Source organism: Aphidius gifuensis, linkage group LG5 (genome assembly GCF_014905175.1).
Source record: "Aphidius gifuensis isolate YNYX2018 linkage group LG5, ASM1490517v1, whole genome shotgun sequence".
NCBI lineage: Eukaryota > Metazoa > Arthropoda > Insecta > Hymenoptera > Braconidae > Aphidius > Aphidius gifuensis.
In genome coordinates this window covers 1,009,095-1,067,014 of record NC_057792.1, presented here as the reverse complement: position 1 = coordinate 1,067,014, position 57,920 = coordinate 1,009,095, and the positions used below count along the sequence as shown (strand labels likewise).

At 23.3% G+C, this 57,920-nt stretch overlaps 4 protein-coding genes across 5 annotated transcripts; all 4 read right to left on the bottom strand.

The window, feature by feature from the left end:
• Nucleotides 1-219: 219 nt before the first annotated feature.
• On the bottom strand, nucleotides 220-16,577 carry LOC122856678 (TBC1 domain family member 4). Of its 2 annotated transcripts, XM_044158442.1 has the most exons (7): nucleotides 16,123-16,577; nucleotides 15,487-15,730; nucleotides 14,342-14,551; nucleotides 5,141-5,287; nucleotides 4,569-5,069; nucleotides 3,919-4,123; nucleotides 220-3,723 (listed from the first exon to the last, which is right to left on the bottom strand). In XM_044158442.1, exons 2-7 carry the CDS (start codon nucleotides 15,598-15,600, stop codon nucleotides 788-790), a joined length of 4,113 nt encoding a protein of 1,370 aa, XP_044014377.1. In that variant the 5' UTR covers nucleotides 15,601-15,730; nucleotides 16,123-16,577; the 3' UTR covers nucleotides 220-787. The 2 variants fall into 2 exon arrangements, with proteins under 2 accessions (XP_044014377.1, XP_044014378.1); XM_044158443.1 differs by lacking the exons at nucleotides 14,342-14,551; nucleotides 15,487-15,730; nucleotides 16,123-16,577 and adding an exon at nucleotides 7,308-7,824.
• A 3,444-nt stretch (nucleotides 16,578-20,021) lies between these two features.
• Nucleotides 20,022-31,611, bottom strand: LOC122856677 (BTB/POZ domain-containing protein kctd15). Its single transcript, XM_044158440.1, has 5 exons — nucleotides 31,350-31,611; nucleotides 25,075-25,161; nucleotides 24,727-24,927; nucleotides 21,277-21,482; nucleotides 20,022-20,787 (listed from the first exon to the last, which is right to left on the bottom strand). The coding sequence occupies exons 2-5, from the start codon at nucleotides 25,101-25,103 to the stop codon at nucleotides 20,327-20,329; spliced, it is 897 nt and encodes a 298-aa protein (XP_044014375.1). The 5' UTR covers nucleotides 25,104-25,161; nucleotides 31,350-31,611; the 3' UTR covers nucleotides 20,022-20,326.
• Nucleotides 31,612-38,324: 6,713 nt separating this feature from the next.
• LOC122856676 lies at nucleotides 38,325-39,501 on the bottom strand. Its single transcript, XM_044158439.1, has 3 exons — nucleotides 39,286-39,501; nucleotides 39,014-39,115; nucleotides 38,325-38,731 (listed from the first exon to the last, which is right to left on the bottom strand). Exons 1-3 carry the CDS (start codon nucleotides 39,347-39,349, stop codon nucleotides 38,592-38,594), a joined length of 306 nt encoding a protein of 101 aa, XP_044014374.1. The 5' UTR covers nucleotides 39,350-39,501; the 3' UTR covers nucleotides 38,325-38,591.
• Nucleotides 39,502-45,208: 5,707 nt separating this feature from the next.
• LOC122856675 (bone morphogenetic protein 5) lies at nucleotides 45,209-52,341 on the bottom strand. The gene is made up of 3 exons (XM_044158438.1): nucleotides 51,692-52,341; nucleotides 49,525-49,642; nucleotides 45,209-46,045 (listed from the first exon to the last, which is right to left on the bottom strand). The coding sequence occupies exons 1-3, from the start codon at nucleotides 52,070-52,072 to the stop codon at nucleotides 45,243-45,245; spliced, it is 1,302 nt and encodes a 433-aa protein (XP_044014373.1). The 5' UTR covers nucleotides 52,073-52,341; the 3' UTR covers nucleotides 45,209-45,242.
• Between the last annotated feature and the right edge of the window lie 5,579 nt (nucleotides 52,342-57,920).

The following is a 57,920-nucleotide window of genomic DNA, read 5'->3' as shown; positions in this document are numbered from 1 at the left end:
CTTAATCGATTGATAATTTATTTATTAATTTATTTATTATTATTTAAAACATGCCAAATAAGTCAAGCTACATTATCATATAAATTTTATTTGTACTTTTTTAATTACCAAATTTTAATAATAATAAGTACGAATTAATTTTTTAAAACTTGAATTATCTTGTAGACAAAATTTGGCAGTTTGTTATATATTTTTTTTCAAATTAAAATTGTTGTTAATATTGTTTGTGTATTTTTTAAATATATTATAATGTTTTTTTGATATTTTATGATAAATAAACAATTGATTATTATTTTTAAATTAATTATATTGTTGGCACGCTGATTGAGATTAATATTCTGATATATTTAAATTTTAAATGGCAAGACAATCGTTCCATCAGTTAATCCATCAACTTGTTGATATATATATTGATGAAAATACAAAATAAAAGACAAAAAAAATATATTAATTTTTTTGTGCGGGCTTATTACATGCGTGCTAGAAAAAAAAAAAATTGAAAAAACTTATTTCCTGGATTCCAGTTGAAAATATAATACCAATAATTAAATACTGTTTTTTAAAAAATCAAATTATAACTTTTATATTTAACAAACAACATAAAAAAAAAAAAACAAATATATTTTTAAAAAAATTGACTTGAATATAATAATAATAATAATAATTCAATTAAACAACATGATTTAAAAAAAAAAAAAACATTTAAAAAGCATTAAATTAAATAATAAACAATCTACTCTTTAATAACAAATAAATTATCATTTTGAATAGTAACAAGAACCATTTGTTATCTAGTAATAATTTCTGAATTTTGTTGTTGTATATCTTTGTTATCATTTTGACTACCAGGATTTGATAACAATCTAACTGGTTTAATACATTTTAATTTAGTTGTACCACCATATTTAAAATTAACATCACTGCAAGAATCAAGTGGATGAATTGTTCCAACACTTATAACACCACCATCATTAATATCTTCAAGCTTTGTTGTTGGTATTTTTTTAACAGAACCAAGCTCATATGCTGATTTAGTTGATTTTAATTTAATTTTATTATTCAATGGTAATGATGATGATTTTTCAAAGCCCAAATTATTATCAATTTTTAATTTATTATCAATTTGTGATGCATTATTATTATTATCTTGTGTTTGATTGTTAACTGTATCGGTTATTTTAATATCAATATTAACTGTTTTTGGATCATTTTCATCATTATTAGTTTCGTTAAATGATTCATTACGTATTGCAGCACGTTCAGCACGTTGTCGTTGTATATGATTATGTGAATTAGCAAAAAATGATGACATTTTTTCTAGCTTTGTTCCCAAATTTGGTTGGCTCAATGCTGATTTAAGTGGATATGGTGTTTCCATATTATTTTTTAAATATAATTTTGAATCACGTCCACCAGTTGAATTACTTTTTTGTGGTTCATAATAATGATTATTATTATCTTCAATTATTTTAAATGGATATGATTTTGTTGTATTGTTATATTTACGTTTTTCAGCAATACTTAATTGTGCACATATACGTCTAACATCACCTGGTATTTCAATATCACTTCTAGTATCAGCAAGTTGTTGTATAAAACCACCAAGTGTTGATACTGTTACTTCTAAACTACGTATTTGTGATTCATATTTATGATTTGATGATTGTGGCTGTGATGATCTTGTTGATATTTTTGTTTCTAAATGATGTAAATTATTAACAACAATATCAAGTTGTGAATTTAATTGTTCATTTTGTTTTTTCAACTGTTTATTAATTATTTCTAGTTTTTCAATATTTTCAATTTGATATTTAACTGATATCATTTCTTCTTGTAATACTTGATACTCAACACGATATTCATTGAGTTGTTTAAGTATTTCAATATCTGGATAAAATACACGTTTCATAACACGATCAAGTATTAATTTATCAACAGATGGAACTTTAATTTTTAAATAATCCATTATTTCTTCAAAACTGTCACATAATAATAATTTATCTTGATGTTCTTCAAGTAGAGCTAATGCAACTCTAAATATAACTTCTGAACTTTCCAACAATAACAAATCAAATACACGTGTTACAAAACCAAGTGGAAATTGACTTGCAAATAATGTCAATAACCATGGTGCTGCATATAATGTTGGTGATACTTCATGTTTATCAAAATGATTGTAAATTAAAGGTAATCTATCACGTAATAAACGTGATAATTGATAAAGATGTAATTGTAATGCAGCCATATCAGGAAGATATAATTTTCTCAATCCACGTCTAAACATTAAATGACGAAGTAAAAAAAATGCTTGATCTTCTGACATATGTAATAATAATACACCAGCAACAAAACTTAAACCTTGACAATAACCAACTTCATGATCAAGTAATGAATATGCTTTTAATAAATTAAATAACGCAAGTTGTCCTGGACCAAGTGGTGATGAAAAATATGGATGATTTGGAAATGTTCTACCAAGATCAATTAATATTGCATGTTGTTGTGATGTCAATTGTTTTAATAATAATTCATATGGTGTATTATAATTTGGATAATCATGTGTATTTATTGGTGGCATTTTTAAACAATATTGTTCAGCTAAAAATTGCCATACTTCACCACGTTTACCACGTGGTACACCTTGTTTTATTGCTTGTAATAACATTTGATTATCACATTTTGTTGATATTCTTGATTCTTTACTAACTAATAAATCCCATACTTCACCAAGTTCACGTGCACAATTACTTAATTCATCATATTCAAGTTTTATTCTTTTCATTGTTGCTTCTTCTTGTCGTACACGTAATCTTGTATTTTCTTTTTCCATACGTATTAATATAACTTGTTGATTTATTGCATTTTTCCATAATTCACGTAATTCATCACGTGTTCTTTTTGGCTTAATCATATTAATATTATTATTATTACCATTTAATTTTTCACCATCACGATTATCTTGATCTTTTCCTGGTGTAACAACACGATTTAATATTGCTTGACGCCATGATCCACGTGATTGTAAATGACTGTAATCTTCAGATTCAGTTGGTGACATTTTTGGTGAATTTCCAACTTTTAAAAATATATCCATCATTGGACTTTTTGGTCCAGTTGTTACTGTCAATTGTTGTTCCGGTGATACTCTCAATGATCTTGGTCTATTTGAATCTGGTGTTGTGTCACCAGTTGTAATAATTGGACCACTACTAACTGGACTTTGACGTTCACTTTTAGCTTCTCTAACACTTGTACCAATACCAAAATCATCACGTGAACCTTTTCTTTTCATTAAATGATCAAAACTATTTGTCAATGATCTTTTGGCTTTCATAAATATTGTACTACCAACACCAACACTTAAATATTGATTTAAAAATTCACTACGATTTTCAGCAGTATCATGTACATGTCGTGTTTGTTTTGATTCACAATGTGCACGTAATAACATCATTAAAAATTGATTTTGTTCACGTAAACTAAATTCACGTCCAGAACCACCAGCAGCTTCAGCACCTTTATATTTTGTAACGACAATTTCTTGTTCATCCTCTGGTAGCATTTCCATTCTTGAAAATATTATATTTTGAGTTTTTCTATCGTTTTGACCGTCAATTTCTTGGACTAGCTTTGTGTACCAAATCATTGGACAATGCTCACAAGAAAATACTGAACGTTCTTTCTTCAAACCGTGACAAGTTGCAATGAATGCTTGAGTTATTGCTGAAAATAAAAACCAAGAAATGTAAAAAAAAAAACAAAATAATTATAGCAAAATTAATACTACATGTTAAAAAAAAAAAAATTAAGTGGTTTATTAAATAAATTATTAGGGTAAAAGAATGAAATGAAAGAAAAAAAAATTGTAGTATTTTTTTTGATTAATAGTTTGATGAAAGGAAGAGGCGTATATTTTACCTCCAACCAAGTCATCAGCAACCGAGGCTGATTGACATTTGAATATATATCCAATGAAACAATCAACTGCTGCTTCACGACAAATAAAACCAAAATGTTCAGAATTTTTTATTCCTTGTACACAACTTGCAATGTCTTTGAGTTGTTTATGAAATAATACTTGTTTTCTATCTGGACTTATTAGTCGTAAATCAACTCTTCCAACCTGTTGATAATATACAATTAAATTAAATTAATTTTATATTTTTTTTTTTTCAATTAAAAATGATGCTTTATAATTAAATGATATTTAAATATTTTTTTATTGACTATTGTAGTTTTTTTTATCTATTTTAAAAGTTAAATCGAAAAAAAAATAGATACAATTTTTATTATTTAAAGTAGAAGAAATTTCGATTTAAAAAATCATTATTTTCTTTTTTTTTTCTATCATATTTGGTGAATTAAAAATAAATTAAAAATAGCTGATTTTTTTTTAAATTAAAAAGAAGGTTTTTTTGGCAAAAAGCTGACTCGCCGAATGCGATAGAAAACTTTACCCTTATAAATTAAGAAATCGAAATTTCGAAAAAAAATAGCAATGACATTTACTCGTTAATAAATTTAATATTAAATCAACAAATCAAATGAAAATAAAAAAAATTAAATACCTGAAAAAGCATTGTACGATTATGATCATCATTTCCTTTAGCAGATGATTCTCTTCTTGGTCCTAATACACTACCAGTTGACGATGCTCTATTTCTCATAACATCAGGAACTGGCATTGTATTATTAACAATTTTTTTATTATTAATTTGTTGATTATTATCTTGTATATCAATATCATGTACAGGTACAGGTAATGATTCAACAGAACCACCTAGTGTTTGTACAACACCAAGTGGACTTGTTGGTGATATTAAATTTGTACCATTTACATTATCATTATTATCTTGATCACTTGTTGTTGAATCATTACTATCACGTCTATTTTCATTAGCAGCACCAATATGTGCCTGACGACGTAATTGATTACATTCAGCAATTAAATTACTAGCATTTGATTTTGTTTTTTCTAAACAATGTACTTTAAATTTAACCAATGCATCATCAATAAATGTTTCTGGTACTTTTTGATGTGATAGCTTTATTTTTCCAACATATAATACCTGATTTTTTTTTGATAAAATAAAATATTATTATATTGTTAATAGTGCTTCAATAATAGTTAATAATTTACCTCAAAAAAATGTGATGAACTTGGTGATATATCAACACCAATTGTTGTCAATGAAGCTGCACTGCTATTTGATCTTTGAAGTTCTCTTTCTCTGTCAACTCTTGACAATGACGATTGTTCTTTCATGGCGCTAAATAATTCTTGCACCTGTAATCAAAATTAAATATAATAAATTATTGCATAGATATTTTTTTTTATTATATTTTTATGAGCAACAATATGACATTCTTTTGTTCGATAAATTATGATTATTTATGCCTCGTATTGTGTAATCAGCTATACACTTGTATCAACGTAATATTTCCTCAATTGTACATGCACGTATTTCAATAACAACAAACACACAAACAGATATAAAAAATTGTTAAGTAAAAAAAAAGATTCTTTTTTTTTTTTATGAAATATTCAATTAATTTATTTGATTCTATTCGACTTCCTAGCAGAGATGAACAGTTGGATAAAAATATACGTCAAGAGGCCGGAGATAAATTTTTTTTTTTCCACAAATAATGATAAAAAATAGAAAAGAAATTGAAAAAAAAAAAGCAGCTATTTTTGTAGGGAAGAGAATTAAGCATGACGAATAAAATATTTAAATAAGATTAAATTTTACAAGGTTAAAAAAATAATTTGTGCAATGAAGGTTATAGACAAAAAAAATTATTTAAACAAGTTTGGTTGCTTTTCTAAATTGATGCAAAAATATTTTTGGTCCATTTGGAAATAAATAAATAAATAAAAAATCCATCTTAAAAGATTATTTTGTTTATTTTATCAATTTTTTTAAATGACGGAATTTTTTTGAATATTTAAATGATAAATATTTGAATATTTTTTCCTCAATATATTGCTAGATTAATATTTAAAATAAAAGTTAATTTTTATTTATTTAATGTCTTTGCATGTTAACAAAATAATTATTTCAAAGTCAGAATATATTTAAGGGCTGACATATAAAATTAAAATGTCAATAATCAGGCTTCTGTTATCCAATTATCAATTGAGCTTTATTATTATCTTTAAACACATTTGTCATTCAGCCAACACATGGCCGATTGATACGATTTTTTCTATCAATTTCGTTAGTTTTTTTAACATTTAAAAAATATTTTTTTACAAATGGATATTAATACCAGATGTTGCCAAGTCCAGTTGAACTATTTATATCATTATTTACACAAAAAAAATTAATATTTAAAACGTAAATTAAAAATTCAGTGTTAATTATTTTTAAGAGCTTTATTAATAACAATTTATTTATTTAATGTAAAAATATCTTGACAATAATAGATGAACATTAAATTCATTTTTATTATTTTTTTCAATCAATTATTGTGTGCGTCATGCTGATCTAATTGTCATCAATTATTGACAATATCTTTATGTCATTTTGGTGTATAAATAAATGAAAAAATAAATATTAATAAGAAAAAAAAAAATGGCAATGGCTGGGTTAAAATTATTTGTGTAAATAAATGAATAATTGTCGAGTTTGTTGCGTGCTCAATCGCGACAAGATTTGCAATAAGTAGAACACCCAAGTCTGAATAAGAAGTTTCTTTAGAAATGACATGCATAAGATTTTTTTATTTTTCATTATTATTATTTGTGCCATTTGTGATATCTTGATTTTATTCTAGTTTATTTTTTAAATAAATAAAAAAAATTGATTCAAGTGAAATTAAATGAATGATTTTTAGAATAATATTTATTTCTTTTTCGAGAGATGTATGAGTGTGTTACTAATTTAGAAACGCAGCCCAGTTTGCAACAATCTTGCTGTGAATATTTTTGAAATAAATAATCTTTATTTTGAAGGACAAACTTTGTTAAACCTGACAAAGTCAATGGATCCATCATCATTGTGCATTTTATAAATCATAATTCATGACATTGCAAAATCAAATGAGAAAAATTTTACAAAACATTCTTAGCAATTTTTTTTTTTTTCAATGTTTGTTTGTAAAATTTTTTTATATTTCAAACACACACATGTAGATAGAGTATTGTATTTCATATTGTCAATATTTTTTAAATTTATGTGACACTTGCCGGATGTGATACTCGAAGGTCGATATTTAATAAAAAAAAAACAAATAAAATTTTTTTTTTTTTTGCGTATAATGAATTATTGTTGTTTTTTTATTTTGAAAAAAAATAATCTCACCGTTTTTCTTTTTTTGAGGGTACTAGCATCACTAAAAGATGGTGTTGTCACATAAGGACTTGATCCAGATATCGGTACAGTAATCATAACGAAAAGATAATTTTCAAATTTAAAAAAAAATCACAATTTAAACAGTCAAATTATTTCTATCATTTTTTTGCTTTTTTTAAATAACAGTTAATGAAATTCACAGTGTTCACAGCGATTTGGTATAAAAAAACAATTGGATAATTAATTAAGCTTTTCAAATGATAAATTATTTATTTTTAAATATTTTATTTGAGCACAGCAGCGAGTCCCTGACGCGGGAACGCACGGACATCGACTGGCTCGTGTCGCGAAAAAAAGCGTCGCGACGCTGTTTGTTCCCTAACTCACTACACATTGCTTGCGTGACTTATAAAAAATTTAAAAAAAGAAAACAAATAAAGTATGGGCAAAAAAATGAAATAAATTAAAATAATAAAAAAAAAAAAATATTAAGTCTATAACGTGCTAGCTTCTCACAAGAGACACTGAACGGATGGGAAAAATAGTCTTAAGTATAAAAAAAATCACAAGAGTAAAAAATGAGAAAAAAATATAAAAAAAATACCAAGGTCAACGTAGAAATGATTACATGCAAGCCAAGAATATCTACATTTTTTTTATCCATTTATTTTTTTGTTTTTTTTATCAGAATTATTATTATTTATTCAAATTTTTTTTTGGAATTTAACCAGACGATGAGGTTTGGGTTACACTTGGTGATTTATTTTTCTTAGCTTTTGTTTAATTTTTTTTTTTGCATGATAGGCAATTGGATTAAGTATGTTGGCAGCTATTTTTTTTTTTTTTTTTTTGAGGGTGTTTACCCTTGTATATCGAAAAGAGGGTTAAACTAAAAAACCACAAAAGATAATAGAAAAAAAGCTCTTGGACAATGACAAGATAAACAGACACACCCCAGTAAACACTGTCCGGTTTAATAATAAAAAAATTATTTGTAAATTTACATGTTGATGATTAATTTTTTATAATTATTGTTCAATTTTTTTTTTATTATTGGGTGGTGTTTTGAGGATGAATAGCCGATAGTAGAAATTGAAATGTAAACAAATAAATATACTTTCTCTGATAACATTGTCATATCATTTTTATTTTTAATTTTTTTTTTTTTTCTTTATGAGTCGTTTTAATCAATATATTTGTATGAAATAATAGGAAATATTGTAATTGAAAATTATTGTATTTTTAATTGTTATTTTTGTTGATTAAAAATTTACATTCCTCAAATGAAAATAAAAAATTTTTTGAAAATTACTTGAAACATATTAATGTCAATTGAAAATAAATTATTATTAATTTTTTTTTTAAACAATAATTAAAGTTAATTAGAAAATTCAATTAATAATATTAACATTAATATTATTTTTTTTTATTTAAATAATAAATTTTGAATATTTAAAAAAAAAAAATTAAGGAAATTTTAAAAAATTTATTTGTCGTTTGTTTATGGAAAAACTGAAAATTAATTTTTATAAATGACAATAAATAATAGCAATGAACTTGAAAATTATTTATGTAAATTAAAAAAAATATTAATAATATTATTATTGTTTATTTTTAATTGTTAATGATAAATTTTAAATTTAAAAAAAAAGCAAAAATTGAGTAAATTTGAAAAATCTATTTTTTGCTGAATAAAAAAAAAAAATAAGTCAACAATAAATATCAAGATTTATCAGCAAAATTAGATTGAAAATATAAATGCAAATGAAAATTTAATTAACACTGTTATTTAATTTATTTTTTCGAATAATAAACTTTATATTTAATTCTCATCAATAATTCCATCGTATAATCAGACTTAATTATTCATCATGCTTACACATGGACAAGTGTTGAAATGGTAATTCAGTATGTTCATTCAAACACACAATCATACGACAGAATGCACAAGAAAGCTAAGACGTGTCAAGTTGTATCCAACTAATAACTGATGGCAAGTCCAAGGGTAACAAGTTGCAAAAAAAAAAAAATAAACCAGCAAAATAATGGTAATAAAATAAGGAAAATAAAACTAAAAAAAAAACGAGAATAAAAAATAAAAAAACAAACTAATTTATAAACAAATAAAAAATGTTTAGAAAAAATATAAAATTAATTGAGTTGAGAATTGATAAAAAAATAACAGAAGAAAAAAAAAGAGATAAAACCAAGATGCATCATGATTATTTAATTTTTTTTATTTTTTCTGATGGTAAATTTGTGATGTGAATACCATCAATTTATTTTGTTTTTATGCATCATGTTGCAGTTGGGGCCAGTCAAGTCAAGTATGCAATTAAACAATGTCCACGTATTCTCCACATACACAGAGAAAATATTTTCCAAGAAAAACATAAACACATGATGATTATAAAATCATTGTTAAGTATACTTTTTGCTATTTGCTTATTCATTTTTTGCTATTTTTTTTTCCAACTATCAGCTGATTATTGATGCTCACAAAGCCGTGAACTTCATTCTTATCAAGCTGTATAATTTTTTTTTATTCTTAGCAAAAAATTTACTGCGGAAAAATGAAATTGTCAGGTGGGATGATCGATGATCTTGATAGAAAAAATAATATTTTAAAAAACTGTTTTATTAAATTTATTTTAGTTATAGATTTATTTATTTATTTTATTAATTTTGACGTGAGTGGTCAGTTTGTATCATCCTTCCTTCACGTGGAGCCAAAAATAAACTGCGTGAACATTTTATACACACCGTCATTTTTACGTAACGATCAAATTAAAATTTAAACAAGAAAAAATAGCAAGTATTTTTAAAAAAATCATTTTATTACTGTTGATAATTTAAGGTAGACAGTTTTTAATATTTTTTTTTTTTTTACCACTGACCATGGTCAACAAACATGTAATTAAAAAAAAATAAAATTTATCGATAAAAAAATATAATTAGTTTATTATTTTAAAATTTTTATAATGTCTTTTTTTTTTTTATAATTATTAATTTGTTTATAAATTATTGTTGAGATAATATTTTGATGTTATTTAATGTAATTTAATAAAATATTTTCTCAAGACCCTGAGATTTTTTATTAAGTGTTTAAACAAAAAACAGGAAGTTGTATAGAAAAAAAAAATAATATAAATAATGGTGTTTTAAAAAACTTGAGGTATGTAGAACGATATGAAAATATAAAAATAATTTCTATTTATTTAATGTAAATGTATTTAATTCTCACAAGTGATAAAATAAATTTAAAAAATTAAAATGTGCAAATAAAATTATAACATAACTAATTTATTTATAAAAATATCAAAAAAAAATATTTAAAAGCAGAAAAAGTTGTTAAATAAATTATTAATTTGTTTATTATTTAAATAAAATACAACAACAATTATTGAAATAAAAAATAACAACAATTATTGGAATTTAAAATAGCAGAAAAATTATTTTGAATAAAAAATTAAACTCACAGTAAGAAATAATCCAAAAAACTATTATTTAAAATAAAACAAATGTTGTAATTTGTTAATAAATAAAAATAATATCACTGTGAAAAATTTGAATAATATATATTTAATAATAATTAATATTTAAAATATTTAAACAAGTCATTTAAAAAATTCACACCGAAAAAATAAATGTATTGATAAGAAGAAGGCCCAAGTTGAAGCCTGACTCATGTGGTAAATAATTGAAAACTAAATAGTAGTTGTTTTAAATAATTTTTTTTTTTTTATTTTGATATTGCAGTAACCCTCACAATACTCAACTAAGGACAAATTTAATAATAGTCAGAACGGTAAGAGCGCAAACGAGTTAACGGTGCATAAATTCATTTGTACGATTGGCCAGTTAAACATTGACTTGTATTAGACAATAACTATTGGTCTATTAATATTTTCTATATCGCAAAAATAAAAAAAAAAATATATTTTAAACTCAATATACGAGCCAGAAAGAAAAAAAAATTAAATTGTCTGTAGTCTATTGAAGCCAGCAATTTGTTCATAAACAAATTTGTTTATTACAACTTTTTTTTTTTTAATCCACACGTGGAATTAAATAAATAAAAAATGATAAACAATAACAAAATAATAAAAAATTAATATCTTTTTATCAATTTCCTTATGTAAAACAATAAAATTTTTTATCAATCTTTTTCTTTTTTTTCACAAAAAATAATAATAAATTATTATTATTACTTTTTCATTAATTTAAAAAATATATTTTATATTTTTTTTATAAATTTAAACATTGTTTATTTGATTTTGATTTTTAAATAAACAAAAAAAAATTTAATAAACATTTATTCATGAAAATATTTATCTACTTGTTTTTTTTTTTTTCGATAAATTGAATATGTAGAAAATAAATTATTTATTTAAACAATAAATTAACTATTTAAAAAATTTTCTTTTTTTTAAATAACTGTGATTTTGATATATGCATATTGTCAATCAATTACTGACAGTTACTATCTAGAAAAAAAATAACAAATAAAAAAAATAAAAAAATTTACTAAACGCAGTTTACGAGTACCCTTGACGACAATTTCGATTTCGTAATCATGTTGCATTGCCTTATGTCTTCATCATCACAACACACGCACACAAACATCCACAAATTATTCCCAAGTAAATTGAGTAAATAATAATTATAAATAAAATAAATATAAAAAATTTATAACACAAATAAAAACAGGTGAAAGAAAAAAAATGATTTTAATAAATTAAAATAATATATCAATTAATAATAATAATTGTTTAAATAATTAATTTTTTTTGTTTAATTTAATACGTCTTCTAGGTCAATATAATAATGAACCTTGACAGAGTACAGTGGCATTAATTTGAGAGCCTTGAATTGCAAATATATATTGAAAAAAAATAAATAATCAATTGTCAAAATTTATAAATATTACCTTGACATTAATTAAATAATTTTCATGAAATTTTACAAATTGAAAATTTACTTGTTTGATTAATAAAATTGATAGAAATATTTTTTTCTAATTAGGACTTGTTGGGTAAAGTGATAGATGTTTTTTTTATTTGTTTTTTGTCATTTAGAAAAAGAGGTATTAATTTTAATTGATATTAATTTAGCAGATTGATTGATTGATCTTGGATTTAGAAGAAAAAATAGGCTTGATGTAGATGTAATTTTTTTTCTAGAATTGAAACAAGTTGATGAAGAGTCAAGATGACCAAGTGGTCATTGGTTTTACGCGTGAACGATATGTGCTTTTCACGTGTATCTATTTCTAGCAATTTGTCAAGACTGTAAATTGTCAGTGTGAATGGGTCAAAATGACAACAACAAGTACTGTTAATTTAAAATATATATCAATGTATTTGTTTAATTTTAATTTATAAAAAACTATATAAATTAAGTTAACTGTTTGAAGAAATAAATAAATTGAAAAAAGATAAATAAATAAACAAATCAATAACTCAATTGATTTATGAAGAAAAAAAAGAATTAAATTGAAACAATTTTAATGAAAATAAATTTATTAAAAGTTGTTATTCAAATATGACGATTGATAATTATTATGATTGATTTGTTTAAATTAAATTTTGAAAATAAATATGATTTAGGTGATGAGGTGATATTTGAAAGAAGAAATTTCGTCACAAATTGGACTTTGATCTACAGGGGATTATTTGAATTGAGTGTGTGTTGTTGCCAAACTGTCTAGCACAATTTTGTGTCGTTATTTTGTTTCTTTTTTTTAATTTATAAATAGAGTAGTTTAATTCAAAGTTAAATGAACGTCACAATGATGACGATATTGAATAATTTTCATTAAGTTTTGATTTGTTATATAAGTATATATATTTAACAATATTGAATTTAAAAAATTCAATGATTGTCATTAAATCATTCAAATAGTATCACGACATAATATCCTGAACACGAATTTCCGGGTTATAAGTATATAAAAATGATTAATTGAAATTTATTTTGTTTTAAATCATTCATTTGGTTCAAATAAATTTTTTCTCATTTCTTGATTAATTATAGAATTGCGAAAAATAGTATTACGACTTGTGATAGTAAAATTATTTCGAATCGAAATATTTCGGTCGCAAATGAACGTGAAATAAAATAAGCTAGTTAATAATTTCGAAAAAATAAAATATCCTGTTGCGTGTTAAAAACATTAGGTATTTTTTCGAAATTAAAATTAATCATTGGAAAAATAATACAAGCACAGTGACTAAATAAACATAATGACACAATGATCATTGTAAATTGTCTAAGAAATTATGATGAATAAATAAATATTGCAATTAATAATTTATTTATTTTTTTTAAATTTACTTTAATCATATATTTTGGATAAATTCAAAATTAATTAATTTGTCATTGTGTTGTAATGACTTGATGTTATTATTATTTCAAATTTAATTTTTTCAATATTTATCTTTCAAATATTTTATTAAATGTTTGATTTTTTTTATTTATTTTTTTCTAAATTTTTTTATTATATATTCATAATAAGATGATTGTTATAAATCTTTGCTAAATTCGTAATTTATTTATATTTTTTTTTTGCTAGTAAATATTTGTATTGTGAAAATTTACTACGCAGTTTTCTTTTTGGATATTTTTTACGCGGATGTTATTATTTCAAACGGAAAAATTTTGTTCAGCATAATGTGACCTGGATGTTATGTAATAAATTTTTTAATAATTTTCGTCGAGTAGAAATTTTTTTCATACTTTTATTGTTAGTCAAATATTATTCTCGAATTAATTAGAGGATTATTATGTGGATAATTATACAAATTAAATGGTGCTCACGTGGATGTTTATGAACCGGAATAAACAACAGTGCATGTAACAACGACATTATTGAAAATGCAACGATTCAAAACAAATACTTAATTACACCGCAAACGTCATTAAATTATTGATTGATTTTTGGCTATGCATTTATAACGAAAAAATTACTATTCAAATTATTCTAACAAGGCTTTTTATTCATGCAATAAATTGTTATTTAATTTTTGTTTTTGTTTACTTACAGTTTCGGCATTTTCAACTTTGAAGAGATGATAGTAATAGAGACCATCATCACCTTTTATCAGATAAAGAAAATTCCCAGCTTTAGCATCTTGTGAATTAACTGACACTGGTTGTGGTTTTGATGGACCAGTCAATGAATGACGAAAAAGTGGCTGTTCTTTTTCATCAGCGTAGGCTGATATAAATCCAGATGCAATCAACAAATTCACCTGAAAATTATCAAATTAATTATAACATTTTATCAAGTCAAAATAAAAATTAAATTATTCTACTGAAACAAAAATTAAACTGTTAAAAAACAAGCCGATAAATTACTAAAATTTAAACAACAAAAATACAAAAAAAAATTATTATTTTAAATAACTATATTTAAGGAAAAAAACCATATAAATTTTAGAGATAATATCTGGAAATTTTTATATTCAAAAAACGTGCAAATAATAAATTGGAACTGTTAAATTCCACTGGAGTAAATTTATTATTATTATTTTATATTATCAAACAAAATAAGCGTCCTTGAAGTTTCATTTATTTCACGTTACCCCTGGTTAAGCAAAGAAAAAATAATAAAACAAAGTGAAAGTTTAATTTAAATTAAAGATAAAAACAATTAGTTTAACTTGAAAATTAAAATAAATTAAAGCAATCCTAAATTGATGATAAAAATAGACAAAGAGTTGACGAAAATTAATGCAAATAAAATTGAAAAATCCAAAAAGAAATATTGTAAAATAATTATAATAAAAATAATCAGCAATATTTTTTTTTTGCATTATATAAAAGAAATAAAAAATATAAAAATTGTTATCTGTAATTTAAAACACAGGTTATTAAAAGGTGCGCAAGACTTGGGGTGAATGGAAAATGAAAGGAGTCACGCGACTCCAACCATCCATGGAATTTTAACCTCTTTTATATTCAGCTTTCTTTATTTTTTAATTTCAAATTATAAAAATTCACCATCCTCATCAAGGCCATCAAAAGGGTTGAATTAATTTCAAAAATTCTTCAATAAAAAATGCATAAAATATCATCATCAAAACAACAATTTAAAACACCAAAAAAAAAAGAATTCTAAAAATCAATTTTTTGTTTATAAAATAATCATCAAGATAAATATAAAAATAGTACAAATAAAATTTACCCTTTCGTGATTACTTCGACGATTAATTTCTTTGGTAATCCATGGTAACATTGGACTACTGAACCGGCGATCAATTGCTGTGAATCCAAGATAAACTGCTGGTACCAATTTCATTGTTCCTCCTTTATTTTTCCTTTTTACTATTACTATTATCACCCAGTTATTTTTAATCTTTTTCGTTTAATTTTTTCATTAGATGCTTCATTAGTTTCACATCTTGAATGTCCTTTTTATATTTTTATTTCTGTAATGATAATAAATTGTTTATTAATGGTTGCTGTTTGATTATTAATTAACACAGGTGCGTGGGAATTAAATTAAACTGGGTCATGGAAAATATATATAATTTTTTTTTCATGACAAATTATTTAAAATATAATAATATAGCTTTAAATGACAAAGAATATTTTTATCATATGTATATTATCTAAAAATAAATAACACAGTGTGTTGTTGTTTTATTTATTTTTTTTCTATTTAAATATTTTTTATCACCAAGATAACACAACCACTTCTAAAAAAAGAAAAGTCATTTGAGACAATCCGGATATAACGTTAATTGTCAAGTGTTTATTTTAACAGACATTATTTATGTAATATGATTTATAAAAATAATAATAATGTTTATGTACTTACAGGTGATTCCCAGGTATTGAACAATGGATCATCAATTTACAACACTTGTCAAAAATTTAAACAAATTGATTTTTTTTTTAAATAGTAATTTTAAAATATATTTTGGTGTTTTATAAAAAAATCATGATGACATTTATGTTGCATTGTTTTATTATTATATTTTTGAATAATCACAGTTACATGTTAATGCACAAATAACACGCAAATTAACAACAAATTGTTTAACAACACACCCACACACAATATTGACATTTGTTGTTGTTGTTGTTTTTTTTTTTCTACGACTAATTACTGGTAAATTTCGGTTAATAGTTGGTATTTTTATAAATGATATTTAAAAGATTTAATGGTTTGTTTAATTTTGATGTTTGTTGTTGATTTTTGGGACGAAATTGTTGATAAATTTGATGATAATGACGCGATCCGGTGGAACAGCTGACTGAGACAGGCCATTTGTAATTGCTTAAGGTGCGTTATACTTTTTAACTCGTACTGGATGTTAACCATAAATTTGATTGGTTGAAAAATGATTCAAAAGAATATTGTACCAATGAAATTGGAGGATTTTTTAACAGTGTAAATTAATATTAAGTGTTTTTATTTATTTTTTTTTTAATCAATGCGCATAATTGGTGCGCAAATTGTTTTTATTGGCTGGAGAAGGTTTGACCTCGTAAAGAATTATGGAAATTTAAAAGCGTTATAGTGAAAATGAATACAAATTTATTGTTATTTAAATTTTAATTAAATATTGATCATCAGCTTTTAGATTAATTTTCAAACAAAATTTAATTGATCAATCGAAAAGCTGGATGTCTTTTTTATCTGCTGCAATTTGTTCTATCAACTTTTGATAATAGCAGTAATCTATGATAACAAATGGAGCTTTTAATTTTACAAAAATAATATTTAAATTATTTTTTTTTTATCAATTAATAAATGAATAAATAATTGTTAATATTTTTGGATTTTTAGGAGTTACCATAAACATTTATTGATTTTTCTAGAATTTTTTTAAACACGATAGAAAAAAAAAAAACTTTTCAACGCTGTAATAATCGTTATAAACATTTATAATAATTTATAATAATTTAACAACAGACTCAGGTTATAAATAATATAAAATATAAAATAAAGTGTCATAACTTGTTGACAACTTAACAAGAATTTGGTTTTTCCACTCATCTAAAATCCATTAACACGATTTTATTTAAAATAAGACGTAAAAAACTTTGCCACAATTAATTTCGTTATAATTTAAAAAAAAATATTTCTATCACGTTGACAATGTGTGATTATTTTTTTTTCTAATAATCATTAGCTAGCTGTGATATTAATAACACCGCCAATAAAAAATTGCCCCAGTTATTGATAAAATTTTCAAGTCAACAGAGATGATCTATAAAATATTTGTGATTTTTTTGCTGGTTCCTTTGATAAACCAGGTATGTTTAATTTACAATATTCCAAATCAATTGTGGTTATTTTTTCTTGATTAGATTAAATTAATTGCGAGTTTTAAAATTAATAATTATATATTGTTGGCAGGTCTGTTGTCAAGCAGACACTTTAGAAGGCTTATACAACAATGGAACAAAAATAATATCAACAATCGCATTACAACAAAAAAATAATATAACAAGTCGTTTAAAAAATGCCATAAACGATATTGTTAATGATTTATTTTATGATAATTATAAATATTTTTCTAATTATCCGGTGCCAACCAAACTTCGTGCAATCAAAGAAATAAAAATAATGGCATTAAATTGTATCGAATGTGGTTCAACTGTTCAATCAAATCATGAAGATTATATTGAACCACTCATCACAGTAAATTTATTTTTTATGTTATTTATAATTTTAATAATATTTATTTATCAACGTCAATTAAATTACAGGGAGTTAAGGCATATGGAAAAAGTTTTCAACTTTGTTTTATAAAAAATAATTCTACCAAGGCAATCATGAAGTGTCTTGATGATTTCGTCAAAAATGAAAATAAAAGTTTTAATAAATATCAACAAGCAATCAACAAAGTTTCCAGTCATAATTCTGTAATGATTTCTAAGATAAAAAATTGTGATGATAATTGTACTTTTTCAACGAACCAAGTTTCGATTATTTTGAAAAAAAAAAATCATGAAAATACTCAGCAACAAGGAGCAGAGACACCCTCTATCCTCCCATCTTTTCTATCAACAAAACAAGTAAGTTTTATGTAACAATTTAATTACAAATATAAAATACTAATAATATTATTTATTAAAAATAGAAAAGTACACATAATTGTCCAATAAAATCAATAACTAGAACAAATTTTCCTGATGAAAAATTAAAAAATTTATTTGTTAATCATAAAAAAGCCTTGGATAATGTGGATTTAAAAATTTTGGAAGCAATATATTTTGTAACTACGAATGCAACGTTTAAAAATATTTCTCAAACTGAACGTACTTTAAATTACACTTGTTGTTTTGGAAAATTTTACTCTGAAGTTGGTCGATTGAGAATGAAAAGTATCAACGAACATGGTGGATATTTTTATGGCAAAATGATGGAATTTGAAAATTTTGTATCAAAAATATTACAGGTAAAATAAAAAATTATTATTATATTATTTGGTAGTTAATTAATTGTTTAATTTTTTTTTTTAAGGATGATTCTGTTAGAAAAGTTTTTAAAATTTGTTTTGATAACTTTGCTTCACATGTCATGATTTTCAAGTGCATGGGATCAGCTGAGTTTGATAATTCTTCATCAGCCAAGTATTTTTATGACGCTTTTGTATGTGAATTTGAGGAAAATATGAGGATAATTTCTGTTGAAATTCATGATTATTCTTACAACTTACTGAGGGATTTAACACAAAGTGTAATTAATTTAAATAATCAACTCTTTCATTGCATTGAAAATGGAAAAAATTCAAACACATGTCCATTAATTTCATTTGATGATTTTAAATCGAAAAAATCATCACAAAATGATTCTAAAGTTTTAAAAATCGTTCAGGATATTGACTCGTCATTCACTGATACATCAGATTAATTAATTTTCTTTAATTAAAATACTATAAAATTGCATTCCAAATTATTAATTAATAATTGAAAAAATTTTATTTTTAAATTTCAAATGTTTATGTAATTTTAATCTTCAAAATTTTTAAATAACAAATTTAATAATCGAAATAATATAAAGGCTACGATATCTCCTCAAAAAAAAAAAAAAAACAAAATAAAATAAAAAATAATTTAAATAAATTTATAGCTGATATAATAAATAAAAAAAAAATGAATAAAAAATACTAATAATTTTTTAGTTTAAACAATAAATCAATGATGATGTTCATCAACGATTTTAATTATAAAAAATATATATTGATTATAATTTTAAAAATTGACATGTGTCAATTGTCAAAAATGTCTTGGAGCAATGCCAAAGGCTAGTTTACGTGTTGTCATTTTGTTGAGTATCAAGGTGATATTGATAAGGGTGATGGAAGTTTAAATACAACCAACCAACCAACCAAAAGAAGGAAAAAGAAAAAGAAAAAAAAAATATATAGCCAAAGTCGTTACTAGAGGGCATTCATACAAAACTACCCTCAAGCATTTTCAAGAGAAATGGAATATAATCAGCTAGGCGCTTGGTTCAGTAAAATTTTCCAAGGGATGATAGCCCCAAGCTAAATTGACTAAAACCCTCAAGCTAAAATACGAATATTGAGTTCACTCTAGTAACCATGGTTACTTTGCAACGTTTGTTCATTTCATCCCTTATATTCGCGCGGTTACTCAAATGCATTTTAATATAAATAAAATTTTTAAACAATATTTTTAAGTATAAATAAATTGACAATGTAAAATTTTTTTTAATAATAAAATAAAATATATATATTCACTCAAATTAATTAAAATAATAATTTAAAATTATTTTTTATTTTTTTCATTTACAACTCGTAAAACTTTTCCCAAAGTACATTTGATAATTAATAATAATATATATATATTTAAAAACATTGAATAAAAAGAAAAAAATATATATATTTTTTTCATCAAACTCGTATTTACATTAATTAATTTGTTTTTTTATAAATTACAATAGATATACATATATATTTTAATTAATTTGTTTTAGGTAATTTTAGGTAAATTAGTAATAGATTATTTATAGTTGCTTAATTAATTTTGACTATTGATTGTTGTCAGGTATTATTGTTACCTTGACGTACAAATAAATATTCAGAAAATTGTTGTCCTTCAACACCACCACCATTACTTGCAACAACATTAAAACCAGCATTTAATAATCGTGTTATTGCTTGTACTGAATTTAATTTACAATAACCATTTAATGGAAATCTTATAACATGACGAGTATCTTGTTGATGCCATGATACACCAGAACGTGCATCAATAACAGCTTGTGTTGTTTCTGGAAATACTTCATCTAGTAATGTACGACCACCTGATAACATGACACGTTCACCAAGATCTGGACTAACATGTAGAGCAACACACTCATATGCGTCTGTTAATTTTTTATCATTATCACGACATGTTGGTGGACGGTGGCTACCTTGACTTGGTGGACTCGGTGGTGATATTGTTGTTGTACCATTTTTTACACGTTCTTTTTTTAATTGTTCAAGTTGTCTGCACATTGCTATATTTAACAAAAAAATTATTATTCAATTATTTATTTATTTTTTTAATTTCTTTATCGAAAGAAATAGAAATTGTATTTTGAAATTTAAAATATTACTTTTGTTATTTTATACAAACGTGGAAATTATTTATTTTTATTTTTAAAAAATTATTGAATATTTATTTATTTAATAGAATAATTTGTGTAATTAATAATTATATTTTTAAAATTGATTTCATTAAAAATATTTACAATTTTTTAGGTTTATAATTGAAGCAGTAAACAAGGGGCTACAGTATAGTATATTGATAGTAGAAAATATGGACCTTCTGTATTTATTTATTTATTTAACAACAAACGTTTTGGTTAGAAATTTAAAATATGGATAATATTGAGGGGATTTTTCTCTATATATTCTGAAATTTTTAGAATTTTCCAGCTTTACGTTTTTTGTTAAATAAATAAATAAGAAAATAGAAAAATAAATTAATTAATTTTAAAACTTACGTGCAATATCAAAATATCTTGCTTCTTCCAGTAGTAAATCCAAATCAGAAAAATTATCTGGTATAAGTAATCTTGAATTTCTCATAAAATTTAATATATGACGAAACATTTCACCATCTCGATCAATAAAATAATGTTGTTTCAATGAGTCCAACATGATTGGAATACTTCCATTAAATAATTTAGCCAGTCTTGATTCTGGATATCTGAAAAAAAAAACAATATCAAAATAAAAATATTAAACTAAAAATTAATAAATTTGTTTAGCCTGTAGATAATTAATAGCACACGACAGGTGAAATGCCATATCGACACCTGCCCAACTGATATTAACCCCACGGGCTTTTTAAAATCAATTTATTTATTTTTATTTTTTAATTTTTTTTTGCCCCTCAGGAGTAACACAACACAGCTGGTTAATTCATCTCGTGTGTCTTTAAAACGACAACGACCTTCCTGTTTCATTATCTATTTTTTTTATTTCTTAACATTTTTTTGTTTCTTTTTACTTCAAAATAATTGAGCATATAGAATTTTTGCCCCCAAGTTAAAAATATATTTACAAAATAGAACACGCGTGCCTCAGAGCATCTTGTTTATTTATTTATCTATCTATCAATATTATTTATTATTTAATAATAATTTAGAAGTATGTCGAAGAAAAGAATTATAAAAAAAAAATTGTTTAGGTATATCATCTTGATACACGCAAGTTTGAATTAGTTTAACTTCCGGCTAAGATTTTATTTTTTTTTTTTAAGGATATGTCATTTACTACTCAGAATTTAACCAGTTGGATCATTACCTGATGCATGATAACATTTTATATGTTTATATATATAAATAGTTTTTTTATTTTCTATATTTTTTAACTCGTTTGTTTTGTACATTGCCCGGCGGTGAGGCCGCCAAGGTGCTCTATCATTTTCGTGAAAGCTGGCGGAACGGAAATCATCATCCCCCTCGGCCAAACAAAACGTCCGGTATACAATTTTTTTTTATTTAAATAATTTTCTAAATTATTTTTATCATTACGAAAATAGCGGTATTGTTAATTTTATGTTTTTATTACCATCAATGATATCAAATTTAAATTAGTATCATAAAATATTTTTTTAAAAGAAAATTTTATGATAGATAAATAATTTGTTTAAAGACAGGATGTTAAAAATTTTCTCATTTCTTGATTAATTATTGAATTGCGAAAAATAATATTTCAACTTGATATTTTTATTTTTTTTATTTATACTTGTATTATATTTTTCTATTTATATTTTATACCTCATTTTTTCCAAAAACGTAGAGTCAGACTTAGGGTCGAAGTCGGAGTCGGACTTAAGGTCGGAGTTAGAGCTTTTTTTAATATTCTATTAAATGTTTGATTTTTTTTATTTATTGATATAATAAGATGATTGTTATAAATCTTTGATAAATTTGTAATTAATTTTCGCAGATATATTTTCGTTTATGAAAAAAATATTATTTGATCTCTTTTAAAAATAATAATTCAAATTATACTGTTTATTTTATATAAAACTCATGCATATAATTAATAATAATTTAAATTAAAATAAAATTTGATCATTTTATAAATAATATAATAATAATTTTTTTTTTTCTTTCAAGTGTTGCAAAAGGCAAGGTCGTAGAGAATAATTTTGCATAAAATGTGCACGAGTTTTGTGTTGGATATAGCACCCAGACAAACTATATAAGAGTAAAAAGAGGGCGATAGAATATTGGAGGAGGTGAAAGGGGTGTACATATACCCACCCACCTATCCACTTGCCTCGGGCATATTCCCATACCTTTATTTCATGATAACGTATAATAACGACGGCCCGCACAAATTCCCCGAGGGCATACAACTTCGCGAGAGAGGATATGTATACCGCGGGGTTATACAACTCCAGTCTTTCTCTACTCTTTCAACCTTTATATTTTTATTCTATTTCTTATTATTTTTAAACTTAATTTTTCAACACTTTTTTCCTTCTTTTTCTATTCTCAAAATAAAAAATAATAGTAATAATAACACAAAATAAGTCAAAAGAAAATGTGTGACACAAAAGAGAAAAATTTATTCCTCCTCGGAAAAATTGAAAATTCTCCTTCGCATATATTTTTAAATTCAAAGAAAATATACTAATAATATAGTTGAAAATATATTTATTTAATAGTTAAATTATTATTATTTCTATTTAAATTTATGTGTATAGAATTGAGTAAATCACATTAGTAAAAAAAATAAAATAAATTTAGTTTTAGTATGAGATGTTGTAAGATGCGAGAGGAAGAAATTTAGTTAGGGCTCGAAGGAGAGAGAGACCGTGATAACCTGAGGGTATATCTTGCCAATGTAACAAGAGAATACGTGGCTCAATGATCCCGGGTCAGATCGTTTCGACTATGGGAAAATACTAAACGATTGGCTCACATCACTCAGATTTTATTTTGCTCTCATTATACTCACATTAAATCTCGGACAAATCAAGCCATATATATCACGTAAATTACCAACAACAAATATATATTGTAATGTATGTTCAATCGTCAATGTCGATTTTAATACTACACACAAATTTATTTATTTTTACATACATTTTTATTTCATATTAATATTGTAAATTGAATATGTTTATGGGTTAAATTAAATTAAATTTATACATCATTCTATTATAAGGTAAAAAAAAATTACATTTATTAAAAAATTCAAATTAAAATCTCCAATGAATTTACAAAGAAAAAATAATATTTTTTACTCGCTAGAAATATTTTCAAAGGGTTGGACAAGTTATTTGTTGGAAAATAATTTATAAATTGTCTTATTTATTTTTTTTTTCAGTTGATAAATCATAGGTTTATTTAGAAATAAATATATAATCATGGATTTGCAGTTGATGATGTATATTTGTCATTGAAGATAAATAATAAAAAATGAAATTTGTCATGCACATATATTATGCATTTTGATGCATATAAAATCGGGTCAATGGCGTGTGTAATAAAAGAGGAAGATGCACCAGAGCGTAATAAAAAAAATAATTAAATACAGGAAAAGAGTCACAAGTTTTTTTTTTTTTATAAAAATTTACGTGTTATTATTTTCTTTAACAGGACATTTTATCATAACTGTTACTACTCCGTTATTACTTGAAATAAAAATAATAAATAAATAAAATAAACTCGTGTGTTTTTTGTGTAAAAATATAAAATGTATTCAGGTAAAATTAATATTAAAAATAACCTTTAATTATATTTAATAAACATGAAAAATAATTTAAAATATCCAAATGTAAATTATATTTTAAATACAACTAAAATTTATTTTTCATATAATAATTTTCATTTTTTTTCGCATCCGCAAATGATAATAATTGAAAAAAAAATTGCAGGATGATAGTTAGGTAATATATTTATAAATATAATAAAAGATAAATTGATATTTACTTTGTGAGTGTTTCCAGTGATGATGTGTAAATTGTACCACCAACATCAATATGAACTGGAGCTGTGTAACGTGATGCAGCGGCAACACAAGGTATACCGGTCATTTTTTGATTGTATACTGGCGCCGGTGCTTGAGGCGTTGGTGATGATGAATTTGACATTGTTGGTGATGTTGCTGGAGAACTGCTTGGTGACAGCAATCTAAATAATATACTTTTACATTAGAAAATAATATATATTTTTCTATAATTTTTTTCTATAATTTAATTCATTCATCATTTAAATTTTTTTAAGTAAAAAAATGTATACTAATTAATAGTTTAAATCTATTTTTAATTAAATTATTACCTCATTTTTATTTGAGCACTGGGAAACATATTGCGTTGAACCGATAATTCGGTTTTTAATTCTTTTCCATCAGCCTCACATTTCCGTCTGAAAATAATCATAAATATATTTCATCGAAATTATATTGTAGAAATTTAATTAAATTAAAAATTAAATTTTGATATTATAGTTGAATTAACATGTCAATTTTGCCGGTAATGAATTAACTCTTTGTTTTGAAAATTACAATATCCTGTTGTTGTTACATACACACATTGTTTATGTTCTGGTTTATGGACAGCATGCATCATTTACATATTTATCCCAATAATAATCCCTTAATTAACTCTCGAACAATATTTAAATAAAACTCTTTACAAATTTTTGATTGAAAATTGTGACTCACTATTAGCCAAAATATTTTCGATCGAAATTATATTTGCACAATTGTCTACTATCCTTGTATTATCTTCATAAAAATAAATTACAATTTTAATAAATTCGAAATAGTTTTTTTATAGGTAGTAATGTGGAATTTATTTTTTGGAAAAATTAACAACCAAAGAATTTTATTCTTTGGTTGCTATTTATTTATTGATATACGAGTTCAAATAATAACTATGTTTTTTTATTATGGGAATATACAAAGACGTTAATGCACACGAATTTACGATTTGAACGACTTTTATTAACAGCCTCGAGTCTTGTGTGTATTTTTTCATTTTTTTTCGATGGAAAATGAACTCCTGTCCGCCCACAATTTGTCCATATATTTGTACATTATCCATGTATACATACACCCATTGGCAATGAATTGCAAAATTTAAGAAAAATAATAATAAGTAAAGAAGAAAAATAAACATATTAATTTTCATACTATAATTTTCTATAAATTAATTTAGTATAAAAATTAATGTCTCTATTTTATAAAAATAAAATAGAATATTATTTCAATAAAATTTCATGTAAAAATATTGTCAATATTTACAAGGAATATTTATTTTCTGTCCACAAATATCATGACAAATTTAATTGCAATAAAATTAAATTCACCATGTCAATGTAAACATTAATAATTGCAATAAAAAATCCACTTTGAATATATAAAAATAAAAATGAATTTTCAAAGATAAAAAAAAATTAAACCACAAAAATTAACAATTATTTAATTTATTAAAATTATTATTATAAATGGCAATAATTTAGTAACAAAAGAATAATAAAATATAATAATTTCGATGTATTATTTGGTGCTTCAATAAATTTACATTTCAGGACAGCCAAAAAAGTATTAAAAAAAAAAAAAAAATAAAGTGAGAATCCCCGGAGGGCAATCGATGTCCCCGTCGGTTCGTACAAACATACATATGTAGATATTGTATAAAAAAATAAAATGAAAAAAAAAAAGGTTGTTGGTAAAGAAATACCAACATGGGTATATGCTTAAACTTGTGGCAAATGGCAATGCATAATATAAACTGCATGAAGAAATACCAACTGCGAAGACAAAGACTCAAAAAATAAAAAAAAAAAATTATTATAAAAGTATATAGATAATAAAAAATATAAAAAAACTACATTGCCCCAGAGTTTGTCATTGCCAAAGGCTAAAGAAGATACACATTTGAAGTCCACGTTATTCTGAATTTTATATACCTGGACCAAAACGATAAATTTCCTCCGGCAATTGCCCATTTTTTCGTCTCTTCGTTGAGGTTTTTTTTTACTTTGTCTTATTATTTTTCATCATATTATTCTCATCATATCACACATGTATTAACACACCCAACGGGCATTAAAAAATAACAAATTTATTTGATGAATAAAAGGGAAAAAAAAAAATTAAACTTGCAAGTAAATTTAAAAAATAATTTAATTTTATAAATGAAAATATATTTAATTATTATTTTGAATAATTTTTTTTTTTTGCAATTTGAATATAGGTAGGATTTTTATTGTTATTTTTTTTATTTGTAAATTTATAAACAACATTCCAATTTGTTGAAAAATTTTTAACGCATGACCTATTGCGAGTAAATGGACGTGAGGTATTTCACTTGATGTCAAACACATTGACTAGGTGGATTTTTTTTTTTTTTTTAGAATAGAAATGAAAGCAGTTATTTATTTTGAGATTATTGATGTTAGTAAATTAAATATTTAATATACAAAAAAGAAATTAAATTTTCATACAAAAAGTGTGTTGCGAATATGTATTGGATATTTTAGATTTATTTATTTATTTTTTTAACATACGTGTATTTATTAATGCCACCTGCAGTATTAGATTTTCTATTTATTTTAATATATTTATTTGAAAATAAAAAATTAGATAAATAAATAAGACGCATGCAGCTTTGAGGCACACCCGACACGCGCCAATGCATGTTGTGCTCCATTTCATATTTGACTATTAGAAATACACTTACTCACCTACTTATATGCGTAGAAACGGAAATTCAAAACTCATTCATATATACGTGTAAAAATAATATATGTGCAAATTTATGAATATTTATTTTTTTTAGAATTATTATTCAGAAAGATAAATGGAATCATAGTTGCAATGTTGTGGAGAAAAATTATCGAAAATATTTCGAATGAAAAATTTAGTTGGAAATTTTAATTAACCAGGCAAGTAAATTATAAATAAATTACGAAATTATCAAAGATTTATAACAATCATCTTATTATGAAAATATAATAATAAATTTATAAAAAAATCCTAATATAAAAAGGGCAAACATCATCAGTCTTCCGGACATTTGATTGGTCATTGTTTTTTTCTCACTTACTCTCATACAAATTTCTTTCTGTTTGCCTTTTTCTATTATTTTTTTATTTATTTCGTTAGCAACGAACAAACAACAAAAAAAAGCGAGTAAACAAAATTTTTTTTTACATTTTTTTAAAAAAATTCAAATATTAAGCTAGCACAACTTTCTCAATAATCATCGGATCTCGATGCAATTGGGCTTAAAATTTTGTGCGAATTATGTGTTTTTTATGTGTGAAAAAATAAATTTGAAAGAAAATTTTTTTAAATATTTTCTATATTTTTTTTTTAAATTGACATATTAAGCTAGCACAACTTTTTTAATAATCATCGGATATCGATGCAATTGGGCTTAAAATTTTGTGCGAATTATGTGTTTTTTATGTGTGAAAAAATAAATTTTAAAGAAAATTTTTTTTTTATTTTTTACATTTTTTTAAAAAATTCAAATATTAAGCTAGCACAACTTTCTCAATAATCATCGGATCTCGATGCAATTGGGCTTAAAATTTTGTGCGAATTATGTGTTTTTTATGTGTGAAAAAATAAATTTGAAAAAAAATTTTTTTTTTATTTTTAAATATTTTCTATATTTTTTTAAAATTGACATATTAAGTACAACTTTTTAATAATCATCGAATATCGATGCAATTGGGCTTAAATTTTAAAAGAATTGTGTGTTTTATGTGAAGAAATAAAATTGAAAGAAAATTTTTTTTTATTTTTACATATTTTTTATATTTTTTAAAAAATTGAAATATTAAGCTAGCACAACTTTTTAATAATCATCGGATCTAATTTAATTGGGCTCAAAATATTGTGCGAATTATGTGTTTTATGTGTGAAAAAATAAATTTGAAAGAAATTTTTTATTTTTAAATTTTTTTTTTAAAAATTGACATATTAAGGTAGCACAACTTTTTCAGTAAACATTCAATCTTGATGTTATTAGACTAAAAATTACGTGTGAATCATATGTGATTTATGTGTAAATAAAAAATTTTTCGTCAATTTATTCATTCTTTTTTTTTTTATGATAATACTTTTGTTTATAAAATCAATGAACAATGAACCTTTTAGAAGGTATAGATACAGGCGCACGTAGCGCGCCAATGTACTCGTAAATAAAAAAAAATCAAATATTTAATAAAATATTTGAAAGATAAATATTGAAAAAATTAAATTTGAAATAATAATAACATCAAGTCATTACAACACAATGACAAATTAATTAATTTTGAATTTATCCAAAATATATGATTAAAGTAAATTTAAAAAAAATAAATAAATTATTAATTGCAATATTTATTTATTCATCATAATTTCTTAGACAATTTACAATGATCATTGTGTCATTATGTTTATTTAGTCACTGTGCTTGTATTATTTTTCCAATGATTAATTTTAATTTCGAAAAAATACCTAATGTTTTTAACACACAACAGGATATTTTATTTTTTCGAAATTATTAACTAGCTTATTTTATTTCACGTTCATTTGCGACCGAAATATTTCGATTCGAAATAATTTTACTATCGCAAGTCGTAATACTATTTCTAGCACTCCCACTTAATCACAAATGAAAATTAATAAAATAAATTAATAATATTTATGAAATATATAATAATTTCGAAATATTTTTATAAATTTAAAAATATTCTATTGTATTTATTAAAAAAAAAAAAAAATAGCTATGAGTATATTTGTCGAAAAATATTTAAAGCCGCAGGGCATGTTGAATAATTTCGATTCACCGGAGACTCGTCTACCTGAGGCGATTCGTCTGTTATCCCCGAGGCAATTTGTTCTAATTACGGCAACTCAGATGAGTGTGTATACATATATATGTATTCTCATTTTTGCCAATGGCAATAAAAGTCCTCAGGGTCTTGCAGTATGCGACTCTCTTCTTTCCCCTCATCATATATATTTTATATATTATTTTTCGTTTCTTCCATCTGCCCTTGGTTCAACAGAGTCTTCAGGCTTTCCCCCACCTGTTTAATAATTTTTTTTTTTTTTTCTTTTCCTTTTCTATATATATAAATATATATTTTTTTTATATTTTTTATTCGACCTCTAGGCCACGGACCAGAAGAAATAAACTTCCCTGCTTTTCTATTTTTTTTTTTTAATTTTTTTTTTCTACTTTTTTATTCAAAGTATTCGCTTGACGTTCTTGCGACTTGGTATTTTTTTTAACCTGCCCTTTTATTCTTTATTTTTCATCTACCCTTTACTATATATACCTATGGTTTTTTATTTTTTCTTTTTATTTTAACTGTATGTTCATTCATTTGTTCTTTCTTTGGGTGAATTTACAGAACTTCTTGCAATATCATGAACAAAGAAAGTAAAAATAATATATATTTAACATTGATATTGGATGAACAAAATCCCTCGGGATAACTTGCCAGTCTTTATATTTCCCGGGTGAAATAGAAAATTAACTTCTCGGTCAATTTTTTTATGCTATAAAATTTTTTTTCTACATGTAATTACTAAATATAGGTAGCTTGAAAATTAAAATTAAACATCATCGTTATTTTTTTTTTAATTTATTTTTTAACTTCCAGGTAATAGTACAAATTATAATTAATTTTTTCGTCCTTGAACTTTGATTAACAACAAAAATAGAGACTAAAAAAATTATCTTTTTTGCTCCAGGCGATTATTTTCAATAGGGCATTTAAAATTAGAATAAGAAAAAATTTTAAATGATTCGTTTTCGACACGTATACTTACAACAGTTATGATAATTTTTAAAAATAATAAATTTACATAAATTTAAAATATTACAAACGAAAGTGTCATTAATTAAAAAACTAGTAAAAAAATCAAGTGATAATAAAATTAATAATGTAAATACTATTGCATTTAAATAAATAAAAGAAAGTTTATTGATTTTTAATTAATTTCATTGCCGTATTACGTAAATTGTTTAAATATATTTTAACAATAATTTACGTATGAATATAGTTAATAATTTAAAAAGCGATAAATATATTTTTAAAATAAAATATAATTTAAGGTAAATAATCTCAAGAAGATCCACAACACGTAACAAAAATTATTCATAATTGCCACCTTCATGATAATTTGCTAGCAACCTTTGCCACCGTAAAAAAAAAAAAACAAAAATAATATCTTATTGCAGCCAGGTAGCTCATCAATGTATCTCTTTTTTTTTCTTATTTATTTCTTAATCTCTCGTATGATTAATTAAATAGTCATGTTTTAATAATGTCGTAATAAATTTTGAAATAATCATTTTTATCCTAGACACAATTTGATTTATAATTTTATTTTCTTGCTAATTTATTTATAACCAAACACCTTTCTAACACTTTGAAATAATAATTTATTTATTATCAATCAATTTGTCACATTTTCTTTTGTAAAAAATTAATTACAGCTAATCACAATAATTATTATTAATTTATGAACAAAAAAAAAAATTGACAAATTAATTTTTAACATTTTTTTTTAAACATTTATAATTAGTTTTTATTTTTATTACCGTTTTTGACATGTGGGCTCCAGGATGCCGATCTTACTGTCCTCCAGATTTAAAAAAATTTTGAGTTTCACTTTGATGAATAATTAAAATAAAAATTAAATAAATTATTTTTAAATATTTTATATCACAAATTAATTATCACACGTATTAATTAAATTAATTTAACCACGTGGTATTATTGTAGCACGTGTTAATATATTATAATATATTTTTATTTACAAAGTTGATATGAAACTAGTGACTCAAGAGTCTCAGTGTGACTGAAGTCCAAGTAGAACGTTTCGTATATCGTCAGACTATTGAGCACGCGCGCCTTCATCCCTTCTTCTTCATTCAAAAATGCATCACAATCCAGTTTGTTTAAAAAAAAAAAAACTAAATATAAAATAAATAAAAAAAAACAACATTTAAATGTTTATAAAAATAAATTTAAAAATATATTTAACAAGAAATGTTTTATTGAAAGAAAAAAAAGAAAAAAGTTTTTAAAATATAAAAAAGGTAATTAATTTTTTTTTTATGCTTTAAATTTTTTTTTATGGTTACAGTATAAATGTATCTTTCGAAATTATATTCAATGTATTTTTTTGTATAAATAATTTGGCATCAATAAGGTGATAAAACCACAGTGAAACATAATGTCGTAAAATATATATAAACAGGTATGGATATAGGATTGTCAGTTGAATGAAATTGCACAAAGAGGGATGAAAGATTGATAGAGAAAAAAAGAGAGAAGAAGAGAGAGATGATGAGAGGGTAAGTGAGTAAAACTGATATACATACTTTGAATTTGCCCATGGGTCTAAATGTGGGCAGATGAGTGAGAGAGTATATTTGATAATTCAAAGTTAATGATAAAGATGAAAAATACGTATTGAAGTTTTTGGCCAAAGGCTTCAACTGGCCATGGCCACATCGTTTTAGTAATATCCTAAGGCAATCTTAATACTGATAGTCATACACATATAAACTTTAAAATACATAACAATGTATTTTTTTTTTTTTTTTATTTATATTAAAATATGTATAAAGTTTTCAGTTTAATATTTTTTTTAATATATAAATAATTATAATAATTTCACTATTGTTAATAATAAATTTGAATAAAATTATTTCGTAAAATATTTAAATAAATAATAGTAATAATTATTATTATTATAGAAATTTTCTAAGAGAAGAAAAAAAAATATTTCTAACGCAGTAGAAATAAAAGAAATTTCGATTTTATTTCGATGCAATTTCGAATAATTACATTATAATATAAAGAAAAAAAATAAATACGTAAGTTATATATTTTCTAATAAATATTTAATAATTGTAAATATAAATTATTTAAATTTAAAAAAATAAAAAATTATAAAAGTAGAAAAGGTCATTCCTCCGCAGCCAAATATTTTTTAATATTATTTTTCATTATTTCTTGTATGAGATAATCATTTTTCTCTTTGGGCCTTAATTTTTTTGAGGTATAATAGTGGTCACAGATGGGGCCCGAGGGATGGGGGTCTTATGAAAATAAAAAAAAAAATATTATATTATTTTTTTTTTTTATATATCATACAAAGTTGGTCGAACGAACTTTGCGAAAAGCCCCGGGGGTCGTCCAGCAAGTATGTATGTAACGAGAAGAGTCCAAGTAACTTGCCCTCGGCTTGAACATATTTTAGGGCGCGCACCTTTATCGTTTTACATTTTTATTTTTTTTTTTTTATCTCTTACCTCCCTTCTTTGGTTTTTCACCCTCTCCCTTTGCCACCTCGTCGGAGCGTGTCTTTGAAGCGGGTCGCGTCCAGCCTCCGGCATCTTATTCATCCGCGTTTCTTTACTTATTTATTATTATTATTATTATTTTTTTATCATTTCAAAAAAAAAAACAAAAAAATACTTTTCATATACATTATATATTTTTTTATTATTTATTCTCCTTCCATCATCGATATGTCAAGATCGAAACGAGAAATATGATCCCAACACGACACAAATTTTCTTCATCCTCTTCTTCATCTTCTTTATAATTTTTTTTTTTTTAAATAAATAATTCTATAATTTATTATTAACAATATTTAAAAAAAAAAAAACAAAACTTGATTATTATCAAAATGTCACACTGTCCTTGATTTTTTTTTTTTTTTGTGTTTTTTATTTTAAATTTTTCAACTCGTTTTTAAGCTGCTTTATAATTTGTGAAATAAATAAAAAAATATTTATTTATTTTTACATATTAATGTTGGGATAAAATCATTGCTGACATTTCGCGAAAAGTCGTGGTGCCCCGGGTGTTTGATGGAAGGTATATATGTATTAAAAAAAAAAAAGGAAAAAAAAAAAATCAACGAAACATTTCAACTTTCCCTGAGGGTTGTTGATTTTTTGTCTCTCTCATTTTCTTGCTCTCGTCTTATTTTATATTATTTTTTATTTTTTATTATTTCGAGCCTCAAGCAAGCGCCTCTCTCTGATCAGAGAAAATACCTATCATTCTAACCATCGAACTCCCCGCGAGTCCGTGCTTGCTTTGGGCCATATTGTATTTCTCCCTCTGTCCCTCTTCATCACCCCTTTCCAATATTTTCATATATAATGCAGCCTTGCAAATAATTTCGATTAGATCACAAAATAACCTGCCTTTATATACATGCTAATTTTTTTTTTTTTAAATATATTTAATACACTTTTTTTTTTACTATGATTATTATTATTTTATCAATGCATTTTTTGGAGTAAAAAATTCAAGAGGAAGTGCTCGATTTAAAACCAATAAGATCGAGTTTAAAATTAACAAAAAAATATTTTAAATTGAGGAATTAATTAATGAAATATTTTTTTAAAAAATAATATAACTTGGTAAATTATTTAATTAAAAATCGAGGCATTATGTCAATTTGAATTTCAATTATTGTTATTTATTTGTAAATTTTTTTTCACAAAATAATTGTATATTGATTTGCATTAAATATTAGAATAATAATTTAATAAAATTTGTATTTTCATATTTATAAACAATCCTGTAATTTTAATAATTGTTTATATAGTTTTTCAATTAAAATTGTATTTTTAAAAGGGAAATTTTTTTCAGCACAATGATTTATTATTGACAAAGAGAATAGTGTAAATAGTTAAAAAAAAAAAAAAGGGAAATGTATTCTAAGATTTGTGTAAGTTAGCTTTGGGCTGATAATATTTTCGATCCACATAATGCATAATTCTCTTTGACCCTTGCAATAATGTACCAAGTACTATTTACGCGTGTGAGTTTAATTCTGGTCTCTGTTGATCATAGGTATATTTACAAATACTCATATTGCATATGTGAAAAAACATTATGTATGTTTAACCTTTTGCCGCAATTTAAAGTTAGAAAACGAGTATGTAACACATATATTTTATATTACAGTGAGAACGATCACCCACGCAAACGGCGAATGTAAATTACCCGAGGCTGTGAATCATTTTGTGATGCAGACCGAACAAAAACTGCCCTCTGGCTTTCATACAACATCCCCAACATTTTTTATTTATTTATTTTTCAATAATTTCTTCTTTTTCTTGCATTTTTTTTCCGCTTGTCTTATATGAAAATTTCTTTTTCACTATTTGCGGATTTATTTTTATTTTTTATTTTTTATTGCCGTGGAACCTCCCCAAGGCTCATTGTTACCCCCAAAAAAATACCTCAATTTTTTGTTTAAAGCTTAAAGAATATATTGCAAATGGATTACACTTGCTTTTTGAAAATGAAATTTAAATTATTTTTAAAATTAAATTTGGAGGAAATATATACTCATAATCACTGCAAATATTTATAATAATTAATTAATTTTCTTAATTATCTAAAATATTAAGGTTTATTTTTTATTTTGAGATGAATACTAGCTGTTGTAAAGTTTCTCTTGAAGAAGACAACACAGAGCCTTGGGCAAAACGTGAATAACGTGAAGTGTCTTACTTGTTGGGGCAATGAGCGAAGGCGTGTAGAAATTTTATATGCAGAAGATCCTTCGTTTTACTAAAGTTGCAACAAACAAATAAAACTAAAAAATTATTGTATTCAAAAAAAAAATTCACACAGTATCAACAATTCAAAATTACATAATTTTATAACAATCAAATTCATTATCAATCAAATTACTATTTTTTAAGCATTTTGAATGATGTTTTGACTAAATATCATGGTAAAAATATTCTAGTAAATAATTTCATTAAAAAAAGCCATGTAATTTTTTTTTTTTTAATTAACATTATATAGTAAAAATTGTACAAGAATAATAAAATATAAACATAATGATAATCGATACATTTTACGTGTGTTAATGTTTTTTTTTATTTATAATAAAATACAATGAATATTATTGATGGATTTATTGTTGAAACAAAATTTATATGGATGAAAGTTTGTCATCGAAATGTCAACTGAGCTTGTGGCTGAGCGAGCTAAATGCCAATTTTTGAGTTACGTGAGATGCGTGAGTTCAAAACTCAGCAATTAGACCTAAGCTTCTTTCATTCATGTGAGGTGATCATTCTTTGTTTTCTTAGATACAACAATTATATGAAATCGATTATTGGATCTCAAGACGTTGGGGCAAATATTTCGTTGCATAAAATGAGAGGAGGGTACATACTCCCTCACTCGTTCTATGCTACGAAGTATTTGCCTCAAATGTCAAATACCTTTTGCAAAAAATAAGAAGAAAACTATAACACTAATTTTAATTAACATATCTTTTTAAATCGCTATATATTTTAATATAAATAATCACCTTTCATACTATCGCTATTATTTTTCTATAAAATTTATAACAATACTCACTAATTATTATTATATATAAAAATAAAAAAAATTGATTTCCCCTAAGATCAACCCCCTTACCCTTAAATTAATATAATACTTTTATCATAAAAAAATTATTAATATTAAATGAAGCATTGCCTAAAAATTGACAATATATTTTAAATATTTAATTTATTATTTTTATTGTTGATTGAATGAGTCCAATTGAGTGCCAAATGCCCTAAAGATAATGTAAAATTTTGTTCATTAATATTTCATTTGGTGCTTATCGTTTTAGAAGACCAGCCACGAAGAGAGGCGTCAACCCCGAGGGCATCGTTACCAGATCTCAGTGTGCGCCTCGACGTTTTCCTCGTCATCCTCGTCGTCATAGTCGTCATATAATATATAAAGAGAGTAAATACATGTATAAAAGATAAAGATATATATGTATTAATGGTCGTTGATATTGCCTGAAGCACTGGACTTGCATTGTCTCTTCCTTGCCAATGGCAAAATGTTTCCCTTCATCAAAAAAAAGGACACCCAACACATCGAAATTCGAAATGGTCCTTCGAAATTTTCTATCTCATTTTTATTTTCGTATTTAGTCTCCCTTTCTTCTCCTCACATTACACAATTTCTTTGCTATTCTTTTTATATTTATTTCATTTTTTTTATTTTACTTTAAATATATATTTTTATTTTTCATTTTAAGCCTCAAGTCATGCACTACCTTCTTCATACCCCTTATACTAGTAAAAATATCCTAGTAAATAATATCATTAAAAAAAGCAATGTAGTTTTTTTTTTGTTTTTTCTATTAAAACTATATAGTAAAAGTAGTACAAGAATAGTAAAATATAAACACAATGATCATCGATGCATTTTGATGACTATTTTCGTATATTAATGTTTTTTTTATTTATAAGAAAATACAATGAATATGATGATTTTATTATTGAATCAAAATTTATATGGATAAAAAGTTGTCATCGAGATGTCAACTGAGCTTGTGGCTGAGCGGGCTAAATCTAGTGAAAAGTGATAAGAGACGCGTGAGTTCGGATCTCTGTGTATGTCTTGCATATGCTTTGATGCCTGTATTTTTTCGCGCGTGTAATGTGGGATCTCAATAAGAAATGAGATAAAATTACCGGGGGTAAATTTTCGAATACGCACTATCTTAAGGCAAATACTTCCCTGCATAAAACGAGGGGAGGGTACATATCCCCTCACTCGTTCTATGCTAGAAAGTATTTGCCTAAGAGTCGAATTCTTTTTGCAAAAAACAAGAAGAAATTTTCTCATTTTTATTTTCGTATTTGAAATATTTAGTTTCCCTTTCTTCTCCTCACATCACACAATTCTTTTGCTATTCTTTTTATATATTTATTTCATTTTTTTACTAAATATATATTTTTATTTTTCATTTTAAGCCTCAAGTCATGCACTATCTTCTATATACAACGTTACCCCTTATACTATGTACACCCGAAGCAACGACCATGCAACGTCCCTGCCTTTGGGCATTTTTGGATATAAACTTCCTTTTGCTTATTTTTTTTTTTACTATCTATCTATGTACAAAATACTTCTTCTTCTTCTACTCTTCATCTATATATTTTGTTAAAATCCCGGCATCCTTCCAAGCGCGGCATCATTCACATTTTACCTGGGGCAATCGAAATGGCTCTTTCTTGCGTGTGCCTGCATTGCCCCAGGTTTAAATATACTATTTTATATATATCTGTATGAAATACGTGTGCATTAGATAGATTGTTCATGACTGTATCTTGATATATACATTGCACATGTATTTACTCTTATTATATTCTTCTTCTTCTTTTGAAATTTTATATTTATCTATTTATTTTTTTATTTCGATGATTTTATGGTGGCTTTGTTTCTTAACTAGATTTTTTTATGGGGTATAACAATGTTGTTTATTTATTCTATTTTTATAATTGTAAATTAATCGGAATAAGATTTTTTTTATTGATGGAAATTTGGATCATAAATTGGACAGGTAAATTGGATTTGTATAATAATTTTTGTTCAATTAATTTTTTAAATTTTGTATAGGTGTTTAAAATTAAATATTTAATGGAAAAAAAAATTATTGGTAGTTGTAAATTAATGACACTGTAATAATATTGAAAGAATCGACGGAGAATTTTTTTTTTGAGTCGATAAATAAATAAAATCAAAGAAATATATTTAATTTGACTTTTGAGTCAATTTTTTTTTTCGATAAAATTGTTTTGACATAGTTAAATTTAATGAAATAAAAAAATTATATAACAATTTGTTAATAATAAAATTTTTTAAACAAAAATTGATTTAACTTTTTTTTATAATTGTTTAGTTAATAATCGAGTGACAAGTACAAAAAAATAATTAATATTGAAATTTTAAAAATAAAAATAACGTTCTTTTTTTTTTTTTTATAATTATTAAATTAATAATTAAATTACGAGTACACAACAATTTTCATCTGCTGCACAGTCAAGTGATTTTTCACGTGCAACTCGAATCGATGGTGGACAATTTGATTTTGTACAAGCACCCAGTGATTGATCGCACTTTGTCCTGTATTCATCTTTAACTAAGAAAAAAAAAATTAACATTAATATTGCTAATAAAATTTTTTAAGACTATTTATTTGACACATATGTTCGGTTATATTTGCAAGACGATATAATTTTTTTTATCTAAAAACTTCAACATGATATTTGTGCTGAATCAGTCAAAAAATTGATAACATATTTAAATATTTATACTGTTTTCTTTTTTTGATAAAAAAATAATATAAATGAAATAATAAATTATAAATATTGTAGAAGGTAATAAACAGTTTAAGAATAATTTAATCGAGTAAAATTTTTACCTAATTGACAACATGTATCGCCTCTTCTTGGACAAGTATTATCTCTCACGAAGCCATCACATTTATAAGCTCTTTGACAATTATTTGCTGAACAAGTATCCCCTGAAAATTTAAAATAAATAATTATAATTAAGCAGTAATATTAATAATTGTTTGAAAAATAATTCAATCTGTTATTTAAAAATTAAAAATGAATTAAAAATTATAAACAAAAATTGAAAAATAAAATTGAAAATAAAATTAATTTTAAAAAATATTTAAATAAAACTTACCAGCAACATTGATGATTAAAAATGAACACAAAATCAGTGCAATCAAATTAAACAATTGATTCATATTTTTTTATTATTTTTATCAAATTAATTTAATAATTTTATCGACTGTATAATTTATAATTTTTTCCTGCTGTAACTCTGTGAGGCAGTCGTTGTATTATTGGCTTAGCATTCAACAAAACGAGGTATTATATAGACCATCTCCAACCTGCCTTATCACTCAACACAATTACCTTTTTATATCAGTGTGGATATTACCTCAAACAAACACACTTGACGACACTCTCAAAACATAATTATTTTTTGTTTTTTTATTCAGATACAATAAACATTATTAACAGTTAAAATAAATTGACGAAAAATAAATAATTCAAAATTATTTTGATGAATAAATAAGGACAAATTTATTGAAAAATAATTATTTTTATTTATTTTTTATTGTGATTATTTGGGTTAATTAAACAATATTAAAAAATGAAAAAAAAAAACCTTAAATATTCAAGATTTTATTAAAATAAAAAAGTTAATTTAGATAAATAAAATTTATTATTTATTTATTTAAAAAAAAAAATAGAAATAATGTGTTTGTTTTTTTTTATAAATTATAATATTATTTATTTTTATTTCAACGTAATATTCATTAATTTTATCAACTGGTTTATTTACATTTTTTAAATAAAAGAATATTAATGATAAAAAAATTAATTTACTTATAAATGATAAATATTATTATGAATCATTAATTGTATAAGGAAAAATAATAAAGAAATTATTATTTAATATTTCTTTGTGGGGAAAATTGTCATTGTATTTTTCCTGATGAGTAAATTAATATTGTCTGTATTTATAAACGAAGAAAAACCTGTTGTCAAGATTTATGATTAATTAAATATTTAAAAAATTTCTTGTTTTATACTCTTTGAATACCTGAATTTTTATTAAACATTAAGTTGATAAATAAGATAAAAAAAAACAATCATTTTTTAGCTTAAAAGGTCAATGGAAAAATTAAAAAAAAAATATAAATAAATTTATTTGTTTTTTCAAGATGTTTTGATAAAATAAAGGAAATAATTTTTTGTTTTTCTCAAAGCTATTTAGAGATGATTCATGATTTTTTAAATCAAATTTTAACAGAATTAAAAATATTTAACATGTGGTTTTGGAATCAAGCTGAATTGAAATTCTATTGTTGATAAATTTTGTAATAGAAAATTATTAACTTTCATTTGAGTTGATGATAAATTTCGACAATTATTCAAATAATTATTGGTAAGTTTTTGGAGAGAGTTTTCATGTGGGTAGTTATGAAATGTCGATAAAAAAATTATGTCAATGTATATTACATAGCAATTAGAATAATGTGGGTCAAATTTAACTTTTTGTTTTTGTATTTTCTACTGTGTGTTAAAATTTAACAAGTGTTTGTTACTAAAAAAAAAATACTACAAAAAGAAAAACAAAAATTAGATTTATATAATTATTAAGATTATATAAATTTAAAAATTAATTATAACTTTACGATTGAGTGTGTAAATTATTATTTATTTATATAAATTAAATATCAACTTGAATATTTTCTAACTTGCCAGCAATTTTTGTATTATCATTGTTTAAAAAATAATCACCTGGATTATTTAGTCATGCCATCTGCTGATACAACATTATAACTTGTTGTATTTCACTGTTGATAAATATAAAATTTAATAATTTATAAAAACTAAAATATTACATATGAAAAAAAATATTAATTATTGTCATTATTATTTTCTAAATCATTAATTTTTTTTTAAATAAACAAAAAAATTTATAAATGGTACAAATAAAATTAGGATTGAAAATTTATAATTTATAATTATAAATATTTATGATAATTATCCAAAGTTTTATTTCTGTTGATGTCTTTTTTATTTATGCGAGCACATTTATTATAATTTTTTAGATAATTTGTAATAGTTTTAGGATCATTATGTTTATTTGTATTATTTTTTAACACGTTTGGAGAATACTTGACAGCAAAATTGTTATTAAAATTATGAAAAAAAAGGATGATTATTTATATTAAAATATATAGCGATTAAAAAATATATATTAATTTAAATAAGTGTTATAATTTTCTTCTGCTTTTTTGCAAAAGGTATCCGACATTTAAGGCAAATATTTCGTAGCATAGAACGAGTGAGGGGGTATGTACCCTCCCCTCGTTTTATGCAAGGAAATATTTGCCTTAAATGTCTTGGCCGTCTTTGAATTACCTACCGTAAGTTTTTTTCTAATTAACTATAAGACAACCAAACGGAACATACATCGGGTTTCGAACTTACACCTTACCGATAGATGGTGGAAAGGGATTAAGCTCGCTCAGCCACAAGCTCAGTTAACATATCGATGACAAAATTTTCATCCATATAAATTTTGTTTCACTAATAAATCCATCAATTATATTCATTGTTTTTTATTATAAATAAAAAAAACATTAAAATACGAAAATAATCATCAAAATGTATTGATGATCATTATATTTATATTTTACTATTCTTGTACTATACTTTTACTTTATAATTTTAATTTAAAAAAAAAAATTACATTGCTTTTTTTGATGAAATTATTTACTAGGATGTTTTTACCATGATATTTAATCAAAACATTATTCAAAATGCTAATAAAATAGTTATATTAATTATTATTCAATTTAATTGACCAAAGAATTGAGACAAATTTTTTTTTTTTTTTTCGTCCGGAAGACCGATGATGCTTGTCCTTTTTATATAAGGAATAAAATACAATGAATATTGGAATGATGGATTTATTATTGAAACAAAATTTATATGGATTAAAATTTGTTATTGTGATGTTAACTGAGCTTGTGGCTAAGCGGGCTAAGTAACCTAAGTTGACGAGCGATACTGTCGAAGTTAGGTTCAAAACCCTTTTGAATAGCTTGTGGCATCTTGTACTTGGTATATTTTCATCATTAATTATTAGAAGCCCAAGACGTTGGGGCAAATACTTCGTGCATAGAACGAGGGGAGGGTACATACTCCCTCACTTATTCTATGCTAGGAAGTATTTGCTCCAAACGCTAAAAATTTTTTGCAAAAAAAAAAAGAGGCTTGTAACACTAATTTTAAGCTATATTAACTTTTATTTTTATTTTTAAAACTATCAAGTTAACAATTATTTTACAAGTACACAACAATGTTGATTTTCTGCACAGTCAATTGCGTTTTCACGAATAAGTGTCTTAGCACAGCTATCCATACATTCACCACCGTGGTGACGGCAATGTGTTCTAAATTCAGATTTAACTAAAAAAAAAAAAAATTGTTTTTTAAATTATGTGTCGTACATTATGATAATCTTAATATTGACAATAAACAATTTTAAGATTATTTATTTTACACACTGTTGAATATTTATATTGTTTTTTTTTTTTTTTTTTGTTAGATGAAAAAAGTAATATAAATGAAATAAAATATTATAAATACTAGTAATTAGTAAAGGATAGTTTATGAAGAATTTATATTCAAATAAAATTAATTTTTACCTACTGAACAGCATGATTCACCTTGTGTGGGACAAGTTGTATCACCTTTTATTAATTCTTCACATTTATCAGGTGTTAGACAATTTTCTGCTGGACAAATTTCACCTGAAAATTAAAATTCAATAATTCTAATTAAACACTAATATCAAATAATATTTTTAAATTAAAAATAAAATAAAAATTGAATTAATAATTATAATGAAAAAATGGAAATTAAAATTAATTTTAAAAATTACTTACCACAAACATTGATAATTAAAAATGAACACAAAATCAGTGCAATCAAACGAAACAAGTGATTCATGTTTTTTGTTTTTTTATTATCAAATTAATTTAATAATTTTATTTTCTGTATAATTTATAATTTTTTCCTGCTGTAACTTTGTGTAGCAGTCGTTGTATTGCTGGCTTAGCATTCAACAAAACGAGGTAGTATATAGACTATCAACCTGCTTATCAACAGTAATAATAACTAGACAAAAAACAAATAATTAAAAATACTTTTGATAAATAAATCTCAAGGACAAAATAATTTTATTTATTTTTTCTTTATTGCGATTACATATTTCCATAAAACAGCATTGCAAAATAAAAAAAAACCTTTGAATATTTAAAAAGTTTTTTCAATAAAAAATTGATATTTTGTTAAAATAAAAAATTAATTTTTTGATAAATAATATTATTCTTAATAAATAGAAATTATAGTTGAAAAATCATGTCCTTAAAATTAAATTAAATAGTCATTTGAACCATTCTACATGATATGTTTATTTTTTGTTAAATGTATTATTATATTTTATAATTATTTTACATACTCTTGATAAAAATTTCAATTAATAATTTAACGTATTAATAATAATTATCTAAAATTTTACTTAAGCCTATTTTTTTCGGTAAGATTAGTGTACATTATAAGCGAATTTAAATTTAGAAAAAATAATAAATCAACACACTTATTTAATTCTATTATATTATCATCGTTATAATGATTATTTATTTATTTATTATTATTGTAATTAATTATGTTATAAAACATGCGCTACATTATAATCCTGCGCAATATTTAATTTATCAACTATGTACTTTGTATTTTTTATTTATTTATCTATCATAATTTTATATTGGAATTGGACACAAAAACAATCGTATTAAATCTACATTACCACTAATGTTTATTATATAAAAAAAAAAAAACCATATGAAAAAAAAAAATGAATGTAAAATAAAATTACAAAATATTTGGAATTAGTTTTACAATTGCTTCATAGCATCGAGATAAAAATATAAAATAATTATATCACAGTCAAATAGAGGCAGATAAAAAAAAAAAAAAAACTCAAGACCAAATGAAGTGATTGTTTATTATTTAATAAAGAAAAAAAAAATTGTCTAAATTCTTTGGTTAAATAAATTGAATAATAATTAGTATAACTATTTAATTAGCATTTTGAATAATGTTTTGACTAAATATCATGGTAAAAATATCCTAGTAAATAATTTCATTGAAAAAGCAATGTAGTTTTTTTTTTTTTTTAATTAAAATTGTATAGTAAAAGTATTACAACAATAGTAAAATATAAACATAATGGTCATCGATGCATTTTGATGATTATTTTCTTATATTGATGTTTTTTTCATTCATAATAAAATACAATGAATATTAACGGATGATGGATTTATTATGTTGAAACAAAATTTATATGGATGAAAATTCGTTATTGAGATGTCAACTGAGCTTGTGGCTGAGCGGGCTAAATCTTATGTTTACTCTGATTGAAGAAGCGTGAGTTCGAAACTGTAACCCAATGTAGTTGGCCATCGCAAATTTCAACAGGCAACAATTAGATAAGGCACTGACAGACTTGAACAAAATTCTTAAATCGAGACTTAGAGGCAAATGCTTCGTTGCATAAAACGAGGGGAGGGTCATATCCCCTCACTTGTTCTATGCTATGAAATATTTGCCTCAAATGTCAGGTACTTTTTGCAAAAAACCAGAAGAAAATTATAACACTAATTTAAATTTATATATCTTTTTTAATCTCTATATATTTTAATATAAAGAATCATCCTTTTTTTCCATAATTTTAATAACAATTTCGCCGACAAGTATTCTTCAAACGTGTTAAAAAATAATACATATAAACATAATGATCTTAAAACTATTACAAATTGTCTAAAAAATTATAATAAATAAATAAATATTGTATTTAACAATTAATTATTTTTTTTCAATATTTTTAATTATCAATTATTTTATTTAATTTATTAGGATATTTTTTTTACACTGATATTTAGTCAAATAAATATTTTAAATAATAATAATCAAACATTGTTTTTTTTTTAAATAATTTCGTTCAAGTTTTTTGTGTATTTTTTTTTTTATATAAAATTTTATTTAACAATTTTAAGAACAAGCACACTCAAGTACTTTCATATTTTTCCAACTAGATATTTTAAGTTTAGTTGAATCATTATCATCAATAAATAATATTTCAAGTTCAGTTAATTTATTTGGTGCACAACATGGCCTTGGTACTTTGCCACGATTATCTTTCCATATTAAACTTTGTAATACAGCATGATGATGAGCTGGATTATATCTTGGTGGACATCTACCTTTGCAATAACCAGCATCAAAACTCTTTGGTTGTACAATAAATTCAAAACCTTTTAAATCTTTAAATATAACAGTCATTTCATGACGACAACATTTTTTATTATTACCATGACATTCACTTTTACGTGAACGATGATTATGTGACATAAATTTATCACCTGGTGATCTACGTTTACGCTTATTATTAATATTATATTCATTAACAGTAAATACATTTAAATATGCATTATTTATTATATTTTCATTATTTATATTATTATTTGATATTATTATTTCTAGGCCATTATTTATTGTTGTATTATCATGCCATAATTTAACGATACTTGTTATGTCAAATTCAATCCATCTTGGTCCAGTAAAATTTGATAATATTTCATCAATTACCACTTCATTTAATTTATCATTTTCAATACTATTTATTATTATTTTTACATCGTTATTTTTTATATTTGTATCAAGTAAAAAACGCATATTTGCATGTTCAACTTCTGCATCATCATTTTTTATATTTAGTGGTAAATATAATTCATGAATTTCATCTGTGTCATAAAAAATATCACGTTTTTGTCGTTTTATGTTTTTCTTAATATCTGAAACAAAAAAAAAGGTAAATTTTTATTTATTTTTATGTTTATTAAATAATATAAAAAACTATTAATGTTTAAATTATGAAAAAATGTTTAAATTGTATAAATAAATTTGTATAGGTCAATAAAATGCATGGAATTTCAATGATTATTTAAAAAACGTCGAGATTTTTTTCATTTTATTTATGAAAATTTAGCAGAATGATTCGTATCTTTTGGAATGAAACAAGTGGGATGATGTTATATATAAATTTTTAATTTTAATTCTTTTCCTCATTTTTTTGTGCAATCGTCAGATAATTTTAGAACGATATATATATATTTATTTAATATATAAACTTAAATAGCAATACGCGGAATCATCAAGTTCTGATTATAGAAATTTTATCACATTGGTATGTGATCAAAAATAGATATGCCAAATTCCGCGGTGCCCACTCATAATAAATTCTCAAGTATCATCACAACATCATTATAAAAATACAAATTTTGCAACATTTAACTATCATTATTTTTTAATCATACATCAATTCTTTTTTACTATTTTTTTTTACGATTTTTAAACAACCATGTAGTTAAATAGAAAAAAAATTTATTTTTTAAATGATTCTGTTTGATTGTCGGTGTAATTTTAACAACCGGAAGTACCTAAAAAACTCGATAAATTTATCAAAATATAAACAACTAATTTCTACATACATTTATTCTAGTTTTATTGTTTTTTTTTTTTAAATTTTTATAGTTTCTTTGACCTAAGTTATGAGTAGGTTTTTTTATATTTTTTCATGTTAAATTTGTCACTCGGTATTTTCTATTTAAAAACAAAGAGAATTATTATTTTATTTTTGAGAACATACACTGGCTAATTGCAAATGAATATAAGAGAAAAAGAGAGGGACGTAATAATTAAATAAATAAATAATAATAATGTAAATAAAATAAAATAAAAAATGTCTAGTCTCAAGTACGACTGTGTCTGATGGCAAAGACCCACTTTAATTTCATCATGTATATAAATTTATATTTTTCACAATTTTTCATTTAAATGTCTATTTTTATAAATTTTTGATTGATAAAGTTTTAAGTATAATATTGAAAAATAATTTTAAAAATACTATCGAGGCTATCGACGTGTTCTACAATGTATATGTCATGTATAAAATTATATATTGACAAGTAGCAATTAATCTTCACTTCATATTATCATTATTATATATTTTTTTTGTTCTCTGGTTGTTGAGTTTTTTTTTTTTTTTTTTATGGTTTATAAATTCAAGAGTCTTGAGAATGACACTATCGCGACAAAGTTGAGACTAAAAAATGTGGATAAAAAAAATGTCGTTGATGAGAGTTTTTTAAAAAATTGGAGAGATTGCTGTGTATTACTGATAAGCCGGAAAATTGTTGCGACTAAATGAGGTCGTGAGACATCGTTAGTTATATTATTAAAGAAAACGTGGACCGGAAACTCGCCCTCGACTCATGACCCCAACATATTTTTATTTTTTTTTTTTCCCTGTATTAGTATAATTTTATTTTATTTTATTTGGTCCAGACAGTGTTAATTTAGCAGGATGTAATTATACACCTCCACAATTGCCAAAAAAATAAATATATGTTTTTTTTTTTTTTAATTAAAATATATTTTCATGAAGAATTATGAGTTTTTTGTTTTTTATTTTTTAAGTTTATGATAAAATACAATTAATATTATTGAATAAATAATTTATATTTATGGAAATTTGCCAGTGTGATGTGAACTGAGCTTGTGGCTGAGCGGGCTAAGAATTCTGACCGTCTCTTCTCTGATTTGGGGTTCAAAACCCTTCGTAAAAACACGTTTTTTCTGGTTGAATCTATTTACCTAATTTGTCAGATTAATTGATCACTTTCGAAATGAGGAGTTCAAATACTTCCCATAAATAGGAGAGGTACGTTATCACTCGTTCTATGCTGGAAGTACCTGTTCTTTGCAAAACCAAAAATAAATTATAAAACTAATTTGAAATTCGTTGAAAAATAATACGATACTTGTGTATTTTTTCTAATTATAAAATATATATTCATGAAGAATTATGAGTTTTTTGTTTTTTTTATTTTTTAATTTTATATAATAAAGTATAATTAATATTATTGAAGAAATAATTTATATTGATAGAAATTTGTCTGTATGATATGAACTGAGTTTGTGGCTGAGCGGGCTAAGTGATCTAGGTCATTAACTGCGTGCGATGAGGTTCGAAACCCGTCATAAGAAAAGTTTCATCTTCTTCTTGGTTTATTCAAAATTACAAAACTTTGTGTGAATTGGTTCAATAATCACAACAAATAAAAATAACTCAATAGCATTATGAATGACGTTGGGACAAAATACTTCCTAGCATAGAACGAGGAGAAGGTACACATACTCCTTCACTCATTCTATGCTAGGAAGTATTTACCCCAAATGTCAAACAAAAAAAAAAGAAGAAATTTATATCACTAGTTTTAAATTTTGTTATTCTATTTGAATAACATTAATTATTCATTTTTTTTTTCTTTAACAATTTGGCTGTCAAGTATTCTTCGAACGTGTTAAAAAATAATACAATACTTGTGTATTTTTACTGATTAAAATAATTAATTTCATTGACAATGTAAAAGTCAAAATAATGATGGAGTTATAGTTAATTCAAAGACAAAAAAAAATATTTATTTAAATTATATTTTGAGTAAATATAAAGTGTGTTGAAAAGAAAATTTAAATTATATTTAAATTGTATTTGAAAAATATTTGAATTAAATTAAAAATTAAATTACATTTTGAATTTTAGAATATTTATTTTGAATATATTTTTTACACAATCATTTATATGAAAATGAAACTTTAAAAATGTCATTTATATTCATTTTTAAACATAATTTAAATATATTTTTTTTACTTGTTATTCTTTCTTTTTTATATAAATAATTTTAATGTAATTTCAATGTTGTTTTATTTTTAAAATTAACGTCAGATTTTAAATATCGGTAATCCCCCCGATTATGACTCAATAATGGCTCGTTAACAAGGACAAGAATGATTGTGCAAATTACATCTTACATTTATTTTATGTATTAATAATATTATTTTTTTATTTCCTCTATTTTCTTGACGTAAAATTAATTAATTAAAAAAAAACCATGATGCTTTTAACATCCTTGATAAAAATATTGAATTAAAAATAATTCAAATTTTTTATAATACATCAAAGAAATGAAACCCGTTATTATTAAAATTAAAAACAATTAGAAAGTATTATTTTCAATTAAATATATTAATATTTTAGCTAGCAAATATAAATTTGTTAATAAAAAAAATTAAACTAGACACTTTTTCAAATATAAAAGTTAAAAAAAAATATTTCAAAGAACTTTTTTAATTTTCTTTAATAAAATTTAATTAAATAAGTGTTTAATAATTGTTAATAATTTTTTCTATTCAAATGATATTGTGTATATACCTGTGGCAATAAATGTGTGAAGTTTTCTTTTTTTTTTGTCACCAAATGCCCTCGACATTTGCAGTCGTCTCAGGTACTCGCCGTGAGCTCTTTCATACTCTGTCTGGCTCACGTTTGCCTGTAAAACAAAAAAATCCATTTAAGAAAAAAAAATCACCCATACAACACAAACCTATTAATAAAGAAAATTTTATTTCAAATAAAAATTGACAGGACATTTAAAGAAGCAGCAAAAAAAAAAATACCTAATGACTGCTAATGACAAAACAGTGAAGTAAAAGAATACAAGTCGAGTGGAATTACTATTCGAAAATTGAAATAAAAAAAAATATAATAATCATCATGATGAATGATGTAAAAGACGTTGTTGATACAAAGACGTTGACCCACAATATTCGCAAAAATAAAATTCTCCTCTAACATATTTTAATTATTTAAAAATGATTATTTTTATTTTTATTTTTTCATTTGTCACTCTGCTGCTCGAACTTAGCCCTCTTAATTAAATTCCCAATATTTTTATTCATTTTTTTTTTCCATCTTCAAGACAGCTCTTAAAGTATATTACGATAAAAAATAATCCCCTTCATAATTGACGTTATCATCACAACCCAAATCTTGAATATTTATTTTTAAAAAAAAATTTATATAATCAGCTTATTTTATAAAAATTTTATTTATAATAATATAATTAAATAATGAAAAAATTTTTAATCATTAAAATGTTGTATTGAATTTATCATTAGAATTTTTTAAAAATGATATAATCATATGGATTTTAATGAGTTGGGTTGGATCTCTTTGAGGATAAGTAATGAGCCCGCAAAAGTCGTAAAGGTGAAACGTTCATGGTGGTCCCATGTGAGCACCATTACCTTGTTGTTCATGCTTTAAAAAAATAAATAAATTAATGAAAATAGATAGTAAGACATCAAGCTTTAATAAAATGTTTCTTAAAAATTTTTTTACAAAATAATAAAAGCTCCATTTACCTCATTCGCGATAATTATTTTTTTACGTAATTTTTGTTTTTTTGCACTTTTTTTTTGGCTTTTAATCTATTTTTTATATTTACCCCCCATTTATCTTTGAACAATTTAGCATACCGTCAGTTTTGTTTAAACTCACTCAAGTCAAGATGAAACTCAGACCACTTCTTGACAAACTTGAATGAATTTTTTCGGCATCACTTTGTACTCGAAATTTCATTTTTTTTTAAATTTTTCAACAAGATGTAAACCTGCACCCTCTTGAATTTAATTTTTTTTAAAAATCTTTATATAATCTCAGACACTCTTGAAAAAAATTCATATAAGAAACAATTAAAAATGATTAAATTAAAAAAAAATACTGATAAAAATATAAATCAATATATAAAAAATTAAAAATTTTATTAAAAAAAAATTATTTAAATTTATTTAGTTTATTTATTTTATATTTTTCAAGTATCAAATTACTAATCAGACCCCTCAAAATCTCCCACACATATTGGATTATAATATCAATTTTTTTTCTTATTTTTTTCAAGAGACCAACGCACGTTTAGTTTAAAATTTCCCAGCGACATTCTTAGTGTTATTTTTTATTTTTTTTCATCTTACCGTCTGTCCCTTCGTTATCTGTCCGACACCAGATTCAATAAGATATATTATATATCGACTGATATTTTTTTTCTATACTAATATTGCTACCAATTTTTGTTTATTATTATTATTTTTTTTTTTCATTCAGAGATTAGTTTTATTCGAAGGGGAACACCTGTTGCTCGTCAACAGATATATATCAACATCGTGATTTTAAAAATCTTCAGATATATATTACACTCGACAGCCTGCATTTAAAAAAAAAATAAAAATATATTTATGAATTTTAATTAATTTAATACAACAAAAAAAATCTTGCAAACTAGCTAAAATTATAAATTACATAATTATAAAGTTTTTAAGATTAAAAAAAAAATATCTCGATTTGCAAATTTTTATTATTTAAAAGTTTATTTATTTATTTTTCATAACAAGAGGTTATCATGTTATTATTTTGTAATAATTTTGCAATAGACATTGTTGAACATTGTAGAAAAAAACAATTTATAAAAAAAAAAAAAAAAATAAGCTTATTAATATGAATTTTATATAATAAGTAATTAAATGTGAAAGAAAAAATGTACCTTGGAAGGATCAGGTATCATTTTAAGACCAAGAGCTTGAACAATACTTTTTTTGATATTATCAAGATCATCAAGATCATGATACTCATCAAGAACTTGATGTGAATAGCCTTCAGTAAAATCCTCAAGTACACTATCACTAAAACTTGAATTAACTTTATGCTGCATTATTTTTTTAACATATAATTTTGGTAAAATTAGGCCAAATATAAGTACACTTATTATTATAATAAATATCACTAAATTAAATAATTTAAATTTACGTTTTATTATTAATAATATATTTGTTATGTTATTTAATTTTTTTTTATTAACTGTCAGTGTATTATTGCAATTATTAACATGATTATTTATCGGTAATATTAATGAATCCTCGCCCATAGCCAAGATAACAGTACAAAATTCAATGACAATTTAAATTCGTCTATTATTTATTTAATTTGTCTTTTTAACTTTTTTTTTATTTATTTTTTTAACCATCGGCGGCATTTATCAGCGGGAATCCCGCGCCGCCGATCACACACTTTAGATTTTTATTTTTATTATATATTTAATATTGACTTTAAATAAAATTATATTTTTCGAGGCATAAAATATCGCTTGTATGATCACTCGTCCGCAACACAACGACAATCTTCATCGTGTCGTTTTTTTTTTTAAGTTTAACTTTTTTTTTTTTTTTTTTTAATAAAATCACTAACACGTTGCCAAAATTTTAAAATAAATTATATAAATATTTTTTTTTTTAAGTTTAATTAATTCACTGATATTTTTTTTTTTTGAAAAAAAAATTTCACAATAAGAGCGCGGGAATTTTTATTTTTTTTAAACACCCGTAAACACATAACGACATTAAAATTATATAAAATTGTTTTTTTAATTTTTACATTTTTGTATATTTAAATATTGATGTAAATTTTTTTATTGGCTAGTATAATTATTATGTGAACTTTTATGATATTTATTGTGATTTTTTGATATTTTTTTGTCGAGGATTTTTGATGGTACGACTGGTGTGACTGTCGCGTGTAGACTGTTTGCGGGCATGTGTAGTTTGGCGTCTATATAATAACGTTGCTGGTGCTCCCGCCACTTGATAAAATTCAAGCAAAAGTAAAACAGGCAAAAGATAGACTCGAGGCAAGCCACAAGAATTAATAAAACTTAAAAAAAAATTAAATTTAAAGGCTCCATCAAATTTTAAAGATTCATTTTAGTCGTTTTTTTTTTTTTATCATCATCAGTACTCCTCCCTTTATTGTTTAATCAAAATTAACACGATAAAATTATTGTGGTGTATCTCAATTGGGATGACAACCTTACCACCCTCTAATTAAAAATTATAATTAACTAAAAATTAAACAACCACATGAAACAATTAACAAAAGAAAAAAACAAATTAATTACAGCTCGTTTTGTTTTTTAAATGGAATTTTTTATTATTAAATCTTAATGTTAAATATAATTTGTTAATTCATTAGTCATTAATCATTTTCAAGGTCCAAAAAATTCATAAACATCATTGTCATTAACATTATTTATCGACGAAAAAAATTTTTGTAATAATAATCAATTCACTGGGAACAAAATTGTATGGTTTTTTTTTTTTTTCAAGTAATTTGTCATGATATATTAATTCATCGAAATTAATCATATCAAACTTTCGAATAATTATCACAAGAATTTCTACCTTTATTTACAATATTGAAAAAACATTTTTTTTTCTTAATTTAAAATTTCAGGGAATTCAATTATTGATTGAAGAGAAAAAAAAAATTAATTATTTATGCGTCAAATTATAATGGGGTAAATTTTTTTTCCAAGATTTTTATGGGTGTGATAGCTTGATAAATAAATTTTCAATAAAAATGGATCAATAATCCACAATTTACGTGAAGCATTTAAAAAAAAAAAAAAACCAAAGACACTTAGTTTTTTTTTCTACAAAAAATATCAACCAGTTTAATTCAAGAAAATATATTGAAATCAATCAAATAAAAATTAATTAACTATTTTAAAAAATCTTATTCATTTACTAAAATAAATCTTACAAATATTTTAAAAAATATTAATCATACTTTTATTTATCAAGTGACTCAACGAGTTTCTTTTTTATTTTTTTTTTTTTATCATTTCATTGAGGATATCGTGACGAACATTGACTCTGCAATTTTTTATTTTGTAAATCGTTAATTTTACATTTGCCATTTTTCATAGAAACGTTTATTATAAATATTTTTTTATTTAACAACCAGCAGGCGGTTTTATTCAATAATATACAAATAATATAGTAAAAAAAAAAAAAAAATTATTTTATATTAAAAGTAGGCTATTTCTATGCAAAAAACGTATTAATTTTTTTTATTTTGCTATTTTATTTTACGATTCAACTGATCACATTGAAAGTATAAAAATTTATTTGTTCAATTTAAATTCTTGGACTCATTTGGACAAGAGTTGTCAACTTGTACATGGGGTAGCTATTTATAAATGTAAAAAAAAAAAAGCAGACATCTAGAGGCGCCTGTCTTACCTTGATGGCTATTTACTTCCTAGATGTTGAAAATTTATAAGCAACTTAACATCTTCATTGAATGAATATAGTTGATATTTTGAATGATTCATTGGACAATGCACTTGTCATATGACCTTAAAAATTCATTTTTGTATTACCTCAATTCGAAATAATAAATAAATCATTTTGTAATATATAAATTTTGTAAAAATAACATAACTTTTAATCCTCTTATTTAAATAAATAATAATATACAAATTTTTTTTAACAACATCATGGAAATCTAGAAAGTTTTATTTAAATAAAAAATTATTTTTTCAATATTTTATTTTTACATTTATTTGTTTGGATAAATTGATTGATTTTATTCAATTTAATTGTAAAAAATGTTTGTAGTTTTTTTTTGATATTTAATCTAATCTCATAGAAGAATTTAAAATATTTTGTTATATTTTAATTCTCAGCAAAATGACAAAGCATTTTTATTGAATTTCTCATGTGTTATTTATTTATTTCAGTCATTATTAATTTTTATTAGATGTTATTTAAATTGCTGGGAAAAATACACAATTTTAATTTTTATGTTTTCAAATTTTACATTCTGGATAATTATCTTTTAAACACCTTTGAAATATTTTTATAATTTTAACCCTAGAAATATTTTTTAATATTAAAATGTAATTATTAAACTAATTTTTTATTTGTAAATAATTATCTAGTGTTTTTCCTATTACAAATTCCTTGAATTTTTTTTCGAAATAATGAAGAAAGGCGAAATAACTTTGACCTTGTTGCTGATATTATTATCAATGATTCAATAAAATAATATTTAAAAAATCATTTCTTTATTTTTTTTTTATTTAAATTTCATCATCAAAGGTAATATTTGTTTTTCCTTTTTCTTTTTTTGGGTTGATAGTAGTCGTTTTTTTTTTAATCTATATTTTTTTTTTCCCTTTAGATTTAATAGAAATATGAAAATAAATAAATGGATATTATAGATGAGAAATGTTAGACACTCTTGGACAATCTTATTTTCATTCTATATTTATTTTTTTTATTTATTTTTTATTCAACACATGAGAGCAACCCGGGGGCTATCGGACAATTTATTTCTTCCTCCGGTATCTCTTATCTTCTTTAACTTGTCGTGTGATGACACGAATTATAAACTCACTATAAAATAAAAAAAATAAAATAATAATAAAAACAAGTTACTTATTTTTTTTTTTATAAAATTTGTTGGACAATAGTTATTGAATTAATTTATTTATAAAAAATACTACGTTTATTTCCAAAAATTCGTCAATAAATATTTTTTTATTTTCCTAAATTTAATTAATCAATTAATCAAATTAAAATTAATTTAAATTAATTTTTTTTTAAAATTATTATTTACAATACAATACTTAATTTAATAGTTTTTTTTTTACAATTAATTTTATTTTGTTATATATTATTTAAATAATAAAAAATAAATAAAATATATTTTTTAGGAATTTAAATTTTAATTGATAAATAGATTTTAAATTAAAATAAATTTATAATATTTTTTTTTAAATTGTGGGTAAATAAAATTTGTCTATTTCTATTTGAAAGCAAAAAAATAAAATTGACAGTGATTGTTTTTATAATTTTTTTTTTTTATATTTTAAGTTGATCGTGCTTTTCGAAAAGTTATAAATTTATTGTGATAATGTGTTGAGTCGAGGCACGTACAAACGACATATATTATTATTTTATTTAACTCATGCAATTGTAACTTTTTCAAGCACTCAATAAATATAAATATACAAAACGCATTATGTTACTTTTAAACTACAAATTCTATCAAGTTTTACAATTTTTCCACAAACATGTTATATTTCTGTATTTTAAAAACGAAAAACCAAATGATATTCTCATTTTACAAAACCATCGGAGCTATCTACATACAGAAAAACCAATAAAATAAATAAACAAATAGAAAAAAAAAAAAAAAAATTCATCTCGTCAGTTAACCACAATATACATCGAGATATTTATTACAATTTAATATCAAAACAACCGGAAATAAATTTTTATAAATTAAAAAACCAAAAAATAAAAAAAAAAAAATTTATTTATTATAAAAATAAACTTGTATAAATTTCAATAATAAATAGGAAATGACAATTATATTTTTTTTTAAAAGCCCAATTGTGAGTTGAATTTTTTTTAAATAAAAAAATTAATTAAATCAACTTAAAGGGCTAAAAATTAAAATATTTTCTCATGAAATTACAAAAGCAAAATATACAATTGTTAAAAAAAATTTATGCATTTATTTATCTACAAAATAAATAAATAAATTTAAAAAAAAAATTTAAAAAATGACCCTGACCTGTAGATCTACGAAATCACATCTTATTTATTTGACAGTAAAAAAAACCATTTAGCTGTATTTCTAAAAAAAAAAACAAATGTATAATATAAATACTAATAATGTAAAATAAAATTATTTGATTATAAAAAAAAAATTACCAGTCACATAAATAATACAAGATAAAATGAAAATAAATTTTATATTTGTAGGTATTTTTACGAGCTGGATTATTGACGATTGAATTAATTTAATCATCTAAATATATAATAATAAATTAATATTAAAAAATGAAAAATTATATATTTTAAAAATAAAATATAATAAATAAAATATTGCTTGGTATACACGTGAATATATTATACCTAAAACAGTTTAAAAATAATCATCGTTGACGGTTCAATTTGTGGGTTAACGAGCCACGTCGGTGATACAATTTCGTCCCCTTTTTATAATAAAAAACACAAGTGTAATTTATAATTAAAAAATACCTAAAGTACCTATAATTTTTCAAGATAAAAATAAATGCTAAAAAATATAAATAAAAAGTAATTTAAAATTAATTTCGTCTTGTTTTAATTCTTATGCAATTATCTATTGAATTAAATTGAAAAAAAATTATAATTACTTAACAAACAGGAAGCCCCTGTATTACTTCACGGGCGGTAGAAATTTTTTTTTTTTTATACTTATTTTTTCTTTTAGTCCTGTCGTCTTGATACACCATGATATTGGCCAAGTTGATTTTTCAATTGAGCCTGGATGAAACCACACACGTGTGAGAATTTTTTTATTATTTTTTTTATTTTTTTTTATTTAATAATGGTTGCTTGACTGTAAGGCATTTTAAAAAAAGAAATTTTTTTTTTTTCCTTTTCTTTATGTTTACAGTGGTTTTTTTTTTAATTTAATGCTAATTTCAAAATGTAGTTTATTATATACAATGTGGAGCCGGTGAAATTCTTTTGAAGAAAATAAAATTTAAAAAAAAACAAATGTATAAATATTGTATGTAAAAAATTGATTATGATTTGATAAAAAGAAATATATGAAAAAATGAAATTTATATGGATTATATTTTAAAATGATGTGCTATGATAAAATTAACATAAGTTTTTATAAACCAAAAATAGTTGTTGATGTGTCATCGTAAAGTGTTGATGTAAAACGAATGATCATCATGATTCTTGGTAATTTTTATACTTTCATTTTTCCTTTAGTCTACAAGATGTTAAATGAAAAATACCAATTCCCACAGTCACTTTGATATCATACCTATATAAAAATAAAAATCATCAACTTGATGCAAAATTGCAAATCAATTGAATTACTATTTAAAATTTCTCATTCAATAGTAATTTCGAAAATTGCAT

Excerpts from the sequence above, each read along its gene's own strand:
- LOC122856675 (XM_044158438.1), bottom strand. The coding sequence starts at position 52,072 with ATGGGCGAGGATTCATTAATATTACCGATAAATAATCATGTTAATAAT. Across the intron at positions 49,643-51,691 it reads TGATACCTGATCCTTCCAAG|GCAAACGTGAGCCAGACAGA; the intron begins GTACATTTTTTC and ends TTTGTTTTACAG. Across the intron at positions 46,046-49,524 it reads TCACACATTTATTGCCACAG|ATATTAAGAAAAACATAAAA; the intron begins GTATATACACAA and ends TTTTTGTTTCAG.
- LOC122856676 (XM_044158439.1), bottom strand. The coding sequence starts at position 39,349 with ATGAATCAATTGTTTAATTTGATTGCACTGATTTTGTGTTCATTTTTA. Across the intron at positions 39,116-39,285 it reads TTTAATCATCAATGTTGCTG|GGGATACTTGTTCAGCAAAT; the intron begins GTAAGTTTTATT and ends TTAAATTTTCAG. Across the intron at positions 38,732-39,013 it reads CGATACATGTTGTCAATTAG|TTAAAGATGAATACAGGACA; the intron begins GTAAAAATTTTA and ends TTTTTTTCTTAG.
- LOC122856677 (XM_044158440.1), bottom strand. The coding sequence starts at position 25,103 with ATGTTTCCCAGTGCTCAAATAAAAATGAG. Across the intron at positions 24,928-25,074 it reads AGTGCTCAAATAAAAATGAG|ATTGCTGTCACCAAGCAGTT; the intron begins GTAATAATTTAA and ends TATATTATTTAG. Across the intron at positions 20,788-21,276 it reads AAGATATTTTGATATTGCAC|CAATGTGCAGACAACTTGAA; the intron begins GTAAGTTTTAAA and ends TGTTAAATATAG.
- LOC122856678 (XM_044158442.1), bottom strand. The coding sequence starts at position 15,600 with ATGAAATTGGTACCAGCAGTTTATCTTGGATTCACAGCAATTGATCGC. Across the intron at positions 14,552-15,486 it reads GTCGAAGTAATCACGAAAGG|GTGAATTTGTTGATTGCATC; the intron begins GTAAATTTTATT and ends GATAATTTTCAG. Across the intron at positions 5,070-5,140 it reads GTTCATCACATTTTTTTGAG|GTATTATATGTTGGAAAAAT; the intron begins GTAAATTATTAA and ends AAAAAAAATCAG.